General features: G+C 36.2%; 3 protein-coding genes and 1 long non-coding RNA gene across 8 annotated transcripts; 1 reads left to right on the forward strand and 3 right to left on the reverse strand.

The window, feature by feature from the left end:
• Nucleotides 1-8,784: 8,784 nt before the first annotated feature.
• LOC125654916 (uncharacterized) lies at nt 8,785-11,737 on the reverse strand. The gene is made up of 4 exons (XM_048885024.2): nt 11,427-11,737; nt 10,215-10,464; nt 9,721-9,765; nt 8,785-9,261 (listed from the first exon to the last, which is right to left on the reverse strand). Exons 2-4 carry the CDS (start codon nt 10,450-10,452, stop codon nt 8,945-8,947), a joined length of 600 nt encoding a protein of 199 aa, XP_048740981.1. The 5' UTR covers nt 10,453-10,464; nt 11,427-11,737; the 3' UTR covers nt 8,785-8,944.
• A 2,620-nt stretch (nt 11,738-14,357) lies between these two features.
• LOC130046243 (uncharacterized) lies at nt 14,358-17,115 on the reverse strand. Its single transcript, XM_048885023.2, has 4 exons — nt 16,946-17,115; nt 15,768-16,011; nt 15,284-15,328; nt 14,358-14,826 (listed from the first exon to the last, which is right to left on the reverse strand). The coding sequence occupies exons 2-4, from the start codon at nt 16,003-16,005 to the stop codon at nt 14,510-14,512; spliced, it is 600 nt and encodes a 199-aa protein (XP_048740980.1). The 5' UTR covers nt 16,006-16,011; nt 16,946-17,115; the 3' UTR covers nt 14,358-14,509.
• A 930-nt stretch (nt 17,116-18,045) lies between these two features.
• LOC130047956 (uncharacterized) lies at nt 18,046-20,479 on the forward strand. 4 transcript variants are annotated; one of them, XR_008796773.1, is made up of 4 exons: nt 18,046-18,196; nt 18,789-19,019; nt 19,114-19,224; nt 19,415-20,479. It is a non-coding gene; the product is annotated as an uncharacterized LOC130047956 (long non-coding RNA). The 4 variants fall into 4 exon arrangements; XR_008796775.1 differs by having other exon boundaries at nt 18,789-19,007; XR_008796776.1 differs by having other exon boundaries at nt 18,048-18,196; nt 18,789-18,954.
• Nucleotides 20,387-22,241, reverse strand: LOC125656202 (uncharacterized). 2 transcript variants are annotated; one of them, XM_048886797.2, is made up of 4 exons: nt 22,008-22,240; nt 21,550-21,683; nt 21,057-21,295; nt 20,387-20,713 (listed from the first exon to the last, which is right to left on the reverse strand). In XM_048886797.2, exons 1-4 carry the CDS (start codon nt 22,103-22,105, stop codon nt 20,633-20,635), a joined length of 552 nt encoding a protein of 183 aa, XP_048742754.2. In that variant the 5' UTR covers nt 22,106-22,240; the 3' UTR covers nt 20,387-20,632. The 2 variants fall into 2 exon arrangements, 1 of the variants encoding a protein (XP_048742754.2); XR_007363057.2 differs by lacking the exon at nt 21,550-21,683 and having other exon boundaries at nt 21,986-22,241.
• Nucleotides 22,242-72,089: the final 49,848 nt, after the last annotated feature.

Here is a 72,089-nt window from a genome sequence, read left to right on the forward strand (position 1 = left end):
TATTGCGTAGATAAGGTACTAGGTGGTATTTGTGCATGAAAAAAAAAAGTTTACGAAGAAAAGTTTATTTAAGTCTCTCGTTTACGAAATTCTTTGCAACTCAAAATGATTCCCAGGGTTTTTCCCCAATATATAGATAAAATACATTAAGGCTAAGTATACATTTCTTGTTAAATAAGTGCATAGGTTGTGATCCTCATGTGCAAAATTTATGGATTCATAAGGTTTAGAAAATACAAATACAAATATAACCACAACAGAGGGAATTTTAAAAAATAGGAAGGGTTTATTAAAGGTTTGGAAATAAGATATTTCTACTATTTTTTTTATCAAGAAAGGGGACACACATTTGATTCTGGGGTGGGCATTTTTTCAATTAAAAAAGAAATAACCTAATTGGGCAATTTATTTTCTAGGAAATAAAATTAGATGGGGAGGGGGATATCATAGTAATATCTACAAAGTGATTTTCACCTTCTTGATTTTTGCATTACTCTATATATGTATTTTTCAGCTAATATAAAGACAAAATTTTAAATTATCCTTTTTTAGTATTTTTCATGTAATTGTACATTTTTTTCAAGGTTAAAAGGTCAAGGACAGGTGTGCGCACTGTTTGCTAGTGAAGCAAGACTGGTCACAGTATTTGCTACGAGTAAATCAAAAGTCGAATTTCTTGGATATGGGGTAACCCATATCTATTCCTGTTTAGTTCGACATGTGCTACCAGAGCATTCGAGAACAACAACATATCAAATATCTTATGTGTAACATTCTTTATAGGAGTTATGAGAATAAATACTGTTCATTATTCCCGCCTTTTCATACGTATTTACCCGATAAATAACCCATATAGATAAGCTGCTACTTAAAAATTACTTAGACGTCGCGCACGGTACTGGTGTTACTGTCATACGTGCATAAGAAAATGCAATATATAAATAATGACAATATAGCTTAATTATATAAAATATAATTTACACGCATTTCATGAGCAATAACGGAGTGATATACACGCAGATGTCGTCATTTTTCGATGTCCCGCGTTACATAAAATACGCATACGCTTTATCCACAAATTAATAAAATGATTGATTTTGTTCTAAATAACGTAAAAAAAAGGTGCATGATTGTGACGCCCTTATCTAAAAACGATAAACCCATTACTTCAAACGTTCAGTTCATAAAATTGATATTAGACTATAAAGCGACCTTGAAATGGTAAAGACAGTGGTGTCCCCGTTTTGTAGATAAACTGAAAATACAAATCATCATGGCCAGTAGCATGCCTAATTCAAGGCGAAGTTGACTATCCCTGTTACAATTATAATTTACATATATCATGGAACACAGTGTATGCCAGTATTATATAATTCTGAGTATATCCATGAAGTAGATTGATTTTATCGGTGTCCCTATTCTACAAACATCGCGCTTTTTAAAGAATTCTACCATTTTATGTCTTATTTCTAAGCATTATTCCAACGTGAATATTTTAATGAATATAACTTACAGAAACTACATAAAATATACTATAAGAATATACAACATTTCATTTACCCCGCGTCCATTTAGGAAAACAAAAAGATATTTAACGTCCAAATAAACGTCCCATGTGATGTTGTTGCGCAATGACGCGACGTCAACGTGCACTGCCTACGTCTAGCTAACCGTAAAATGTTATTATTTTTAAAAAATGTTCTAAATGGTTTTTAAAAACTAATTATATGATTATATTAGATAATCTTAAGCATATTATTCATATGAGAAAATTTTGATTTATATTCGATAATCTTAATATCTATATGCGAACAATTTTATTTATATTTGACAAATCTTGATTTATATTAGATAATCTTGTTATGCGAAAATTGTGATTTATATTCGATAATCGTAACATTTGTATGCGAACATTTTATTTTTATTCGATAAATCTTGATTTATATTCGATAATCGTGTTATTTGATTATATTCGGATACCTTGTCATTGATATTCAATAAATCTCGATTTATATTCAATGAAATGTTTTGATTCGTATTTAATAATGTTGATGTACACGTGCTAGATGTAATGAACAGAGTTCAATTTTCATTGAAGTAAATCGTAGAGTTTGGCGATATTCTATTCGGCCTAAAGTCAATATGCATGAATTTAGTCCTATTGATTGTAGGTGAAATGCATAATTTAAAAATTATTTATGTGAAGTTTGAAAAATGATACACTATTTCTTCAATAAACCATTCACGTAATACTTATGGTATAATACCTGGAGAAGAGAGTGTACTCTCTACTCCTGAGTATGGGTATTATAAGTATTACGTGTATGGTTTAGTAAGGGAATAATTTATTATTTTTTATTCAAGTGCCTATGATACAAATATGTGTCGGCCAGGAAGCACATGCGCCATTGTTTCCTTTCTTTAAAGAGTCCTGTGAGCACAATCACCCCAGATATATAGCGTGTTAGATCTTCTGTACACTCCAACCCTATGAAAAATATACATACATATTAATATATATACATGTATATCACAATGAACTGGATTTCAAAACCTTGTTACTGTACCAGTGACGTGTTGAGCAATCTCACTGTTAGATATATATATTAGGTCCCAGGTGATCTCTGGCGGCTGTGAGTGATTGCCCCTGGAATATGTTGCCCGCATGCGTTGGTACTCCAGGAGAGTAAAAGCCCCCCCCCCCCCCCCCCCCCCCACTCTCTCTCTTCAGGGGGATAATGTAGTAGAATAAATTATGTAAGAATTTTTTTATTATTAAAAATAATGTTTCTGCATTTATGAAAAAAAAAATTCCGACTTCACTTAGATCGGCAATGATACACAACTTGTATCAAATGCTTAAATAAATTCCTGCTGTGAAACATTGAAAAAAGATAAATGGTAATGTAGCATGCAGTCCAAATAGCAAGTTTTGATAGAGTGTCGGAAAATCAGTCGAATTCATAGAGTTGATAACGATAATAAAATGGATGGCATGTATGCCTCCTGTCCCTCCTCTTCAGTGCGCGCAACAATGATCAAAGATAAAATGTAAGGTCTATCGAGAAGGTCAACATACTTTTAAAAATAAAGTAACATTAATTAAGTACATTAATATATTATTTGACAAGTTCTAAAGTACTTTGTTTCAGTGCAAATTTCAAGAGGCCCAAGTTACACTCCTTGTCTTTTGCCACAATCTGTTTCTTGTGAAAGCTTCACCTGGACGAACGAAATTAATTCATGCATTTTTTTTAAATTCCAAAGTCAAGATCCCCTGAACATTGATTTTCTTTTTCATTTTTAAATTATTTTGGCATTTAAACCGTCCTGTGACTTTTCTAACTAAGCGTACAAAAGATAAAACCACCCCTGTTTCGCTTCGGTCCCTAGATACATCTCTATATCGATGTGTTTACACATGAATAAACAGTTTTAATGAAATATTTCGGCTGAAAGATGACGAATCTGATTTACACATGCATTTTAAAAAAATGTTGAAATCAAAGATTTACATTTCAAAGGTGTTGATGATCGCTGGCAAACGACACAGCGTCATTATAACAATCGAAAACAATTAGAGAAGGATGGTGTTAAAAAGTTTTTAATTCTTTTATCGTAATATAAAAGAAATACCGCGAAGTCTACTCCGCGTAGGTGCCTTCACATTTCATTAGTTTCCTCAGATTTGATTCACGTAATAGTATTTAAAACACATTTGCTTTCAATATTGCATACAGGCCCAAAGGAAGAAATTTAGATATATGGGGGTGAGTTAAAACCAAATTGGGAGAGGAATATAATCTAGGATAAACTTTCTAGGAGGTTCTATTTAGTTATGGACGCGAGTGCGGGTTATCTCCTCATTCAGAAACAAAGTCGGTGAACAATACTCAAACACTGGGACCCTTTTCCAGCGAAGGCCTTGGATCTTTCGATACCATCACTCTCTTTCACCATGCAGTTCCTTTTCAAACGAAAACATGGAGAATTTGAAACGACACAAAGTATCTTTCTTTCTCTCCAAAATATATATCAGGAATCTAGATATTTACGAATTCATGAAATATTTACTTTCAACAATCTTGAATCCTCTTTGTTATAAAATACGTGTGTGTCGCTGCTCGCTCTCGCGCCATGCATCACTACCTCCACAAGTAAAGAAATTCTGGCATTTACATTTACCACAATCACAAAACCTCAGTCACAAAAATCATCAAAATTATAATCACAATGGCCCATATTACCTCTTTAAGGTCACCGATCCAGCTACCGAAATGATGTATGTAGGAACTAAACAAGAGGACCACGAGCCTTAACGGTCACGTGTGTGTCAGGTAACAACAATTACATTGACAGGCGTCAATTATCTTTTTAGAATGAAAATGAAATGTATTTGGCTTTTCAGATTTTTCTTCTTCAAAAAGCTTCCGTACCTATAGTCTATGCGTCTGGTATTCCATATTTTGGTAAAAATCACATTTTTCATATCCATATTTAAAGTAGTCTGTCCCAATATATAAATGTAAAGAGGATGGTTCTATTCGATAAAAAAAAAACAACCTAGTAAACTCAACCCAAGAATCTGAACCCCTTATTTTGGGGTAGGGAACTTCAAAAGTTTGGTGGAAAGTTCTATACTCTCCATAACCATGTATTCCTGTGGGGATCCGGGTTAGAATAGGTCCTTAGTACCCCCACCCCACCCACTTTCGTAATGTCCCGTGGGGATCCGGGTTATAATAGGTCCTCAGTACCCCCACCCCCGGAATGTCCCGTGGGGATCCCGGTTAGAATAGGTCCTCAGTACCCCTTGCTTGTCGTAATTGGCGACTAAATGGGACGGTCCTTCGGAGGAGACCGCAAAAACAGAGGTACCCTGTCACAGTAGGTATGGCACGATGAAAATCCCCCCCCCCCCCTACTCAAAGGTCGTAAAGGCCGATCATAGGCCTAAATTTTGTAGTCATTCACAGGCAATAGTGATGCCTCCATATTAGTGAAAAATTCTCAAGAGGAACGTCAAACAATATACAATCAATCAATCAAGCTGGATAGGGAGTTTAAAGAACAATTCATATTCACTGTATGAAGCGTAAAAACCTAACGTAGCACCAGGACCACTCTCTCAGAAGCTTCAGAATTTCCGGTATACAGGAATCTGTTTTGAATTTCCGGTAGAGGAATCTGTGCTCACAACGACTATACACAGTTTGTTTTGAAAAAAAAAAGAAAGATTATATTTTTAAAGATTGCATCATTTATCAAACATTAGATCTGATCGAGATATATAGGGCTCACGACAGGTGTGACCGGTCGACAGGGGATGCTTCCTAGGCACCTGATCCCACCTCTGGTATATCCAGGGGTTCGTGTTTGCCTAACTATCTATTTTGTATAATTGCTTATGGGATTGATCACTGTTCGCTCTTTTCACCTTTCATCCCTTGATCCAGGGATTTCATAACTTTAGAAAATTGTTTCTTCTTCATTACAAGTATGTATTCAGTTTAGCTGTTTGACGTCCAGGGGTGAAGAAGATAATTTTTGATTGATTAAGGTATTCAATGTATAATGGGGGGGGGGGGGGGGGGCATGAACTCGCGACCTCTCGGTTACGAAGCGAACGTTCTACCACTGCGTATCTGGGAGGTTGTGGGTTCGAGTACCATTCTATCCCCTGGATCCCTTTCGTGTATCACCTGGATTTTTCGTGTATATCTAGCACATTATGCAGTTTGTCTGTGGGATGCCCCTGGATCAGGAACATTTGAGAAATGGCCTAATATTTTCAAATTTTGACGTCACCTCAATTTCAAGGGATGCAGTATACACATTATTAGTATCCCTTAACTCAGAATTATTTCGAAAATTGATTTAAAAAATTATAATATACCCGCAGAGCACGTGGCCTGATTGATCCGGGTGACCGAATGATATAATGATACAGGTTTTGTAACTGAACGTTTTCTAAAGCAGCAGTGTATGTAAGGATGACCCAGTAACATTTTTAGCAGTGAATGTAAGGATGACCCAATAGTATTTGAAGCAGTGTATGTAAGGATGACCCAGTAACATTTTTAGCAGTGAATGTAAGGATGACCCAATAGTATTTGAAGCAGTGTATGTAAGGATGACCCAGTAACATTTTTAGCAGTGAATGTAAGGATGACCCAATAGTATTTGAAGCAGTGTATGTAAGGATGACCCAGTAACATTTTTAGCAGTGAATGTAAGGATGACCCAATAGTATTTGAAGCAGTGTATGTAAGGATGACCCAGTAACATTTTTAGCAGTGAATGTAAGGATGGTCCAATAATATGTGTAGCAGTGTATGTAAGGACGACCCAATAATATTTGTGATTGATTCCTAGATTCGTTTTTAATGAAAGCCTCATACATGTACTACTGTGATACCTATTGTATCGTAAAGAAAACATGATAATGGACATATATGATTATAAAACATAAACTAAGAAAAAACCATTCAAACTTACAATTAAATTTTGTTCCTTTTCGGGACATGACCTGTCCCTTCTCATGACAAAGAAGCTAATCTCATGTAAACATTGAAATGAACAAAAACAGCACAGAATTTCTTATCCAAACTACCTAAATCTAGAGTGTACGGTAAGCTACATTATTGATGTTTGGGTAGAAGATAGTATTTCGTAAAGCACGTCCGAACTGTTGAATATACTAACTGCAATGTGATCGTCAATTATCCTGGCCTAATCAGGGATCAAACTAATTAAAGAAGGTAAAAAAAAAATAACCACGACCCTGATCTTAATGAGCCAAACGGAAGAGTATTTATCGCCTAATCCTGTGTTTTTCCAGCATGAATAGAATGATAATGAAATAATATTAATGATATATAGTTTAATTGGAACTCAATCTGAAAATAAGTAGAATATCAAAAATGGGATCAATGTAGAATATAGCTTGATTGATTGAATCTTGCTTAACCTCTCGCTCGCTCGAGAATTTTTCACTCATATGGAGACGTCACCAAGACCGGTGAAGGGCTTCAAATTTAGGCCTATATACTCGGCGCTTCGCTTACGGCCATTGAGCAGTGAGGATTCTTTAGCGTGCCACATCTACTGTGACACGGGTCATCCGTTTTTAATGTGGCATTTACACCTGATGCCGACCGTTTGGTGTTGGAACTGTCACTACCTATTTTAACGACTTAGGTCTGTCGCGGCCAGGATTCGAACCCCGGCCTACCGCACGCGGGGCGAACACCCTAACCTCTCGGCCACAGCGGCGGTCCTTATAGAATACAGAAGGAGCTCATAAAAGAAGGTCTCGATTAGCGTATGTCTCATTCCCATCCTGTTACTTTGATAGCTGCACTTGGAGGAAAGACGCGATCGAAAAATCATTAATTAACCATTTCTGGATTTCGAAATCAAAGACCTCTTTCACCTTCCCTCAGATTCTTCATTCATAGTTTTTTTTAAATTTCTTTAGCATGCCGACCATATCATTACTTATGGAATTAAACGCACAAAAGATTATACACTCTGAACATGTAACACCTCGGTTCCGCTCCGGTCCCTTGAACAGTTCTACTTCCATCGATGTTCACACTTGAATAAACAATTTTAATGAAAATTTTTAGCTGAAAGAGGACGAAGCTGCTTTACATATCCATTAAATGTTGAATTGAAATATCAATATATCAAAGGTGTCGAAGATCGCAGGGTAATGACACTGTCTCTATGGGATTCGAAAACAAGTTTTGTGTTTTAAAAAATTAATCTTTGTTATAATGTGAAAGAAATACCGCGACGCTGACTCCACATAAGTGCCTTCAGACGACATTGGTTTCATTGAATTTGACTTGCGCAATAAAATTTTTACATATATATTTTTGTTTCAATAATGAATTCAGGCCCATGAGAATTACTTTAAATGTATGTGGTAATTACAAAGTGAGGGAGGAATATAATCTAGAATAAAATTTTATGGATATTCTACTTCCTTATGGAAGGGGAGCGTGAGCCCTCTCCTCATTAATTTTTAAGACTTTTTACAATGTCAAAATGAAGCTTTGTATTTAACCTCCAAATGTGTTGAATTTTGCGGTGGGACTTCAGCGATTCTGTTGATGTCTCCGCATATATTTATCTGTCTTAGACCAAATCTTACTAAGAATTAGAGCTGCAAGAAGAATGTAATAAGATGATGACGAGTGTCTTTCCTTTCCGTGTCTTTGTTTTCCATTTGTTGATCCATTGTCTGTATCATTCAGAGACTGATGTCTTGATTGATTATTGCTTAACGCCCCTCTTAAGATAATTTCACTCATATCGAGACGTCACCACTGCCGGTGAAGGGCTGCAAAATTTAGGCCTATGCTCGGCGCGTATGTCCATTGAGCAGGGAGGGATCTATATTGTGCACGGGACCTCGATTTTTGTGGTCTCACCCGAAGGACCGCTTCATTTGGTCGTCTTTTACGACAAGCAAGGGGGTACTGAGGACCTACTCTAATCCGGATCCCCAAGGGACTGATGTCTGGAGAACACATGCAGATGTATAGGAGAAATAATGTGTGAGCTTTGTGATTTGTTTGAATCTCTACACGACCTGATCTGGTTCCTGTACATATCCTCAGTTAGCTTTCAATCATCCCCTCTATAATTGTAATTTCAGGGACACGTTCTCTGTCCCCCTCTCCCTTCCCCTTTCGCTCTCCAGTTAACAATTCATTTTGTAATTCTAGTTTGGTTATCAGCCTGCTTTTAATTTAAATAAAAAACTAGACCATGTACATGACGGTACTATTTATTAATTGATAACGCATTTAAGCATAACAGTACAAAGATAAAGAAAATGTAAATATGGCAACTAAGTAAAAACGAATATCACATGTCTTAAAATTATATCGTTTTGTTATTTCACAAGTATTTGAACATTGCTAGTGATTGTTCAAGTAGGTTGTGACGTGACAACATGTTCTTTCTGAGTAGCCTCTTCGTAAGATGGTGGTTGTGTTGTGATTGCTGTTGGTTTCTCCACGTTGTCAATATTTGGTTCCTGGTCGGAAGAGGCTGGTAACACAGAATCAGTAGTTGGGACCTGATTAGTGGGTGCATCAATGATAGTAACAATGACGCTCGGTCCTTGAGTCTCCATCTGACGTCTCCGCTCCAATTCATACCTTCTCTGATTTCGTCGCCGTCGTCGGCCTTTGATATCACAGCAATCATCATCCGTTACACTAAAACAGAAGCTCCAGCCACAACCTTAAGGAAAAATACAAACAACTGCTTACTTTCCAGTCTTTTGATAACCAAGGCATTGCTTCGCTAGTGATATAGTGGACACTAGATAAAGTATTAGTATGAAAATTCAATTAATACCCAGACTTTATTTCCAGTGTACATTTAATAAGAAAACAAAATATAATTTCCCTGAAATCAGCTAAAGGCCTTTAGTCTGATATTGGGGCATCGGGTTTGTTACACATAGAAATGAGAATGTTTCGTTACTAGAGCATGTGTACATGTGATAACATATATTTACATTAACCCCGGTTTCCTCTGAGCATTCTTACTGACTTAAAATGGAGGTTCACTCTCATAAATTTTCAACATTTTAAATAGGCTAATAACTGCTTACAGATTTATCTGTACTTGACCTAAATAGTACAATTCGTATACTTTACACCCCCCCCCCCCAACAAAACAAACAAAATAACTCACCCTTTGAGTTTCTATGCCCGCAACGGACATCTACGCTATCGTCATCTGAAATCCATAAGGACTTATATAAATAGTGATTCTGGTAAAATATGAATAAAGAAGGGACGTGAACGAATAATTATAAATCATTCACCAATTTATGAACATGTGATAGAGAATAGAAAGAGGTCAATCGATTTCCATTTGATACATGTACATCTGAAGAGTTCATTTAAACATGGTCACTAGTGGCAGTTGCAAAAAAATGTTATTTGATGATGAGCTCCTGTTTACAATTATATACTATAGATGATGGGGAACAAACATTTTTCGATGGAAAAGAAAGTCAACCACTCTCTTCTAAGAAAGCATAGAACACCAAGAAACTTAAATTAGTGATGTTCTCTGAAGACACCAAACACTTCAAAACGTGGATAAGGGAATGTATACAGATTTTAACCAGAAAAGCTCACTTGAGCCAATGGTATTGAAAACATCTTATCATTTTATTTTACCATCAACGGGATCACTCCTGCAACATCTATCATCACCTCCACAGCAACCACATTTAAACCAATTTTCGCATTCACATTTACTGCAATCACAACAGTCGTCACAACAGTCACAATCACAGTCACAACAGTCACAATCACAGTCACAACAGTCAAAGTCACAATCACAGCTCCCACAATCACAATCGCCACAATCACAATCTCCATCACCGCAATCCCCGATATCCCCAAAGTCAGACATGGCTACATGTACCTGGAGAGTAAGAGTGTACGATAAAGCATTGATAATTTATTCAGATTCTCAAAGGGCAAGGTATGAAAAGGGCCCTATGTGATCCATAATTTCACTTAAATCTTAGAATACACATAAGACCGTAAAATCTGTTTATTACAAGACTATACCTTAGTAAAATAAGGCAACACATTTGATGGATTTCATTGGCTAAAGTCACGAAATTGTCTTAGATGTAAGCAATTGCAAGTTTAGGGTTTTAATAGAAAATGATATTTATATAATGTCGCTCACGAATGTACAATGTATGTATCAATTCTGGAAAAGTTTACTTCAGTATATTTATTCTAAATATCGTATTCTACTGTGTCAGTATCTCGTAAAATATAACAGGTTTTCGTTACATATGTACACTAACATACATTAAAGTGCACTATATTCAACGAAGAAAGAATCAATACCCCTACATATATTTACATACTCTCTCTCTCTCTCTCTCTCTCTCTCTCTCTCTCTCTCTCTCTATATATATATATATATATATATATATATATATAGTTTCGAGGAAATCGTCAAATTGAATAAATTACAAAATAACGAATATTATATAGCCAAACGTCGTACGCAGAAATTGCATAAATGAGTGAAATATTACAATCGCATCAAAGGAGTGTTTTAAAAATACAATAGAAAATCTCTAGAGTTATGTATTATTTCAGTCAAAGCCGAAGTAAGGGTACCCTGCGTGATTTGTATAAATTACCCACATTAATATATAATATTAGTAAATACCTCAGTATATGCTTGTTAATAGCAGCAATACTTAAACATCTGTCTTTTAACAATTCTTTTTAGCATATCGTTAAAGGCTAGGGAAAAATACGAGTACGATAGCAAAATTTCAACGCAAACGTAGAAACCCCCTCCCCCCAAACTAAAAACATTCCCGCGATGTACACGTAAGTAGATAAGTGAAGTCTTACTTTTATTATCCTCTCCAACAGATAGCAGCCACTGCACAGAGAGTAGAATATCAGGAATATATAGCTGAACAAATCACGGAACCGAGTCAATCACTACCTGTATATTTCCATTCACAGGGACGTTCCGAAGGTCAGGGACATATTATACCTATATACAGCAGCTTGTGGGAGTTAGCTTTTTTTTTTTATTTTGCCGGTTTGTTCAGATACAGTATTGAATATTGCGAAATTTCCTTTATCTCCTTTTGTTTATTCTGCCGGTTCACGTTCGGGTATTGAATATTGCGAAATTTCCTTTATCTACCTTGCCTACTCATCCAATAAAATAACAAAAATGCCCGTTTCAAATCTTTAAAAAAAACCCATTCCGATTTCTTTTCTGATAAATTAAATTTTGATAGAATTTTGAAATTATTTCATTGGGTTTAAACGGTCTTCGTTTACAGGATGGAGATTAATGTTTTACCATGTAATGATATGGTACTGTACAGTCTATTGTGAACCAGTTTCCCCTCTATTATCGAATGATAACATAAGTATGTTTTCCAAACTAATAGCCCTTATTATGATCAAAGAGGTGTAAACACTAGGACAAATCTTAAAGGAAGTTCAATTATGAAAAAAGAATACTGCAGTTGGCTATTTTGAACACTATTTTTAAATGATAAAAACAATCTATTACTGCTGCTGAAATTTGTCAATTAAAAAAAAAATGTAATAAATCATGTGATGAAAATAAAATATAAAACAGTTGTATCAAAATACTTTTTCATTTTATTTACCTGGATTTTTATATTGCAATGTTTCCTGACTTGTACTCTCGTGGGGATCCGGGTTAGAATAGGTCCTCAGTACCCCTTTGCTTGTCGTAAGAGGCGACTAGATGGGGCGGTCCTTCGGATGAGACCGCAAAAACCGAAGCCCCGCGTCACAGCAGGTGTGGCACGATAAAGATCTCTCCCTGCTCAAAGGCCACAATGGCCGAGTATAGGCCTAGATTTTACAGTCCTTTACCGGCAGTGGTGACGTCTCCATAGGGGTGAAAATTTCCCGAGAGGGACGTTAAACAATATCTAATCAATTAATCAATATAATGATATTGTGTTTCTTGACATGACCTTTTCTTCCATATACACAGAAGTACCATTGTATTTACCTAGGAAGTGCGATAATATTACCACATCTCGTTTGTATGTAATCGACAAATCACATACCGTTGGTGTTCTGAAAGTTACATGAGCAAGTTAATGAAACACCTTAAAAATGCTCTTCCTGGTATGATAACGAAACAAGCAAAGTTAAACACCCCCATTGATGATAGCAATTCTTTGATAATACACCCGTCTCTTAAGCAGGACGCTGTTAGTTAGTGCTTTTATTTGCTTATTTTATCATATGTTTACCTGAGTTTGACATCAGTCGTAATGCCTACAAACTGAATCACTTGTGTTGGAAGTAGATTTTTCTGCTGCCAAGGGTATCCCCATCTCAATAAATATCTCCAGAAATTTCCTAAAATTCTTCAAGGCTACTTTTGTTGACTCGTTGAAAGAAAATCATCAAGTATGCCGTCAGTTCTAGCTTATATAATTATGTAACCCATTCAGTGAGATAGCTAAACTCTTCAAACTTTTTACAGCTAGTTCTACACCCCGCAGGCAGACACTCAGCAAAGTAGTCTTTACCTTCTCAACAAAACTCCAGCAAATTATAATCTTCCGGTGACACAGGTAAGATCTTAAAAGCTGATCGAATATCAGTTCTGTAGCAAAATGTTGCGTTCATATGATATCTCTTTTATATGGATACGCAATTGTTTCATTTATGTCTGATACATCCGAAACCCCAGCATTTGCTGACCCCCCCCCCCTTTCGTATTTGGATAAGACATATGATCAGTCTACATTGATTTGGGAATATCTTTGAAACTAATCCCAACTTAAGAGAAGAAACGGGAAAGTGTTAATTCTACCCACTTGTTATTTCTTTACCAATATTTTTGTAGACTGATAGTCCTACTCCCATTCAGATTCTAAAGAAAAACCTTCCTTAATACCTTTTAACAAATACTGAGACTTTATAGAATTATATCCCTGCAAATAATTTCCTAGTCTATCTCCCTAAAAGGGAATAAGGAGTTTATAAACCTTATTGATTTTAGGTGAATGATTATTTGGAATCTAGGACAGAACTTGCTTTGATATTAGAGTTGAATGAGTTTTTCTTACGAACATATATGTCTACTTGTACAGCATTTTGTCCGTGGATGAGGCTTGGAGCAGACACGGGGATACTTACAGTCATTGGTTGCTTCCAGATAATTATCTGAGAGCTGCCAAATCTAAAACTTATACTTTTGTTTTCCATTTGTTGTTCCACTGTCTGTATCATTCAGAGACTGATGTCTTGATTGATTATTGCTTAACACCCCTCTCGAGAATATTTCACTCATATGGAGACGTCACCACTGCCGGTGAAGGGCTGCAAAATTTAGGCCTATGCTCGGTGCGCATTGAGCAGGGAGGGATCTATATTGTGCCACACCTGCTTTGTCACTGGTTCTCGGTTTTTGTGGTCTCACCCGAAGGACCGCCCCATTTAGTCGTCTTTTACGACAAGCAAGGGGGTACTGAGGACCTATTCTAACCCGGATCCCCAAGGGACTGATGTCTGGAGAGCACATGCAGATGTATAGGAGAAATAATGTGTGAGCTTTGTGATTTGTTTGAATCTCTACACGACCTGATCTGGTTCCTGTACATATCCTCAGTTAGCTTTCATTTATCCCCTCTATAATTGTAATTTCAGGGACACTTTCTCTGTCCCCTCTCCCTTCCTCTTTCGCTCTCCAGTTAACAATTCATTTTGTAATTCTAGTTTGATTATCAGCCTGCTTTTAATTTAAATAAAAAACTAGACCATGTAAATGACGGTACTATTTATTAATTGATAACTCATTTAAGCATAACAGTACAAAGACAAATAAAATGTAAATATGGCAACTAAGTAAAAACGAATATCACATGTCTTAAAATTATATCGTTTTGTTATTTTTTAAGTATTTGAACATTGCTAATGATTGTTCAAGTAGGTTGTGACGTGACAACATGTTCTTTCTGAGTAGCCTCTTCGTAAGATGGTGGTTGTGTTGTGATTGCTGTTGGTTTCTCCACGTTGTCAATATTTGGTTCCTGATCGGAAGAGGCTGGTAACACAGAATCAGTAGTTGGGACCTGATTAGTGGGTGCACCAATGACAGTAACAATGACGCTCGGTCCTTGAGTCTCCATCTGACGTCTCCGCTCCAATTCATACCTTCTCTGATTTCGTCGCCGTCGTCGGCCTTTGATATCACAGCAATCATCATCCGTTACACTAAAACAGAAGCTCCAGCCACAACCTTAAGGAAAAATACAAACAACTGCTTACTTTCCAGTCTTTTGATAACCAAGGCATTGCTTAGCTAGTGATATAGTGAATACTAAATAAAGTATTAGTATGAAAATTCAATTAATACCCACACTTTATTTCCAATGTACATTTAATAAGAAAACAAAATATAATTTCCCTGAAATCAGCTAAAGGCCTTTAGTCTGATATTGGGGCATCGGGTTTGTTACACATAGAAATGAGAATGTTTCGTTACTAGAGCATGTGTACATGTGATAACATATATTTACATTAACCCCGGTTTCCTCTGAGCATTCTTACTGACTTAAAATGGAGGTTCACTCTCATAAACTTTCAACATTTGAAATATACTAATAACTGCTTACAGATTTATCTGTACTTGACCTAAATAGTACAATTCGTATACTTTACCCCCCCCCCCAAAGAAAACAAACAAAATAACTCACCCTTTGAGTTTCTATGCCCGCAACGGACATCTACGCTATCGTCATCTGAAATCCATCAGGACTTATATAAATAGTGATTCTGGTAAAATATGAATACAGAACGAATAATTATAAGTCATTCACCAATTTGTGAACATGTGATAGAGAATAGAAAGAGGTCAATCGATTTCCATTTGATACATGTACAGCTGAAGAGTTCATTTAAACGTGGTCACTAGTGGCAGTTGCAAAAAAATGTTATTTGATGATGAGCTCCTGTTTACAATTATATACTATAGATGACGGGGAACAAGGATTTTTCGATGGAAAAGAAAGTCAACCACTCTCTTCTAAGAAAGCTTAGAACACCAAGAAACTTTAATTAGTGATGTTCTCTGAAGACACCAAACACTTCAAAACGTGGATAAGGGAATGTATACAGATTTTAACCAGAAAAGTTCACTTGAGCCAATGGTATTGAAAGCATCTTATCATTTTATTTTACCATCAACGGGATCACTCCTGCAACATCCATCATCACCTCCACAGCAACCACATTTAAACCAATTTTCGCATTCACATTTACTGCAATCACAGCAGTCGTCACAACAGTCACAATCACAGTCACAACAGTCACAATCACAGTCACAACAGTCAAAGTCACAATCACAGCTCCCACAATCACAATCGCCACAATCACAATCTCCATCACCGCAATCCCCGATATCACTAAAGTCAGACATGGCTACCTGGAGAGTAAGAGTGTACGATAAAGCATTGATAGTTTATTCAGATTCTCAAAGGGCAAGGTATGAAAAGGGCCCTATGTGGTCCATAATTTCATTTAAATCTTAGAATACACATAAGACCGTAAAATCTGTTTATTACAAGACTATACCTTAGTAAAACAACGCAACAAATTTGATGGATTTCAGTGGCTAAAGTCACGAAATTGTCTTAGATGTAAGCAATTGCAAGTTTAGGGTTTTAATAGAAAATGGTATTTATATAATGTCGCTCACGAATGTACAATGTATGTATCAATTCTGGAAAAGTTTACTTCAGTATATTTATTCTAAATATCGTATTCTACTGTGTCAGTATCTCGTAAAATATAACAGGTTTTCGTTACATATGTACACTAACATACATTAAAGTGCACTATATTCAACGAAGAAAGAATCAATACCCCTACATACATTTACATATTCTCTCTCTCTCTCTCTCTCTCTCTCTCTCTCTCTCTCTTTATATAATTTCGAGGAAATCGTTAAATTGAATAAATTACAAAATAACGAATATTATATAGCCAAACGTCGTACGCAGAAATTGCATAAATGAGTGAAATATTACAATCGCATCAAAGGAGTGTTTTAAAAATACAATAGAAAATCTCTAGAGTTATGTATTATTTCAGTCAAAGCCGAAGTAAGGGTACCCCGCGTGATTTGTATAAATTACCCACATTAATATATAATATTAGTAAATACCTCAGTATATGCTTGTTAATAGCAGCAATACTTAAACATCTGTCTTTTAACAATTCTTTTTAGCATATCGTTAAAGGCTAGGGAAAAATACGAGTACGATAGCAAAATTTCAACGCAAACGTACAAAAAAACAAACAAAACAAACTAAAAACATTCCTGCGATGTACACGTAAGTAGATAAGTGAAGTCTTACTTTTATTATCCTCTCCAACAGATAGCAGCCACTGCACAGAGAGTAGAATATCAGGAATATATAGCTGAACAAATCACGGAACCGAGTCAATCACTACCTGTATATTTCCATTCACAGGGACGTTCCGAAGGTCAGGGACATATTATACCTATATACAGCAGCTTGTGGGAGTTAGCTTTTTTTTTTTTATTTTGCCGGTTTGTTCAGATACAGTATTGAATATTGCGAAATTTCCTTTATCTCCTTTTGTTTATTCTGCCGGTTCACGTTCGGGTATTGAATATTGCGAAATTTCCTTTATCTACCTTGCCTACTCATCCAATAAAATAACGGAAATGCCCGTTTCAAATCTTTAAAAAAAAACCCATTCCGATTTCTTTTCTGATAAATTAAATTTTGATAGAATTTTGAAATTATTTCATTGGGTTTAAACGGTCTTCGTTTACAGGATGGAGATTAATGTTTTACCATGTAATGATATGGTACTGTACAGTCTATTGTGAACCAATTTCCCCTCTATCATCGAATGATAACATAAGTATGTTTTCCAAACTAATAGCCCTTATTATGATCAAAGAGGTGTAAACACTAGGACAAATCTTAAAGGAAGTTCAATTATGAAAAAAGAATACTACAGTTGGCTATTTTGAACACTATTTTTAAATGATAAAAACAATTCTATTACTGCTGCTGAAATTTGTCAATTAAAAAAAAATGTAATAAATCATGTGATGAAAATAAAATATAAAACAGTTGTATCAAAAATACTTTTTCATTTAATTTACCTGGATTTTTATATTGCAATGTTTCCTGACTTGTACTCTCGTGGGGATCCGGGTTAGAATAGGTCCTCAGTACCCCTTTGCTTGTCGTAAGAGGCGATTAGATGGGTCGGTCCTTCGAATGAGACCGGAAAAACGATGGTCCCGTGTCACAGCACGTGTGGTACGATAATAAAAGATCCCTCCCTGCTCATTGGTCATGGGCGTCAAGCATAGGACTCAATTTTGCAGCCCTTCACCGGCAATAGGGTCTGTAAGTCTCGTTTGGTTTCACTTTCGGTTTTACTACTTCCGGGTACAACAACATGTGGAATATATAAAGTCGTAACAGAGAATCGGCGCCAATATGTAAGTTGGTGTATTGTTAAGCGATCGGCTGCATACATGAGACTGGAAAAACCCTGCAATGTAGTTTATTTAGGTTCCTAGTCGATGCTACAGTAAGGAAGCGGTGGATATAAAGATGTAGGTACGTAATATTATCACAATTCAACGAATAACCATGTCAAATTAACACACGTGTGTATAAACTGACAGAATATACTGGATGTGTTGTTTAGATATTTCAGAGGGGGTAGGCCTACAAAAGATTTTGACAGACGAACTGATAAAAATAAAATAATAAGAGCAAAAAATTACATGTACTACAATTTCATAAATAGGGGGGGGGGGGTAAGTTTTTCTTCGTTATCGATTTCAACATTTATTAACATCTTTTACTACATAATTCCCTTCTGTCTGAAGAGGGCAAGGAACACTTATTTATTGTATCAATATAGAAAAATAACCTTGCTAGGAAAAGGGGAAAGGGTTGAAAGGACACTCTTGATACTACTTGCCTTTATATAGTCTCCTGCATGATTAAATTTTGTATTGTGTTTCAAGAGAACTGGCATATATCTTTATTGTATAATTATGTAAAAGTGACGCATGGCCTTGAAAAGAATGATTGTAACACTCATATTCTGTGCTTATTTCAGAAACTACAACTTTGTTGTGTATAAGTGAGCCACTTTAAGTCAATAAAAACAGCAACTTATGGTATATTACTTTTTTCATAGACACAAAGTTACGAAACCTGCTGAAGCAGAAGCATCTGCTTCAAACGTACATGTAGGAACCAAAGTTGATACTGCTACCAATATATCTGTACCAGACAACAATGAAGTGCATCTACATGATCACGAGTATACAGCACCAAACCCTCAACATTTAAAAAGTTACAGTGTACGATACAAGTATTCTAGTACATCAAACCAGGAAGTTACAACGGTTGTTAAGTTTAGTGTCAGGTGGTTTTTCTGTATTTTCTTCATTCTCATTTCAGTGTTATCTAAATTTATATGCACACCAAATACTATAATGGTATTGCTTTTGTTCTTACAGCTTCCCTTGAAGACTATGATGTTGTAAACTTGCAGTGAGAAATATACCTGCTTAATTAAAGGAAACCATCCTTGACAATTGGGAACATCATAATTGAAAGACCCTGGAAAGGTATGTTTTAGTGGTTCGTTAAGGAAAAATGAACAATGCACTTTCTATACACTGACTAGTTATCAATTTCACAGGTCAGCGCAGATTTCACAGTATTCAATTACCTAGTAATTTTAGGGGGGTATAAATGTTGCTGTATACACCATTTTCTGTGGATATTTTTCATATATTCTTGAAATTTTGTTTGAAGGGATCATGAACACTGTTGGGAGTGTCCATTCAACTGAAATATAAAAGTCAGAAGAATTGAAGATTGCAATGGATGCAACAGAAGTGACCTAATATGACCAAATTGATATGAATAGCCAGTTTTTCGCTTGCAGTAATGACAAGAGTCGCCACAAAGAAAAGACCTTAATGTGTATTACACCTAATGCAGCTTATTTCCAATCTGTATGCTGGATACAAATCTAATTTGGCAATTGTGAACCATTGTGGCATTTTAGAGAAGTTGCAAGTTGGTGATATATTCCTGGCGGACAAAGGATTTTGTATTTTTGACAAACTTCCAAATGACATGACACTTAATATCCCATTCTTTCTTACAAATAAATCCTACTTCTCAAAAGAGGATGCACAACTTTGCTATAAAATTTCCAGATGCAGAATCCATGTTGGATGGGAAAATGAGAGAATAATTTTTTTTTTAAAAATTCCTTAGCCATATTCTATCATAGTCAAGATATTGATCTGACAAAATGTTTCAGATTTGTGTGGATCATGTGAATTTGCAGGTTCCCCTTTTGAAGGAGATTGCAGATAAATCCTACAAACTTATTAGATTAATTGCATGTATATATATATACCTTAAATCTGCACATACCTGCCACATTGAATTTTTAAAGTTAAAAGTAATGAATACCATATGTGCAATATAACTTTTCTACATATTTATATAAATATAAAGCCTTTTATATTCATATGAATATAAAGCCCTTTGGAACGTCTCCATCAGAATGAAATATTCTCGAGAGGAATGTTAAACAATATACAATCAACCATAAAGCCTTTTGTTCTCATTCTGAAGGGTTTCAAATCTGCATTATTAAAAAAGAAGTAAAATCCATTGTTTTAGTAAATGCATGTAATTGAATGATTTTTGTAAAGCTGGACACTGTGTCTATACATACATGTATTTTGGTTCATCTAAAATAAGAAAAACTCTGTCTATAATGTTTATTCAATAAATATACATGTAATTACATAATTTTGATAGATGCACCACTGATATCATAATAAAGTATATGTACATGTGGTTATGTGTGTGTGTTTTAGACTGCAAAAATACTTCATTATTATAATTAAACTCTATCCCGCTTGAAAGGTTGACATAATACATCTTTGTCGATGTGAATTATTTGAGTGTCACTAGGAATCCACACTAGCAAATCACAGCATTGGGTGTCTTTCAGGTGTTGTTGTCCTTGAATTTGATGCCAATATTCATATTTTGTTTTGAGGTGCAGCGAACCATCCCTTGCATCACTTTCTAAAATGGCAAATGTCATTACATGTATTGATAAAATATACATGATTTACAAGTGCTCTGATTAGTGGTGAAAGTATTATACTGTAATATGCATACTTATTTTGACATAGATGTACTGCAGTATTCAAAATTTGATGCAAGTAAAGTTTATAAAGAACATTAGCAGTTCAATATCACAATGAAGCCTAAGTAGTATTTGTATTTCATTCATAAAATGTTACTTTAAAGTTATAATAAACTTGGATACATCCATAATGATATATATGAATACATATATGTACAGCTTATGTACATGTATTGGGTACACATACACATAATTGTTCAATCTATAATGCTGACTTACCAAGAGGGAAATCCCACCATTTGCACAGGCCTCTTTAATTGTCATTGTTCGAGCTGAAAATGGGCACTTAGCCTCAATTAAGAATTTCTGGGGTTGCTGAAAATGGCCTGTTGCCCTGCGGAATGAGGATGCAGTTAATTCCTTCATTGTTGTTGTGAACTTTGACTGTGTCGACTTTGGATGTTTTATCCAACTACTGGCGTATTTTACATTGAACAGTTTTATTTGCCTTCTTATATCTGAAAAATTCCAATATATCTACATGTAAAAATTTATCTTCACAGTTCGAACCCATTTATTACCTACTTTGGGTATAGATAAGATAAGTTTATTCCAATTTTGGGCCCAGAGGGCAAAACAGCAAGACAGTTTATAAAGAAAGAAATTTCTAAAAAGAAAGAAAGTTTACAACATATAAACTTATAATTATTATAATCATAATAGATATAGATCCAAACATGTATTGACATCATTTTATCTTTAAATTGTGTACCTGCCTTTGAAAATTTGCTGTCATATGAAGATCGACACTTATACTGCCCCATTATGGGCATACTGGCATCAGACATCCACATTAATGATGAATGCACAATGCACAACACCTTTATCCTCAGATTCAAGGCATATCTATAAAATATTTTAAAAATATTAAACAATCTTAACCCATCTGTGATGTAACTGATATAGATAGGCATATTTAATGCGCTTTATTTATTGAATATACAACTGTACACTGCAGGTGCGTAAATGTAGTTTCGTTGTTCACCCCCCCCCTCCCTCCCCCCCAGTACGTTCGTATAAATACAAAGCAAGTTTTATGCATAATCCGTTTTTATTTTCAAGTATTAATATACTTTCAATTGGAATGATTTGAGAATATAAAAACGTATCGTACATCTCTCTAGTTCATAGATTATGCTTTTACCAACCTGCTCTTTCTGCAAGACGTACCCGGCCTCGTCGATGCTTGTACACTGGCGGTTAATACGTAATTCGTCAAGCACGAAGCGAAGAATCCTCGACCACTCCACTAATGCTTCAATTCCCATGTTTATCTCATTAAAACCTCCACATAATCGATTGATAACGCTATATCTATGTATACCACTCTCTACACAGTGCAATCTGAGATGTTGATGTACCCGGAAGTTAATAATCTCGCTAAATCTCGGCAATCACATGACGAGACTTACAGACCCTATGGTGACGTCTCCATATGAGTGAAATATTTTCGAGTGGGACATTCAACAATTTCAATCAATCAATCCTAAGTAGTAGCTGTTGTGTAGTGTCATTCCTATTTACAAGAATAATGGCGATGCGGATTGGGGGAAGATGTCATGGATTCAAATTCTTATTGGATAGTTGTTTACTTAATCCGAGCATATTTAACATTTATATACAGTTTGTTCTCTATATACCCGCGTATCCCGTTGACTGAGCAGTATCTGTAATCACGTGGGGATCCGGTTTAGAATAGGTCCTCAGTACCCCTTTGCTTGTCGTAAGAGACGACTAGATGGGGCGGTCCTTCGGATGAGACCGCAAAAACCGAAGCCCCGCGTCACAGCAGGTGTGGCACGATAAAGATCTCTCCCTGCTCAAAGGCCACAATGGCCGAGTATAGGCCTAAATTTTACAGCCCTTTACCGGCAGTGGTGACGTCTCCATAGGGGTGAAGATTTCCCGAGAGGGACGTTAAACAATATCAAATCAATCAATCAATATAATGATATTGTGTTTCTTGACATGACCTTTTCTTCCATAAACACAGAAGTACCATTGTATTTACCAAGGAAGTGCGATAACATCACCACATCTCGTTTGCATGTAATCGACAAATCACATACCGTTGTTGTTCTGGAAGTAACATGTGCAAGTTAATGAAGCACCTTAAAAATGCTCTTCCTGGTATGATAACAAACAAGCAAAGTTAAACACCCCCATTGATGATAGCAATTCTTTGATAATACACCCGTCTCTTACGCAGGACGTTGTTAGTCGGTGCTTTTATTTGCTTATTTTATCATATGTTTACCTGAGTTTGACATCAGTCGTAATGCCTACAAACTGAATCACTTGTGTTAGAAGTAGATTTTTCTGCTACCAAGGGTATCCCTATCTCAATAAATATCTCCAGAAATTTCCTAAAATTCTAACTTTTGTTGACTCGTTGAAAGAAAATCATCAAGTATGCCGTCAGTTCTAGCTTATATAATTATGTAACCCATTCAGTGAGATAGCTAAACTCTTCAAACTTTTTACAGCTAGTTCTACACCCCGCAGGCAGACACTCAGCAAAGTAGCCTTTACCTTCTCAACAAAACTCCAGCAAATTATAATCTTCCGGTGACACAGGTAAGATCCTAAAAGCTGATCGAATATCAGTTCTGTAGCAAAATGTTGCGTTCACATGATATCTCCTTTATATGGATACGCAATTGTTTCATTTATGTCTGATACATCCGAAACCCCAGCATTTGCTGACCCCCCCCCCTCGTATTTGGATGACATGATCAGTCTACATTGATTTGGGGATTTCTTTGGAACTAATCCCAACTTAAGAGAAGAAACGGGAAAGTGTTAATTCTACCCACTTGTTATTTCTTTACCAATATTTTTGTAGACTGATAGTCCCACTCCCATTCAGATTCTAAAGAAAAACCCTCCTTAATACCTTTTAACAAATACTGAGACTTTATAGAATTATATCCCTGCAAATAATTTCCTAGTCTATCTCCCTAAAAGGGAATAAGGAGTTTATAAACCTTATTGATTTTAGGTGAATGATTATTTGGAATCTAGGACAGAACTTGCTTTGATATTAGAGTTGAATGAGTTGTTCTTATGAACATTTATGTCTACTTGTACAACATTTTGTCCGTGGATGAGGCTTGGAGCAGACACGGGGATATTTACAGTCATTGGTTGCTTCCAGATAATTATCTGACAGCTGCCAAATCTAAAATTTATACGGTACCAATTTTGATGCACCAAATATAAAGTTTGCGATTGCCATTATGGTTTTACACTGTTTTGGCAATATTTCAGCCATTTTAGCGCGGTAGATATTGAAGTTGAATTTATGACGTCACACTGTCGGTTCCGGTTTATTTCATCAGCACTACTGTAACCATGACAAGTCGCGAACAGTTAGTTTGGAGACTTATATATTTGAGTCCGTTTTTTCGCAAAAAGAAATTAAGAAAATCCATATATGCACCCATGGTTGCATGAGGTGAGTTGCATGGGATACATTGTAAAGTCAGGAATGATGTGGCATATTTATAATTGTGAAGAACTAATTTCAGTTTTACACTTTTCGAGTTACTGTCCAGAAACCATATTTGTCTGAAGTTTTCAATCTATTTTTTGTCACTGTGACCTTGACCTTTGACCTTTTCCCTCCAAAATCAAGAGGGGCCTTGCTTTGCTTGTATCCAACAATATATCCATATTTCATTTGATTCAAATAAAAAAAAGTTATCCTCCGGAAACCAAAATGTTTTGGAATTTAAAATCTATTTTCGGTCACTGTGACCCTGACCTTTGACCTATTTTCTCCAAAATCAATAGGGGGTCTTCCTTACCTGGTACCCAGCGATATCTTGAAGTATCATGTGATTCGGATTTAAACTTTCTGAGTTATCATTCGGAAACCAAATATTTCTGAAATTTTTATTCCATATTCGGTCATTGTGACCTTGACCTTTGACCCTTTCCCCCCAAAAATCAATAGGGATCTTTCTTCCCTGATACACAACAACATATCAAAGTTTCATTTGATTTGGATTTAAACTTTCTGAGTTATCATCCGGAAACCAAATATTTCTGAAATTTTCATTCTATTTTCGGTCACTGTGACCTTGACTTTTGACCATTTTCCTCCAAAATCAATAGGTGTCTTTTTTACCTGGTACCCAGCAATGTATCAAAGTTTCATTTGATTAGATTGTAAACTTTTCGAGTTATCATCCGGAAACCAATTGTTGACGCCCGCCCGCCCACATCACCAAACCAATAGCCGAGTTCAACTTTGTTGCAACTCGGCTAAAAAGAAGACGTTTAGTCGAGTTGCAGACCAGGCAAACGGTACACGTTTATTCATACAAATGTCTCGAACCTCAACTTGTCAAATGCTACGTAAATGATTGGTTTACAGTTTACATAGTCTTTTCTTTTCAGATGAGTTAGTTACCGTAGGTCAGGAATTTCGAGAGAAAAAACCTTTTTCACATCCCCATCGCATTAGAGTAATTAAGTGCTTAATGGGAAGGCATCAACCTATTTATTTGTAAACTTTACAGCATGCACATCTTTAAAGGTCTTAGAATCTCATCAAAACTGGAACAGACGGTGTGATGTCAAAATTGTTGATTTTTTTGGTCTTCAATACAAATTTAGTTCCACGTTATGGCAGCCTTTTTAGATAGTTCAAATTTCAAGTTTTAACGTTTTCAAATTATTACTGAAGCTTATGAAAAGTGAAGACAACGAACAGTAATCAATTTTAATAACTCCCACAAGCAATAAAAAATGGTAATTATAATTAATATTCACCTGAATTTTAGCAGTAGATATTGATTGATTGATTAGATATTGTTTACATGATACTTCATGATTTATTTTTGAATTTCAGAACGAAAGGTTTATTTACAAATTTTATTCAATTAGATCTTATAATTGATAATACGAAAATAAAAGTTACATATTTTTGGGATACTAGTGTAGCTATATTACACGTAGGCCCCTATAGGCCTAATAAACATGAGATTATACGAATATCGTTGCATGATTGATAGAGTTTGTAATGTAGATAAAATATGAAAATAGAATATAATTTTGAGTAAATTTATTCAAAGTTCACATTCATTGATAGAATATATTTTTGGGATTACAATGATTACATACTTCCAGTGTCTTCGCTTTAACTAAGCGGTTGACTTTAATTTATATTTTGATTTGTCTCAGTCTTTGGAAAATGAAAAAAATAATTATTGGCACAGCGTCTGATTTTAAATTGATCTATTTGTGTCCACATTGTTTGGCTACCGACGGATGTACTGAAGTACAGTGTTCATGGCACTGAATCCATCACGTCGGAGATTTAGTATACCCATATCGTTTTCTTCTGAATCTGGTATCCCTTGGGAAAAGGCACATATGAACCATCTTCTACGACCTAACACATGTACTACAATTAAATGCAGCACACTTTGGCATTTTTCAAAGCTATGCAGTTTTGAAATACTTCGTTATACCATGTCTATAGTTGTTTACATCACAGTGGGTCTTTTTGACATCATCAGCAAGGGTGATTAGCCTCGATCATCAAAGATAATTTTCATGATCGAGTATATTTGATCAGCTGTTATGATGTTATAATGCATTAAAAAAAATAATAATTTTTTTTCTTGTTTAATAAACCTTGATTAATGAATTTCCATACATAACTCAATTTCTTCAGGATATCGTTTCTTATGATCAAGAATGTTTCACTAATGTGGATGCAAGGTGAAAATAACAACAGTAATCAATCTCATAACTTCTATAAGCAATACAAAATAGAGAGTTGGACAAACACGGACCCCTGGACACACCAGAGGTGGGATCAGGTGCCTAGGAGGAGTGTTACCATTGCCAGTGAAGGGCTGCAAATATTAGGTCTATGCTTGGCGCTTACGGTCTTTGAACAGGGATGGATCTTTATCGTGCCACAGCTGCTGTGACACAGAACCTTGGGATATTTCTAAATACATATTTAGTTTATTTAGTTCAAGGACATTTGAACTTAATTTTCTCAAAATGTGTTATTGCTAATGAAATTCATCAAATATAAATTATACTTTAATTGTTTAAGAAATTATTCGTTATTTGTATGAGTATAATAATTCAGTTCAGTTATAATCATTGAGGGTGTCTGCGAGATTTCAGTTCCTCTTAGGACCTCGACTAACGCCACGGGGAAATAGTCCTGGCTTCAGGGAACTGGAATCTTCAAACTCTCTCAATGATATACTTGTAACTGCGAAGGAACAATCACTTAAGATAATTCCACCCTTCTAGAATTATAGGTTCAATCTTATATTGGGCAATCACACATATACCTGTTCTAAATGTCAGAAATATTGCAATTTTCCTTAAACATGATCAAATTTTCACAAAATCTGGTTAAAACGATACAATAGTATTCATAACAATTTCATGAAAATGTTTCTTAAAAAACAATGTTTGTGATAAATAAAGGAAATATATCACATAATGGATTCGATAAAGGATTCTATGAAAACAGAGTTATTGCCCTTGGATTCAATGTTTTGAAACATATTCTGTTATTGATTATACTTGTGTATAACTTAGACATTTGAAGCACTTTATGGTTAACAAGATATTTTACAATAACTATTGAAAAAAAAACTCCAACAACGATCTAGATTGCCAATGCAACCTGTCATTGGGTCCAATGATTGTTGATTTGTTTCATACTGTTTGTTAGGCCGTTCTTTACAAACTGATTTTGACTACATATCATTTCATTTATTGGTCACAGTAGCTCAATGGTAGGGCATTCGCTTAATAACCGGTAGGTCGTGAGCTCAAGCCCCGCTCGTGCCATGGCCGCGTAAAACTTTAAAAGACTTTAACATAAGCAGTGATTACTCCTTCGCTAACCGCTCCGCAGTTAAATGTGAAAATCGCAGATTTTTCAGATATGACCTTAAAATGGAGGTCCTGTGTCGTGGCAGGCTTGGTACGTCAACATACCCTAACTGCTACGGTCGTAAGATTTAAACACGGGTTTAGATTTGTAGTTTGTTTGTATATTGTTTAACGTTCCTCTCGATAATTTTTCACTCAAATGGAAACGTCACCAAGATTTAGGTCAATGGTCGGCGCTTATGGCCATTGAGCATTGGGGGTTCTTTAGGGCGACTTACGTACTGTGACACGGGCCATTAATTGTTGAGGTCATCTCCGAGGACCCTTGACATTCACACCTGATGCCGAGCGTTTGGCGATGGAACAGTCACTACCTCTTTTAACGACTTAGGTCTGCCGCGGCCGGGATTCGAACCCTGACCTTCGGCATACTGGGGTAACGCAACGGGTGAAGTCTAAATATGTGTGAAAAAGTATCAACGGGACGTAAAAGAAACAACCGTTTATACCGGATCAAGGGTTAGGGCTCTGTACATATATTGCACATCGAACAATGAAGTGCACCATCCACCCACGTGGAGTTCTAGGGACTAAAGACGAAATTTTCAGCACTTGAATGATTCTGAGAAACTTGCAATCGACAGGTATGGGATGATCAAGACGTTTAAAAGAGACCACTAATTTGATGTTGTAACGTGTACGTAATTGTGATAAACAAAATATATTTTATATACATATATTCACATGTAAATGAAAGGTTTATACAACGAACTATGATCAAAATCATAACTCCTATAAGCAATACAAAATAGAGAGATGGGCAAATACGGATCCTAGATATACAAGAGATGGGGTCAGGTGCCTAGGGGGAGTAAACATCTCCTCTCAACCGGGCACACACGCCGTGATTTTTCACATCATATCTATACCCAATTAAAATATATTTCATATACCGTAGATTCTAGAAAGACCCACTTTACATGCAAATTAATCACCTTTAAAAAAAAATGACAAACGGAATTTCTTAAATCTTTGAGGTTGCATCAGTGAAAAGAGACTGCCAAAATATGATAGGCCATGGATAAGGAGTTCCATGAATCACTGATACGTAGGCCAACGGCATGCATGGTGCTTTGAACGAGAAAAAAACTTTGGCTAATAGAAGGTAAATATTTTTTCTTCTGAGTCCTTTAAAAAAGACTTGTATAACAATATATTCACAATTATTAGATAGGACTTATTCATTTTGAATTGTTTTCTAACGTCTGTTATTTTAGAATTATTTATACTTGTACCTAGTAGGTAGTTAAACGAACATTAACCTCAGTACCCCCTTGTTTGTCGTAAGAGGCGGCTAAATAGAGCGGTTATTTGAATGAGACCGCAAAGTCCGATGTCCCGTGTTACAGCAGGTTTGGCACGATAAAAATCTCTCCCTGCTAAATGGCCATAAGCGCCGAGCATAGACCTAACTTTTTCAGTCCTTCACCGGCAGTGGTGGCGTCTCCAGATGAATGAAATATTCTCGAAAGGGACGTTAAACAATATTTAATCAATCAATTTACAAGATCCAGAGCTACCGAACTATTCAAGTACGATATTGAAGACGAATTCCCTCTTCATAATGTAGCACAACTTTCCCCACTACGTCGAACTTGTAGACTGGATGATTTTTATAGTGTTGGCAATGCATTTGTTACTAAAACATTGTGGGATTCGGGTTAGAATATGTCCACAATACCGTTTGCTTGTCTTAAGAGGCAACTAAATGGGGCGTTCCTTCGGACGAGACTGCAAAAACCCTTGTCACAGCAGGCGTGGGACGACAAAAATCCCTCCTCGCTTAAAGACTCAGGAGTATCAGCGCCGAGCATAGGCCTACATTTTGTAGCCCTTCACCGGCAATGGTGAAGTCTCCATATGAGTGAAAAAATTATGAAGTGGAACGTTAAACAATTTAAACCGACTAAAACACACATTCCCTCTTTCCTGCAACCGGTTGCGGTAGCGCAGTGCTACGTAGAGAATTCGCGTCGTGACTCAGAGGTCATAAGTTCGAGCCCAGCTCGTGCCTTGGCAGCGGCAAACGGAAGACGTAACCATAGGTAATGAGTGCTCGTTTGCTAAACGCACGGTAATTAAAAAGTGAGAATCATGGGTTTTTCTTATGCAAGGTGAAGATCACGAACAGTGATCAATCTCATAACTCCTACAAGCAATACAAAATAGATAGTTGGGCAAACACGGACCCCTGGACACACCAGAGGTGGGATCAGGTGCCTATGAGGAGTAAGCATCCCCTGTTGACCGGTCACACCCGCCGTGAGCCCCATATCCTGATCAGGTAAACGGAGTTATCCGCAGTCAAAATCAGTCTGCCAAGAACGGCTTAACAATCGGTATGAAACACGTCAGACAGCATTTGACCCAATGCGAGGTTGTATTGACGAACTAGATCGTTATAACGACCATATATTTTGCGAAATGCTGACTTCAATCGAGACTGTTGAAATCCCTGTACCATCAACTTGTTTGTCAGTAGCTTACCTCGATTTAAAAACTGACTATACCCAGAACAAGCTCTTGCATATCGAATTAGTTGAGATATATAAACACCATATGCAGGTGATAATGGAATATTGCTACATAAATGTGGGAAGTTGACGATGGAGAAGCTGAAATCATCCCGTTTGTCATACAGTTGAGTTGTTAGTTTGCCGTTAATATCTACTTTCAATAAAATATCTAAGTATGAAGCTTAGATATCCTTAAAAACGGAGGCCCGTGTCGCGGCAGGTTTTGGCACTTTAAAGAATCCCCACTGCTACAGCCCTGGGCGCGAAACATACATAACCAGAAATATGTTCGAAATTATTATTCATGAGCTATGATGTCATGATGAATATTGCGTAGATGACGACACCATGAATACATGGAGGCGGATTATTAATTATAAAAGCTTTGTAAACATAGTTTACGGTTAACATCAAAGTAAAGAAAGAAGTGAGGATCGTTCTACAGTGCAGGGTTCCTTTTACCAGTATGTCAAAGGTAAGTTCGTATGAGAATTAATTTTCTGAACATTATATGTTTAATGCAAGGTCATACAAGTCATTCTCCTGTATTCATATAATGATACAAAAGCATGTTCCCCACAGAAACTTACCGAATCAATCTATTTAATGATTATATGGTAGTGTATAACATGTTTTCACAGGAATCCTTTCGTGGTTTAGGAAATGTCAGCTAACTTTTGGCAACAGTATGCAGTAGAACACACGTCAGAACTTTATGCTCAGTATTTAAACTTTAAAATCCTATTTTGTTGGGGAGATTTTTCACTACATTTATCAGTACCAACTTAGGCTCAGTTCATCATCTCAAACACATAATTACCACTTATTACCAATTTACTGAATGTTGTCGGGGGGGGGGGGGGGTATATTCTATTTGAATGTTTGAATTCCTCACTATTCAAATTAGCAAATAAAGTAATAAAACATTTGTGTGATTTAGAATTATAATGAGAGAGAGAGAGAGAGAGAGAGAGAGAGAGAGAGAGAGAGAGAGAGAGAGAGAGAGAGAGAGAGTCAACCGTTATTTCATATTGGGTTACTTTTTCCTCAGGGAAAAGAATACCTTATTAAATGGAAAGAGCGGTCAAGTTTTGACACAACTTGGGTGTCGGCTAATGATATTCCCGACTTGATTGCACTGCTGGGTCTGACAATGTGGCTATACCAAAGGAGTCTCCTTACCCTTAAGATGAGGTCGAGGTCATCCATACCAAGTTGTCCCAGCAATTCTATTGATCCTACAGTGGCTATATCTTCTGGCTTGATGTTGCAGGTCTGTCTTATCATGACCCTGTCATTGCGCTGTAGGCGATGAAGATTTGGCTTGGTAAGTGCCCAGGTCTCACTGGCATGGAACACAGTGCTCCATACACAAGTGCTATACACTCGATCACGGGTCTTGTATGTCAGGCGGCGTGATTATTGACCGGTAGCCGCTCCTTTAACGTCTTCAAAGCAGTCTTCACATTCGTAGTGGTTCCGAGGTAGCAGAAGGAACATACAACTTCCAACTTGTCCAGACCATGTTGGACATCACTTTGCGGGCTGCTGTCAAGAGGGCGAGCCATCCCCCTGCATCTTGAGCATCTAAAGTCAGGTTCCACAAACACGCTCAAGAGTCCACTGCATTTCTTGTGCATCCAGTACTTGCAGCCATTGCAAAAAATACTATTGGTGCCTACACTTGTACGACAGACTGTAAATGGGAAGCCGTCTGAGTCCTGAAGTAGGTAAAGACCCGTACTGCAGATCATGATCTTGGTTTTGGCCGCATCCACTCTCAGTCCTTTCCTTTCCATAGCTTCTTTCCAAATCAGGAGCCTCTTGACACATTCATCCAATGAGTGAGCAATGATAACCAGGTCATTTGCATACATATCCTCCCAGGGAACACCGGTGCGAAATCTGTGTGAAAGAGTCTCGAGCAGGATGAGTACAGACCCCAGATGGACTGGCATTGGAATACATCCCTGGCACCAGACGCACAGTCCACTCTTCCACACGAAGTTTTCACAGTGCCCACCAGATCAACTTCCGAGAAACACGGTCAAATGCCTTTTCAAGGTCTATGGACGCCAAATAGAGCTGTTTGTTTACTGCAAGATATTTTTCTTGCAGCTGCTGAACAACAAATATTGCGTCAGTTGTACCTCTGCAAGAGACGAAGCCAAACTGTCATCGATTATTACCCAACTTTGTAATGAGGCTGTCCACAATCCTCTCCAAGACTTTCATGACTTGTTATGTCGGTTTTGATCCACAGTAGTTGTCTCCTATCCAGAGTATCATCCTTGCCCTTATAAAGGCAGACAATAAAGCTCTGCTCCCAGTCAGTGGGTTCCTTGCCATCACGGACAATTGAGGATGCAAGTTCACGGATCATGGATACACCTGTGTTACCTGCGGCTCTGATCATCTTCACTACTATTCCCGATGGTCCAGCTATTTTACCCAACTTTATGTTAGACATGAAATTTCTTACCATATCAATTGTGATTGGGACAGGTGACCCTTCCAGTGGTGGTCCATCGGTTACATGTAGGTGTTCAGGGTCCCAGTCAAATTCCACATTAAGGAACCTTTCATAATGCTCTAGCCAAACTTTCTCCTTTGCTTCTTGGTTCATTGACATCTCACCTGCGTCATTCTTTACTGGTCTGTGACCCACATCCATATTCTCCCATCACATCTGGTTTGCAAAGCGGTACACCTCTGAAGACATAATATCTACGTTTTCGTATATCTGCTTTTCTGAGAAGGGTACTGTATCAGAGGACAATATCATATTCTACAACAAATCCGACTTCAACCGACTACTACGATAATGTTGGTACCAGTTGATTTATCTTAGGTTTGGAGACGGTCAGGAAATAGTCTTTGGTGATCGGGTTGTCCAACAGTCTGTTGGGATTCCAATGGGCACGAATTGTGCTCCCTTGTTAGCTGATCTGTTTCTATATTTATGAAAAGTGAAGATAACGAACAGTTATCTTGACTTTTCATAATATAATTATGTTACATATAATTATATTATATATCTAATAAGACGGGATTTTTTTTTCAAGAGTTAAGATATACAATGGAAAGTAGTAGATGTAAAAATAAATCGTCATGAAATATTCATTACACTCCCGTAAATCCACCCACCATACGACCGAGATCGAATTGAATTGGGCTCGCTAATCATTTGTTCCAAGTTGTCAGAGAGGAAGTTTTGAATAGATTTATAAATACATATAAACAACAATGTAAATGTTTAATTTAAGGTGGAATACCTTACACAGGGATTTGGGAATAACACTTTACATTCATCATCCATGTACAGGTATACACTCGTGGAAAATATACATACAGTATAGATAAGGCATTTACCAGTTTTGAAAGGGAAGTAACCTTTACATATTTATCGTAATAATCGTCTAAAAGCATTCTATCTTGAAAAAAATCGATCACGCCGCAAAGTTCGTCGGTTAAAATTCCGTATATACAAACAGTCTTTGTTTACGTAGGTACTTACGTAAGGGTTCGACCTGCCGTGGCGTGTTTACTAGTTAGTAGAAAGCATGCATAAATTATAAAGTTACGTAATTTTTATGAAAGGCACTTATGTAGAATATTTAGTTACACCAAACTGAACTTACACAACTAGTTACGATGTTTGATGAAACGGCGTCCAGGTGGCACGAGGAGTAGACATCCCCTGTCGACCGATCACACCCGCCGTGAGCCTGATATACTTATCAAGTAATCGGAGTTATCCTTAGTCAAAATCAGTGTGCCAAGAACGGTCTAACAATCGGTATGAAACCCGTCAGACAGCATTTGACCCAGTGATAGGTTGTATTGGCAAACTAGATCGTTATAATGACCATATAATTTGCAAAATGTTGACTTTAATCGAGACAGTTGAAACTCCTGAACCATCAACTTGTTTGTCAGTAGCTTGTCTCAATTTAAAAACTGACTATAAGCAGAACGATCTCTTGCATATCGAATCAGTTGAGATATATAAACACCATATGCAGGTGATAATGGAATATTGCTACACAAATATGGAAATTTGACGATGGAAAGCTGAAATCATCCCGTTTGTCATGTAGTTGGTTTGTCAGTTTGCCGTTAATTTCTACTTTCAAAAAATATATTTCATACAGAATGTTAGGCCGTTCTTGGCACACTTATTTTGACTACGGATAATTGTTTACCTTATCAGGATATAAGACTCATGGAGGGTGTGACCGGTCGACAGGGGATGCTTATTCCTCTTAGACACCCGAGCACACCTTTGGTGTGTCCAGGGGTCCGTGTTTGAACAAATATATATTTTGCATTACTTATAGAAGTTATGAGATTGATCACTATTCGTTATCTTTACCTTTCATGCTAAGAAATACAACTATATATGTAGCACTGGATAATGATTTTTTTTTTTTACTATATATCAAAACTAGTGTTTGATATGGCTGAACGTTGAAAACAGCCTAACAATTGATATGAAACACGTCAGACAGCATTTGACCCATTCATAAGTTGTATTGGCAAACGATATCAGACAATTCACTTATCGAATCAGTTTAGAGACATACAAATCTTTACGGGAATGGAAGAACGATGGCAGGTCATGTACTATGAATGTCACTTTGAATAACTTGTAGACACGGACCCCCTGGACATACGAGAGGTAGGATCAGGTGCCTGGAAGGAGCAAACACTCCCAGTCGACCGGTCACACCCGCTGTGATCCCCATATCAAGTAAACTGAGTAATTTGTAATACCAATCAGGATGGCAAGGGCAACGTAATAATCGTTATGAAACACGGCAGATAGCATTTGACCCAATGACAGGTTGTATTGGCAAGCTAAAGCATATTAACGATCATAAAATTTGGGAAATGCTGGCTTTAAACATCTGTTGAAACCCCTTTAACATCAATTAGTTTGCCAGTAGTCTGTCTCGATTTAAAAAGTGATAATACGCAAATCAAGCTCTTGCGTATCGAATCCATTCAGATAATATACACAACATATGCAGGGGATAATATAATTTTGCTATATAAATATGGGAAATTAACGATGGAGAAGCTGAATTCATCCCGTTGGTCATAAAGCTGAGTTGTTAGTTTGCCGTGAATATATATTATCAATAGAATATTTAGTCATTTCAATGGTTAGACAGAAAATAATTCGTATTTGAGAGTTTTAAGTTGTCAGGATTTGAGAAGTGTAAATGCAAATTTTTGTTTCGATGTAAAGGGAAATTTATCATTTATATTAACCTTTAAAATCGAATCCTCTTGTTTTCTAAGGAAAAGTGAAGATAGTGAACAATGATCAATCTCATAACTCCTATTCCGGATTTTCGTAATTCTTGCTTGTACGAGTTGTCGTTCGTGCGAGACGTTATGTATCCAAAGTGTGGTTGGTTTATATATATTCATGTGTTAAATACTATGGATAACAACGATTCGCTGGCTAACCGATTACTTGATTGAAAAAAAAACTAACTGAATAGAAAATTTGTAACTGATTGGCTGAGTTATTTGTAGTAGAGAAATACTGTCACGCCTGTATTACAAGTGGTTAAAAAGATGGGGGAGGGTCGTAATATTCAAAAGTCTAGGTGATGTTAAAATATTAACTTTTTAAATGACTGATCAGATTTAATAATCTTCAAAGAAATATTTCATACCAATATTTATATTCCATATGTATGTAAAACTTTTTAAAAAGTTCCCAGTCAGGCTCTATAATACTTGCATAAAATAACTGCATGGCCTACCTGGCAAGCAGTACTAGTATCACACTGATAAATTCAACGATGCCAGCATGATTTCCAGATGTCCAGATGGATTTTATAATCAGTTCAATGAATCGTACCATTATAATGCATGACAATGAGGACAAGTAACATCCATGTATATTTCTGGTCAGAGAAAGATATATTGTACAAAGTTAGAGGATGGAAATTAAAATGGAAGGGGGGGGGAGGCTAAAATCATGGAGGTCAGACTAAATCATATTTCAAATAAAATTTCTGAGTTAATTCTCAATGTTTCAAGCATAGTAATACTTAAACGAGAAAGAGATGAAATATCAGCTGTGTAGAACGGACTCGCACGTCCTGAGTAACTTTAGTGGCATCCAAACGGATTTTTGCCACCTTAACAATTCTTGTAAACAAAATTTGAAGACAATAGAAGTATTTCTTTAACATAAACTTGAAGTCAAATATTGGAATAAAAATAATTATATGATGCATCGTTCTGGCGTGGCTTTGCAAAAAGTGAACATTTTGAATTTCTATAAATATTCCTGCTTTCATGTAGTTTTTGTTCACGTCTTTACCTATCAAAGCACTCGACACACTGTTATTTAGAGAATTAAAAAAAAAACTGAAGCCAAAATAAAATAAAACATACAGTAATTGAGAATTATAAGTTTTAACGATTAACTGGTTAAATACATGTAATCGGTCAAATTTTTTTTTAAATATTACTAATCGGTTACCAAATTTTCACCCCAGGGCATTGTCATCCCTACTAACTAAACATTACTGCTGTGTTCACAAACAAGATCTTCAGTGTTTGCACCTCTGGTGTGTTTGCTAAACACTTATTTTTGTATTCTTTATAGAATCGATGACTATTAATTCGTTATATTAAGGATTATCTCCCTCATGCATAGCTCTTATCCTTGGACGAATTTGGCTCCACTTGTTTGGCACGCTGTTTTTGGCTATATTTAGATCTAAAACTTCATAGTTATTTCGGATTTCAAACATTTCGGTTGAGCATCACTGAAGAGACATTATTTGTCGAAATGCGCATCTGGTGCATCAAAATTGGTACCGTATAAGTTTTACATTATTACTTTTTCATACCGCGTACAATGTTTAGGGGGGGGGGGGGTAGTGGAGAAGTCTGCCTTAATAAGATTACTAGTGGGAAAATATGTTATGATTTTTTTAAAATTATAATTTTACAGTTTATTTTATTTCAGTTTTTTTTTATATATTACATTACTGTACAATTTGATTTGAAACCTCAACTGTACGCAAAATAATCATGCGCCGCAAATCGAAGGTTATCATAAGGGATGGATCTGATTCAGGAAATGCATTCGATTTTCTGGGCCAACCTCAATTCAAATTCTTTATATCTTTAATGCATGATGTGTTTATCTGTTAGAATGGAACCAACCTCCGAGTCCCGCACATGTTTTGCAACTTTGACTTTGTTGCTATTTTAAATGACTTACTCGAGGAAATATTTGGATTTGCAATGTTAGGAAATCTGTGATGTACATGTATTCAACGGCCGTGTTAGGAGATAATGGCTAGGCTGTAATGTATTAATAAGCGAATCCATACCATAAAATGTAAATGTTTGTATATGGGTACTTTGTATATTCTTTACCGGAAGTTCCTATATACCGTCCCACACGTACGATAACTCCTACATGCAAACATTACGAAAAATACAGAGTTGGGCAAACACAGAGTGATTAGAGCACCACACGGCCTCTCAACCTCTGGTTGGCGCGGGTACGAATCCCGCTCGCGCCAGTAAGTTAGAAAGTTTTCCAGTTTACTTGCTGAAGGTCGGTGCATGGTCTCTTCCCAGGTACATTGTATCTGGGTTCTCTCTTCCACCAATAAATCTGGGCACCACCAAATAACTGAAAATGTGTTGAGTGTGGTGGAAAACAGCAATCAATCAATCAAACATGGCCCTTAGATATACCGGAGGTGGTATCAGGTACCTAGGAGGCGTAAGCATCTCCTGTCGACCGGTTACACCCGCCTAGAGCCCTTTATCTTCGGCCCAGTTGCACAAAGATGAGTTAAGTGTAACTGATAATTAACGTCAGCTTTTTAACACTATATAGATATAAGAGATATTAAGAAGTTAACTATCTATTAAAGTTAACTAATCGTCATGCAACTGGGTCCTGATCAGGTAAACTGAGTTATTCGTAGTCAAAATCAGTGTGCTATAAACGGACTACCAATCATTGTTTAAAAAACCCAAAAGTGTCGCATGCAACAATTAAACCATCGTTGAATAGTTCTATCTCAGTTTCCGCTGTAGTTGTTGCTGAACAAAAATAGAAACAAAAGAGGAAGAAGGAAGATTCCTCTATAACAAAAATAGACTTTTAACTTTGCTTTAATTCAGTGTGCGCATTTGAATAGTCTGTCCCCGGGTTTATTGATAGCTTGAAACCTTAATTGAAATGGAAAACTCCACGGATTGCGAATACTTGCTACAAAACTCATTTTTTGAACTTACATTTGGTTTTACAATGCTTATAATCATAGTGGGTATCATTGGTGTGATCAGAAACCTTTCAATTATAATATTTTACTTTATTCGAGTAAAATACAGAGGAGAACGATATTTCATTCCGTTACTTGCCATCGTGGACTTATTGGCGTGTGTTACAAGTTCCGATTACATTTTTAGGGACAGTAATTATTACTATAACTATCCAAACGAATTTGCCTGCAAAATAAATTGTATACTAGGATTGTTTTTTTTTACCAGGAATCTCAGCACGTGTATTCCATCTTATATCCGTTTAAAGATAGTTTTTGATCTGCAAACCATTTAGACTTAAATGACGTTATTTTGGCAAAGATTATCCTTTGCGTCAGCCTGTGGAATTGTGATGGTGTGTACTGCACCAATTCTGTGGAAATCTGGTATTCGAACCTCTGAAGAAAGACACATGGATACTAATGTTACCGTGCATATGTGTAAGTTTTCTGTAGAATACTCTTCGGGAACAATGGTTTATTTTGGACTACTGTCATTCGCAATTATTTGTTGTATCATAGCAACAATAAAATTATACATACCTGTTATAAAACAAGTAAACATTTCTATCCGGTCTTTTCGAACTACGATACCAAACATTGATAGCGAAAGTGAAAATACGGGGATCATAGAATTGAATTGTATGGCCATATATAACTCCGAGCAAATCGAAAAGAAGATTATGGCAGCCACTGAGGCTTCAAATGCTTCAGCAATTCAACTCCCAGACCCGATGGCACAACAAGGCCAACCTGTGCAAACCAATGCAGCATCAAGAGATGAGCTTTCTTCACATTGTACATTTTCAAGAGAACAAGACGGGTGTAAAGGATGAAAGTAAAACTGCCAAAAGGAGAAGAAAAAAAGGGAAGGGGAGCAAAACGAGTATCAGTACAAAGGAGACTGACGATGATGTTTTTCTTACTAGTCCTAATTTTTATAATATCATATATTCCCCCAGTTGTGATTTTGACATTGACTTACAGCATTGAATACTAATGTTATTACGCTGTCGGAAACACAAACCCTGATATTGATTTTTGTTCTCCATTCGGTGTTATTGAACCACGTGATCAACCCATTTATCTATGGATATTATTATATACAATTTAGAAAGCAATTGATATCGTGTTTTAAAGAACAGATTCCCTCCTTCTGATATTTCTGATAGTAATATTGATATCTCCACATTTTTCAAAAGTAAATCAAATTCATGTTACAGTAACAATATTTGTCAAGATTGTCAAACCAGTGCGTAAGTCCACTCGGCCACAACGACTTCCCTAGTGGACTTACGCACTGGTTTGACAATCGTGCTAGGCGGTGGGTGCCGTACGTCGCTGGTTCGACCCCGGGCTGGGGCGAAAATTTTCAGTACCTAGTTGTGATTATTTAGCGCTTTATATATTAATTGATTTTCACATGTATCGTTTAGATCCTAGGGGTGAACGTAAGGTTGGGTGTTATAATTGTTTGTTTGTGCTTTATATATATATATATATATATATATATATATATATATATTCTGTGTGTGTGTTACTGTGTATCCACTGGGGAATATTACCTTCAAGTAAGTGATACGACCATGGGAACTAAAATTGCATCCTCTTATACAAAATATTGATGGGTAGTTTAGAAAAACGATCTTTGCAACAATTATCCATCAAACTCCTTCGCTGGTTTAAATTTATCGGTGACGTAGAATTCAAATGGGTGGAAGGAAGGGAAAGTCTGGGGTTTTTGTGTCTTTTGTTTATTCATTTCACCATACTATTAAATTCACAGTGGATATTTCAGATACCACAAATACATTTACTGATACAACATCCACTCTTAGAAATGGTGAAATCGAATTCAATCTCCATACCAAAGCGACCGACGACCTTTTATTTGATTGTCACCCATGTCACATTTTCAAGGGTGTACCGAAGGCCTAGCAATTTATGCCAGACGAAGTTGTTCCAGTAATGAATCTATTGCACAACAAAGTCAAACATTAAGTCTCATTTATGGTAACGAGGTTACAATCCGCTATATGTTTATGGGGTTGTAACAATTGACAGGTCTTCACTTCTGCAGTATAAAGAGAAAACCAGAGGCTGTAGAGTACCTTCGTTCACCACTTACCACCCTACCTTGAACGACCTAAACAAAATTCTAAAGGATAACCTTCCTAACTTCTGAAATTAAGAATAAAAGCGGGGTCATAGTGCATGTTATTAAGTTACAGCATGTGTAGCTAGAATGTTTTCATTTAAAATTTATTTACGATTCCTATTCAGTGATATTCTTATTAGCAAATACCTTTTCCTACTTAAATTAGGGGAAAACAATCATTTAGAATTTGAAAATTTCAAATTACGTAGAATGATTTTTAGTTTTTAGAATTACACCCATGAGGCAGAATTTCTCCAAAAACTTCTATATGGGAAGAAAAACGGAATGATTTAAACTTTTGCATCGTCAACTTCCCATATTTATGCATCTATATTCCATTATCACCTGTATATGGTGTTGATGTCTGAATGGATTCGATGCATGAAGGCATGTTATGTGTATGGTCAATGTTTGAATCGTGGCAAGCAACTGCAAAGTAAGTCAATGTTGCATGGGTTTCCGCATTGTCGTTTGAAGTCAGCACTTCAATGTTTTTTCCCGTGGGGATTCGGGTTAGAATAGGTCCTCAATACTCCACTTGCTTGTCGTAAGAGGCGACAAAATGGGGCATACTTGCAGATATAATACCACCTCAGGTTGAAAACTGCCTGACGTGCTTCATACCAATTGTTTGGTCGTTCTTATTATGCTGATCCATGTTTGTCCTATTCATAATTTTGCCTTCTTCATGGAAATGTTGAGAATGATCACTGTTAGTTCGTTTTAATTTTTCACACAATACTTACCTTAATATTCAATATAGTACTAAATAAAACTTGGTGTTATAGATCTATCTTTTATTATTAGACAAACTGCTAGTTTTTCATACAGAATTTCCGATAAATTAATATTGACGTTTATATGAGTATCTGTTTGGTGAGATGTATCACCAAAATTATTGAATTTACAAAATTTGAATTCATTCCAATTATCTGCTGCTTGTACCATCAATCGCAAATTTGAAATGCGCCTTTGTGGGTATGTATATTAACGATAGGTAGGGAAAATCCTGAAAGCAGTAACATTGGACCGATATTTAGAGCTGTTTTGATTAAACAATCTTTCAGCTACAACAGCTATTCTTTTCAAAACCCTTTTAAAATTTGAATCGATATAAAAACGTTCAACTGGATGAATTAAGTAAAAAAGATTCATCATCCGTTCTGGCAAATGAAGTAAGTATTGAACCAATACAGGTTAATCTTGATAACTCGGAAATTTCAAGGACGTTTATACATGACCGAAGGTCAAGTCAAATCCGTTAGATGTACAACATGCAGGTCCGTCCAATATGGTTAGATTTTATAGCAACTGGAGTACATATTAAAAGAATAATATTTTGTTATTGTTTTCACAAGTTGTCCTTCATATTGTTAAGTAATTTACTTCATTCCAACAACATATATATATATATATATATATATATATATATATATATATATATGTGTGTGTGTGTGTGTGTGTGTGTGTGTGTGTGTGTGTGTGTGTGTGTGTGTGAGTGTACATTTATTTGTTCTCTTCTTCTTTAGATAGGCGTACATGTACATTTAGAAGAATTTCTCATATAATATATTTAACGACGTTTTATAGTCACTGACTGCACAGATCACAATAGTCACGATTTTCAGTCACTTCACGCAAAACACATAATTTGATAAATAACGATGTTTACTTCCATGTTTAAATTATATTCTCCCAAGTACTGTGTCATTCTCAAGTCCAAACAATTGGTAACTTTAGTTGTAGTCCAATTAGTTGTGTCTTGTCTAATCAAAGCTAACCACCTCGTCATATTACTAGCATGTTTTATTCAAAGTTTTTCTCTTGTTTTACCTGTATCATTTACTTTATAGTACGTCAATACAACCTATCATTGGGTCAAATGCTGTCTGACGTGTTTCATACCGATTGTTAGGCCGTTTTTGGCACACTGATTTTGACTACGGATAACTCCGCTTACCTGATCAGGATATAGGGCTAATGACCGGTGGACAGGCACCTGACCCCACCTCTGGTGTGTCCTGGTGTCCGTGTTTGCCCAACTATATATATATTGTATTGCTTATAGGAGATATGAGATTGATCACTGTTCATTATCGTCACCTTTCATTGGTATAGTATCATTGATTAATGGCACAAACATTGTACAGCGCATAGAAACTATATGGGATTTTGCGCTTTATAGATGATTATTACATACCGAAAACAAAAGACAAGGAGTGTATGTGTGGGTATGACCAATTAAACAATTAATTTTCTACAACACAGATGATCTTTTACTTAATTAACACAGCCTAGCTAGTATATCTGCTTATTAGTAGGGCTTTTTGATATTTGTCAAAAATGGCAAGTGATAATAAGCTGACATCATGGGAAATTACCATGTAGAAAATATATAAAGACCATTCAATAAGGAAGGAGGAAGATTGACCAATATCAATACGTGTGTCTTTTCTTCCGTTTTTTATCATTTTATTCATACGACGTGTAAATAGATACATATTGACAGTTTTAAGTATTACAAATACTTTAATATAACAAAATTCATATTTTTGCCTTGCATTTGGTTGTACAGTCCATATAGTTATATCGGCGTTCATTGGTGAAATGGGAAACTCTCTTTAACTATTTTCTTTTACACCTTACGAATAAAGGAGAGGGGTATTTTAATCCTTTACCTGCCATCGTGAGTTTGTTAGCTTGTGTTACAAGTTCTGCGTACAATATAATGGATAGTACTTACTGCTTTACATTGTAACTATTCGAGTGAAGTTGCATTCCGACTACTTTGAATGTTACAAGTTTGTGTACCAGGAATTTCAGCACATGGACTGCTCTTGATACCTTTCAAAATATCTATCGGTCTGCAAACCATTGGAGCTAAGTTAACTTTATTTTTGGGAACGGTTGTCATTTGCGTTAGTCTGTGGAATTACCTTGGTGTATTCTGCACCAATCCTAGGAACATGTTTTTCTAACTTCATGGTGGTCACTGATGCTTCTAGAATTCAACTTCCCTATACGAACTCCTCTCAAGCTGAGATTGTGAAAAACAAAGTATCATCTTCCGAGAGTTTAGATTCCAAACATCCTCCACATTCTACAATACTAAGAGGTCAACATAATTTAAGAGATAAAAATAATACTAAATAGGAACAAGACCAAATCGAGTATTAGTACAGAGGAGGCTGACCATGCTGTTTCTCATCCTTTACATACTATCGTACATTCTTCCTCTTGTATTTTTCCTATATAAACGTACAGCATTGGAAACTTTAATTCTGTTATGCTGTCGAAAAGAAAAACCCTAGTGAGGTGTTTTTGAACTACATGATCAACCCATCTATCTATCGATATTATATGATACAAAAAGCGAGCAGCTGATTTCTTGTTTTAGAGGACGCATTAATACCTTCTGAGATATTCAACACGTAGTAGTAAAAGTGATAATGATATATGTCTTGCATAAAGTAAATGAAATGTATGTAATGTCAAAAATGAAATCCAGGACTCATACTTTAATCTATCACGCTATCGCCCTTGCTGTAGGCTCTTCAGTAGAATTTTAAGTATTGTTGAAAAGTCTACTGACGATCCCTCAGAGCAAACGTGCTATAGATAAAGGATGAAGGAACTTTTTCATACTAGGTGGATGAGTTCTGAAGGTGTTGTTGTAAAAAGCTACACTTCCATTCTCTCTGAGATTTTGTTTAGAGGAGAATGTTAATTGGGATAATAATTACAAGTACAAAAGGCAATAGTTGACTGTACTAATTAAAACACTATGGCCCTAGAGCAGTGAAGATTCTTTTACATGTCACACGTGTTATGGCAAAGGACCCCAATTTTTTGCAGTCTCAACCGAGGGACCCCCCATTTAGTAACTTAGATTTCATGGCAGACATGGGGTGCTAAAGATATATGCTAACCAGCAAAAGCTTATGAGATCTTCATGTACAAATTGAACTTTTAATCAATTTTGAGTAAGTACATTTTTGTCATGGGGTTATTACAGTTCATTTCCAGAAATATTAACAAATATTCCAATGAACATTAGCTACATATAGAATCATCCTTAACCCGCATCAGCACACATGAAAATGTGTCCTTGATACCTTTTGTGTTTTGTTTGTTTACAAACCTATTAATATTTATATAACAATATGATTTAGATATATTTATTGTGCTTGTTAATAATTTGCAGACATGGTGAAAGAGACTGAACACGAGGTTAAAAACTTAGTCAAAAATGCAAAAGCAACTTCCAATACAGCCATATATCTTGTTGACTGCACTGCTGGTGCTTTATTAGACCAAGCTTATCCGTCTCAAAGATTTGTCCAAGCAGATGGTTTCAAAAGACTTGTTCATGACACTAAAGCGCTTGATGAGACAGTAATAGAACTGTAAGCTTACAGATTAACAATGCTGCTGCTGTGGACACTTGGTACAAATTGTTTAAAAAATAACAATATAGACACTGATTTTGATGATATTATCTTAAGTTTATTTTATTTTCTTGAAAAATTATAAAAAACATAATGTTAACATATAAAGATACATGATTGAATTGTTTCAGTCGAGAAAGGGAAGTTTCATTTGGAGAGAGACATTGAGAGGGAAGATGAAAAAGCCTCCAAGGCCTTGGAAGCAACAACATCCGTAATGATAGATAAAAAGGGTAAACATTTTCTTTAAATTTCATTAACTACAAATCAATTTAAAGTATAAAAAATCAATGAAAAAAAATGGAGAAAAAAAAAAGCTGAAAGCTCAAGTGAGCTTTTCTGATCAAAATTTGCCTGTTGTCGTCTTCAGTGTTGGGAAAATTTTTTAAAAATGAAAGCTGAAGATTACAAACAGTGATCAATCTCATAACTCTTATAAACAATACAAAATAGATAGTTGGACAAACACGGATCCCTGGACACAACAGAGGAGGGATCAGGTGCCTAGGAGGAGTAAGCATCCCCTGTCGACATGTCACACCCGCCGTGAGGGTAAACGGAGTTATCCGCAGTCAAAGTCAGTGTGCCAAGAACGGCTTAACAATCAGAATGAAACTCGCCAGAGAGCATATGACCCTATGATAGGTTGTATTGACGAATTAGATCGTTATAACGACCATAGAATTTGTGAAATGCTGACTTCAATCGAGACTGTTGAAACCCCTATATCATCAACTTGTTTGTCAGTAGCTTACCTCGATTTAAAAACTGACTATACGAAGAACGACCTCTTGCATATGCAAGGTGAAGATAACGAACAGTGATCAATCTCATAACTCCTACAAGCAATACGAAATAGATAGTTGGGCAAACATGGACCCCTGGACACACCAGAGGTGGGATTAGGTACCTAGGAGGAGTAAGCATTCCCTGTTGACCGGTCACAACCGCCGTGAGCCCCATATGGAATCCGTTCAGATATATAAACACCATATGCAGGTGATAATGGACTATTGCTACATAAATATGGGAAGTTGACAATAGAGAAGCTGAAACCATCCCGTTTGTCATTCAGTTGAGTTGTCAGTTTGCCGTTAATGTCTACTTTCAATACAATATCTAAGTATGAAGCAGAAGTCGACGACTCTGGTGTCCTTTATTTCAAGCTCACAGGGATATATCAAATCGACATATGAATGAAAGTTATTATTGTTAATAGCAAAACGTCATCGATATATCGAAATGTCGAATTGAAGGCCGCAGCGAGAGATTCTGTCTTCTCACGTAGAAGTTTTTGAATAAATGAATATGAATATAGAAACAGGTCAGCTAACGAAGGAGCACAATTCGTGCCCATGGGAATTCCAACAGGCTGTTGGAAGACCTGATCACCAAAGACCACGAAGATATTTTCATAGAGGAACTCTAGCATATTTTTTATTTCAACTTCAGAGTACCTGTGCGTGGAATCAGAGTGGTGTTTAACAAAGTAAGTTTTTGAATGACTGATCATTTGATATGAATATTTCCCTTTTCCATTTTTCTTGAAGTTGCTTGTACGTTAGGTATTGATAGCTCATATCTTTCCAATGGATAACTCCACGGATTACGAGTACTTCTTACAAAATTCACACTTTAACCTTTCATTTGGTTGTACTGTGCTTATAATCATAGTGGGAATCGTTGGTGTGATGGGTAACCTTTCACTTATTATATTTTGCTTCTTTCGAATAAAAGACAAAGGGGAACGATATTTCATTCCGATACTAGCCATCGTGGATTTATTGGCGTGTGCTACAAGTTCCGCTTACATTTTCACGGACAATACCTATTTCTATAATCATCCGAGTGAATTTGCCTGCAAAATAAATTGTTTTCTAAGATTGTTTTTGCCAGGAATTTCAGCATTTCTTTTCCTTCTCAAATCCGTTCAAAGATATTTTTTGATCTGCAAACCATTTAGACCTAAACTGACATTACTTTGGAAAAGGATATTATTTGCTTTAGGCTGTGGAATTGTGATGGCGGGTACAGCACCAATTCTGTGGAAATCTGGTATTCGAACCTCTGAAGAAACATACATGCATACTAACGTTACCGTCCGCATGTGTAAGTTCTCCGTGGAATACACGTTAGGAACAACGATTCATTTTGGAATAATATTTTTCGCAATTCTCATTTGTATCATAGGAACAATATTTTTGTACATACCTGTTCTAAAACAAGTAAATATTTCTGTCCGGCTCTTTCGCTCTACAATCCCCAAAATTGATAGCGAAAGTGAAAATACAGCGGTCACAGACATGAAATGCGTGGCTGTATCAAACTCTGAGGAGATAGAAATGAAGAGTATGGCGGCCACTGATGCTTCAAATGCTTCAGAAATTCAACTTACCGATCCGATGTCACCACAAGTCCAACCTATACAAACCAACGATGCATACACTGAGAAATTATGTGATGAACATCCTTCAAATCATACGTTTAGAAGACAACGAGGTGTTGTAAAAGGTAAAAGTAAAAGTGACATAAGGAAAACAAGACAGAAACGAGAAACAATACAAAGGAGACTGACAATGATGTTTTTCTTACTAGTCCTGATTTACATAATATCCTACATCCTCTCCTTGTGATTTTGGTATTATCTTATAGTATTGAAGGCTTTAATGTTATTACGCTATCGGAAACACAAACCCTGATATGGATATATGTCCCCCACACGGTGTTATTGAACCACGTGATCAACCCATTTATCTATGGATATTATGACACACAGTTTAGAAAGCAGTTGATGTCGTGTTTTAAACGACGGAGTCATGCCGTCTGATATTTTTATATAAGTAGTAGTAATATCTCCTATTTTTCATCAAGTAAATTAAATTCCTGTTAGCAGCTTTTGATCATTGGACACACACACACACACACACACACACACACACACACACACACACACACACACACACACACACACACACATGTATATGTATATGTAAAAGCACTAAAGTTCCAACAACACCCGATACCTCAAAGTGTCGGATCCACAACATGGATGCAAGGTCAAATACAAAAAATTATACAAAGCACTAAAATGACCAACGACACGAACAACGAGATTTTCAAATTTTCGGGACGACCCATCCCTTCTTCAGGACAAACGAAAACAGTTACATAATGTGGTCAATATCAACAGAGCATAATAACAAAAACTACATATAAATACATCTAGCACTACAACTACACTAATCTACAAACGTATTTACAACACAGACTATATGTTTTTGGTCTTTAGGCTTGCCAATCAATGTTAAAAGTGGAGCGAATTAGGACATGCCTTATTCGTCCAAAGAGCTGATCCAAAATGTCCGAAAAGAAAAACAATAAACTTAATTAATCTCAAGTGGAACGAGTTAACCCAATTACGTTGACAAACAGTAAAGCTAACTCGTACCCAGAGAGATTCTATTTAAACCATGCATAATTTATAATAATAAGTAACAAATACAAAAAAATAAATCAATAATAAAAAATAAATAAATGAAAATAAGCTATGTAAACGAAGTAAGAGATGAACAAAGTTTGAGAGAAAGATAATGTAAACAACAAGTTTGAATAAGTTAACAAAATGGACCAACTCCAAACAAAAACAAAGAATAGGCAGCCCAGGAAATTGAATCAACATCATACATTCCCGTACTGATCATGTCTAGGGTAGATGTGTAAGAAAAACATAGAATCACGGAAACTGATAAATGGGTTTTACATGTAAGCAATCGGTTATGAAGTTAAAAAAAAATTAAAAGAGATGGACTGATTGTAAACAGAATTGAAAAAAAAAATGTGTTCAAAAATGGTCATAGTACCACTGTTAGGGACATGATCAGACGAGTAGGTCTAGATGAAGCTTAAAATCTAGTAAGGGTTTAGCCCGTATTCATCCTGGTGAAGTCAGTAGGTTTGTTGATACCATGCGGTTCAAATGACTTCAACCTGTGCATCCAGAATTTTTCCTTCTGCTTTCTTTCGGTATCTGACCAACTAGGGTCATGATCAATAACCACTACTGTCATGTCCTTCCATCGGTGGTTATTGCCATTGAAATGTGTTTCTACTGGCAAATCTTTTTTGGTTCTGATGGAGAACCGGTGGTTGTTGACCCGTCTGCGAAGGTTTGTTGTTTCTCCCATGTACTGCTTCTGGCAGACATCGCAACTGATGAGATAGATGCAGTTATTGGTTTTGCAGGAAAAGTTTCCCAATATTTTATAACTGCGACCCGTGACAGGACTGCTAAAACCCTCAGTGTCTGAGCTATATTTGCATAATTGACATCTGAGGTCTGAGCATATTTTGAAACCTCCATTGGGTAAAGGGTTATCCAGTTTGGTCCTTACTATCATGTCCTTCAGGTTTCTGGGACGCCTGAAGGATGCCATCGGTGGTTCCTTAAAAACACCAGCCATTCGTTTGTTAGCATGCAGAATGGGCAGGTGTTTCTACAGAATATCGTTGATGTCCCAAGATGCTATTGACATTTTAGAGAAACATCCTCTCTACAGACCCAAAAGCACTTGGGAACCACCTCCAGGCAAATGTGGAGCTTTGGAGTCTTACATCGAGGCGGTCGAGGAAGCAATAAACAAAATCCTTTTAAAGCCGGATTCAACCCGAGATAATCTCGGCAAAGACGAAAGGTCGGCATTGCTAACATTAAAAAATCGGGATAATATTGTCATTAAAAAGGCAGACAAATGTTCTACTGTTGTTGTGATGGACAAAGACAAGTACCTAAACGAGGCTCATAGACAGCTCTCAGACGAACGCTTTTATAAAAAGTTACAGTCTGACCCCACCGAAGAGTTCTCTACCAAGATCACCGAAACCCTCCAGCAAATATACAACAAGGGCGAGATCGGTGACAATGTTTTGGGAGCGCTTTGTCCTAACAACTGTAGACCAGGACTATTCTATCTACTGCCTAAAATTCACAAAAAAGACATGCCAGGCCGTCCTATAGTCAGCACCATCGGACATCCCACGGAGAAAATCTCTGAATTCATTGATTTACATCTCCGTCAGCACGTAGAAGATTTACCATCATACTTGAAGGACACCACTGATTACTTTCATAAAACACCCTCATTTGGTAATATTATATAAATGAATTGTGGACCCTCAATTGACCCCAGAACCCAAATGTTGTAGAGATTTTAACACTTTCAAATATTTCGGTATATGGCGGCCATTTTGAAAATGGCGGCTCAAAAGAAAATTTTGATGGTGGAAATGGACTCGGGGTCACCAAGTTACCCTAAAAATAGAATTTGGTTGAAATCCGACAATCTTGATTTTTTTTACGTTTTTGGCCGCCATCTTGAAACGACGGCCATTTTGAAAATTTGAAAAGTTGATTGCACCCCTCCTAATGACCCCCTATCAGTTCAGATTGTTTGAAGTGGATCTGTCAAAGCACTTTCATACAATAGAGCTGACAAATTTCTCACTAAAGAAGAGGAATAATAATAAGAAAATAATAATAACGAGCTATAACTGTGTTGGGATGCCAACACAATGTCTCCGAACACCTCCCCATGTCAGAAATGCTTTTTGATGCCAGATATGCACTCAGGATCCTCCATAAACCCTAGAAACTAAATTTGGTTGAAATCCGACGGGTTTGTTTTTTGGCCGTCGTTTTCTTCAATGGCGGCCATTTTGAAAGATTTGAAAATTGATTGGAAGGAAATACTGATGCTAGAAATGAACTGTGGACCCTCCATTTACCCCAGAACCCAAATGTTGTAGAGATTTTAACACTTTCAAATATTTCGGTATCTGGCGGCCATTTTGAAAATGGGGGCTCAAAAAAAAATTTGATGGTTGAAATGGACTTAGGGTCACAAAATTACCCTAAAAATAGAATTTGGTTGAAATCCGACAACCTTGAGTTTTTGACGTTTTTGGCCGCCATTTTGAAACGGCGGCCATTACGAAAATTTGAAAAGTTGATTGCACCCCTCCTAATAACCCCCTATCAGCTCATAAAGTTTGAAGTGGATCGGTCGAAGCACTTTATTAAAATCGCGCGGACAAATTTCTCAATAAAGAAGAGGAATAATAAGAATAAGAAGAAAATAATAGGGGCTGTAAGCTCGCAAACGAGATGACGCGAGATTTGAGTATTTCCGGTGACAAACAAACCTTTACGGTTTGCATGAAATCATACAAGTTGGAAATATCCTGCAGTTTTTATCGTTGTTTTGGACGATGGAAAGAATTGGACGTTATGGGGAAAGTTTTGCAGGTCAGTATAAATGCATTCTAATACCGGTAGTAAACTTGATTTCCATTAGATAAATATAAATATCTTGGTTTTGTTTGTTACCACATCTAGGGCCTTCATGCCGATCATCAGCCTTTAGTTACATATACGCTCAAGTAAATATAAATAGATTTACATGTATTTATTTACAATCCACAAATCAAAATGTATACAGTTATACGTCACATGCAGTCACGCTTGAAATTGTATAAATGAAATGTTTATATGGGGAGGGAGCATAATTTTACGATCTATAGAGAATTTTTACAAAAAACATTCCTAGACACAGCAGCTGTAGCACTACTAAATAGTACTCTTTCCATGACATATACAACAAAACTTCATCACTGATTTCTTATCGGCGTCGTGCGTGCATGACCTTGATTAGCTGCAATAATATATCCCTCGCCTTTAAAAAAAGGGGGGGGGGTTCAGATTAATAAACTCGGAGAGGGCTACATTATTGCAGCTAAACCTTGATAAATGCAATATTTACACAATTTTCAAAAAGAAGTGATAGTATTTAATATTATAAAACAATAAATTATTGTTTTTAGAAAGTGGATTCATTGAGATTCGGTTGGTACTTGTGGGAAAAAAAAGGGGGGGTGTGTTATAATTTGATAACATTCATGTAATATGTTATGTTTTAAGGTTCGTACAACTGTATTCACTGTTTACTGGGAATATTATTATTAAACAAACTTTCTCCATCTGCATTGAATTGTTCTATCCACTCTCCCTAAACCAGTTTCAAATTGTATAAACACAGTTTTATGTATAGAAAAATATTAGTTTAAACTAAATTCAAGAATGTGGCTTTGATTTAAGGCTTACAATAACTTCCTTGAGATAAAGAGAAACGTATTGCATGAAAATGATTTCTATTTCATTTTTTTATTTAGGTTAGATGCCATTGAAACCAGTCTCTTGAAATATTCCCGGACACCTTGATACCCACGGCATGACATACAGTTCCTGTAAGTGCTGACTTACCGTTAAAGCAGTGACTTGTGTAACACCTAATGGTGCAATCACTTATTTTTCAACTTTGAATACAAGATCAACATGTGCTCCACAGCAGAATTCCCGCAAAACCCACGACTGGAATCAAACAGTTTTTTTTTTTAAATTTGATATAATTTTCTTCATTTATTATTTTTTGCAAATCCTTTATGAATAAAACAAAACGTGTGTGTCAAATAGTTTAGTATAAATAAAAATGCACTACTGATTGTTATTGTTTTATTAAGTATATTTTATCATACATATTGATTTTAAATCCATCCAGGAATAAAAATATTGAAAGTATAATTCTGTTAATGGTATGTGTCCATTCAGAGTCCTTTATGATCCCAGATAATTCTGCAGTCAGCTGTTCTCCAAATAATCAAGTTGCAGCAATAAAATTCTATCACTTTGCAATGTTCTTTGTCCACTAAGAGTCCTTCATGATCCGGAGAATTTGCATGTAGTCGGCTGTAGTCCAAAAAGCTAGTCCTGTATCAGGTTATAGTAAGGATGGCTGGACTTGAGGGAGAAAATACTCTTCCTGAATTCTAAATGTAAGAAAAAGTTTATATATAATGTACAATGAAGACTATAAAAAGAGAATCCACAATAAAGAGGCGTCAATATATTCTCGTACAGAAGATACACATTCTACAAATTCTCTACCACTGAAATTACTCTCTCCGGCATTTGCCTCCTTATATCTTTAGACAGTGAAGTAAAGGGCAATAATATAACCATAACCCCCCCCCCTCAATTTTAGCCACATCATAAAATTATCTACTTGAGTTACATTGTACATTTGTATGTCTAATTATTAACGATAATAGGCCTAGTTGTTTGAATTAAAAGAGAAGAAGGAAGTTGAATTAAAAGTACAAATGAATTGCATAATTATCGAATAATCATTCATGAAGGTGGAAATGAACGTATACTTGCAGTTACCTGGTTGTTCTCCATCGACACTTGAACCACTGCGTTGACAATATACGTCAACTTGTTTTACAGGAACATAACAAATGGTTGTGGTACACAACGTTCTCTGATTTCCGCATAAGCATTGGTTTTTCGGACGTGTAGTTGGCCCAATTCTATACTCGTATATACTGAATCAGATTTGTTTGTCACCGGAAACGCTTCACCGGAAGTGACGAGAAACGAGACTTACAGCCCCTATAAGAATAACGAGCTATAACTGTGTTGGGATGCCAACACAAATGTCTCCGAACACCTCCCCATGTCAGAAATGGTTTTTGATGACAGATATGCACTCAGGATCCTCAAAAAACCCTAGAAACTAAATTTGGTTGAAATTCGACGGATCTGATTTTTGGCCGCCATTTTCTTCAATGGCGGCCATTTTGAAAGATTTGAAAATTGATTGGAAGGAAATACTGAGGCTAGAAATGAAATGTGGACCCTCCATTTACCCCAGAACCCAAATATTGTAGAGATTTTAACTCTTTCAAAAATTTCGGTATCTGGCGGCCATTTTGAAAATGAGGGCTCAAAAAAACATTTGATGGTTGAAATGGACTCAGGGTCACCAAATTACCCTAAAAATAGAATGTGGTTGAAATCCGACAACCTTGAGTTTTTGACGTTTTTTGGCCGCCATTTTGAAACGGCGACCATTTTGAAAATTTGAAAAGTTGATTGCACCCCTCCTAATAACCCCCTATCAGCTCAGAAAGTTTGAAGTGGATCGGTCGAAGTACTTTCATATAATTGAGCGGACACTAAAGAAGAGGAAAAATAAGAAGAAAATAATAATAAGAATAACGAGATATAACTGTGTTGGGATGCCAACACAAATGTCTCCGAACACCTCCCCATGTCAGAAATGCTTTTTGATGCCATATATGCATTCCGGATCCTCAAAAAACCCTAGAAACTAAATTTGGTTGAAATCCGACGGACTTGTTTTTTGGCCGCCATTTTCTTCAATGGCGGCCATTTTGAAACATCTTAAAATTGATTGGAAGGAAATACTGATGCTAGAAAAGAACCGTGGACCCTCAATTTACCCCAGAACCAAAATAGTGTAGAGATGTTAACATTTTCAAATATTTCGGTATATGGCGGCCATTTTGAAAATGGCGGCTCGAAAAAAGTTTTTAATGGTGGAAATGGACTCGGGGTCACCAAGTTACCCAGAAAGTATAATTTGGTTGAAATCCGACAATCTTGATTTTTTGACGTTTTTTGGCCGCCAACTTGAAACGGCGGCCATTTTGAAAATTTGAAAAGTTGATTACACCCCTCCTAATGACCCCCTATCAGCTCATAAAGTTTGAAGTGGATCTGTCGAAGCACTTTCATGTAATCGCGCGGACAAATTTCTCACTAAAGAAGAGGAATAATAAGAAGAAAAGAACGAGCTATAACTGTGTTAGGATGCCAACACAAATGTCTCCGAACACCTCCCCATGTCAGAAATGGTTCTTGATGCCAGATATGCACTCAGGATCCTCAAAGAACTCTAGAAACTGAATTTGGTTGAAATCCGACGGATTTGATTTTTGGACGCCATTTTCTTCAATGACGGCCATTTTGAAACATTTGAAAATTGATTGGAAAGAAAAACAAATACTAGAAATGAATTGTGGACCCTCCATTTACCCCAGAACCAAAATGTTGTAGATATTTTAAAACTTTCAAATATTTCGGTATATGGCGGCCATTTTGAAAATGGCGGCTCAAAAAAAAATTTTCATGGTGGAAATGGACTCGGGGTCATAAAATTACCCTTGAAATAGAATTTGGTTTAAATCCGACAACCTTGAGATTTTGACAGTTTTTGGCCGCCATCTTGAAACGGTGGCCATTTTGAAAATTTGAAAAGTTGATTGCACCCCTCCTAATGACCCTCTATCAGCTCACAAAGTTTGAAGTGGATCAGTCGAAGCATGTTCATAAAATCGAGCGGACAGATTTCTCACTAAAGAAGAGGAAAAATAAGAAAATAATAAGAAGAATAATAATAATAACTAGACACGATCTCGTTGCGAGCAACGAGTAGGTCTTCCGTCCGATTTGTTAATGCACTCGGAGTTAAAAAAAAGAAGAAGACAAATAAGTCCCAATTTAGTTTCCGACTTTAAGACACTTTAGATATAATCAATTTTTCATATCATAAGCTTCTGAAGCAAAGTTGCGGTGAAATTCGACTCTCCAGGCGAGCCATAAGGCCCGCGGGCCTATTTCTTGATGTCATTTGTTAGCCCTCTATAGACTCAACAACTTTAGTTCTATATGTCTTTACAAAATATTTACCTGTAAAAAGTTATTGAGATCGACCGATATCGACAAAAAATCGACTCTACAGGCGAGCCATTAGGACCATAGGCCTATTTCTTGATATCAATCGATAGATCTCGATAAACTGAACAACTTTTGTTCAATATGTCCTTACAAAATATTTACCACTTACAAGTTTTTGAAATCGACTGATATCGACAAAAATCGACTCTACAGGCGAGCCATGAGGCCCACAGACCCATTTGTTGATATTGATCGATAGGTTATGACACATTGAACAACTTTTGTTCAATAATGCTTTTCAAAAAATATGTCGTTTTAAAGATATGAGGCGTCAAATATTTACGATTTTGGCCCTTAAAATCTCTAATTACGTAACATATGACCTACTTTTTGATTTGATAAGATCAAGCTCGTTGAGATGAACATTTCCGCTTCTACAACTTATTATAAAATATTAATAGTTTCTGAGATATTCTCAAAAACATTTGGACCCTTCTGAACCCCTAATTTAAAGGGCCAGCCCGTTTTGCTTGATATCGTAAGAAAGGCCTTGTCATTTTAAACATTTTTTGCTCAAAAAGTATTTAGAAATTCTTTACCGTTCTCGAGTTATCTCTACAAGAAATATTTAGGGGCCAAACTGTAGCTCCCTAACGGGGCCACATAGGGAAAAAACGAAATGTACATATTGTTTAGATTATCATTCTGAACAACTTTTGTTCAATAATGCTTTTCAAAATATTTGTCGTTTTCAAGATATGAGGCGTCAATTATTTATGATTTTGGCCCTTAAAATCCCTTATTACGTAACATATGACCTACTTTTTGATTTGATAAGAACAAGCTCGTTGAGATGAACATTTCCGCTTCAATGACTTATTACAAAATACTAATAGTTTCTGAGATATTCTCATAAACCTTTGGACCCTTCTGGGCCCCTAATTTAAAGGGTCAGCCCCTTTTGCTTGATATCGTAAGAAAGGTCATGACATTTCAAACATTTTTTGTTCAACAAGTATTTAGAAATTCTTTACCGTTCTCGAGTTATTTCTAGAAGTAATTTTTAGGGGCCAAACTGTAGCTCCCTAACGGGGCCATATAGGGTAAAAACGAAATATACATATTGTTCAGATCATTATTCTGAACAACTTTTGTTCTTTATTGCTTTTCAAAATATTTGTCGTTTTCGAGATACAAGGGGTAAGAAATTTATGGTTTTGGCCCTTAAAATCCCTTATTACGTAACATATGACCTAAATTTTTATATGAATAGATTTGGATTGTTGAGATGAACATTTTTTGTTCTTCAACTTATACCAAAATATTAACGATTTTTGAGATATTTGATCTAGACTTTGAGCCCTTCTAGATCCCTAATTGAAGGGGCTAGCCCCTAAATCTTGATATTTTCGAAAAGATCTCGTAAATGTGCACAACTTTTGTTCTACATCTCTTAACAAAATATTTGCAAGAAAAGAGATATTGGAGATCAAAGATCAAAAATCGCCGAAATCGGCGAAAAATTTTGGCATCCATTTTTTCAGGTCCTGGCGAGCGTTTAGGCAAATCGCCTCCGATAAAATCTAATCCCCCACAAATCTTCTAAAATGTTTACTCTATCTTGTGTAGAAATTTCAAGACTCTAGCTTCAAAACTAACGGAGGAGATGTGGGGACAACAAGGCCCTTCAAAAAGTCACTAAAAGAGAGATAACTCCTGACCGGAAGTGACGTCAAGCACGAAATTTTGCAAGCAAAGTCTCGTCACCAAAAGACATATTTCCTGAAAATTTCGTGAAAATCGATCGAGAAATGGCTGAGAAAAACGCGTGTACTACCAAGGAAAATAATAATAATAATAATAATAACTAGTAATGAGTAGGTCTTCCGTTAGATCACTTCCGGTAAAGAGCTTTCTGTTCCTACGAAAACCATTTAAATATATCAGAAAATGTGCCATAACAATGAATGAGAAATGTATTATCGAATTTTTTACTCATTTCTCGTAACTTCCGGTGATGACCGGACGTACTTTTATGATGCGTTTTCCTATAAATGACAGCGACTCTTTACTGTCTATATTCCCTGAAAATTTCACGTCTCTATCTCAAAGAGTTCTCAACAAAAAGAAGTAGACTAAAGAAAGAAAAAGTAGTAGGTTACTACCGACCGGAAGTCAATTTTGAAAAACAAAATGATCCAAACTCTAGAAGTTGATACTTTTATTATGACATGTGAAAATCATATGAAAGACTTCAAATATACGCGAGATTTATGGTGACAAAGAGATGAAAAGTAAAAATGTATTTTATCAAGAAACCGGAAGTAGTTGTTTTGACTACCAACGGAGTCAATATTCTTTTGACACTTTCAAAGAGACTTAACAAACTAGTATAGGTTTCAATTTACAAGAAAAAGTTTGAAATTTGCGATTCTTTCAATCACTTCCGGTGACGACAGGAAGTGACGGTCGACATGTTCAACCCTCTACTGCACGACTGCAAACGGAGATTTATAATTCCTGAATAATTGATGAACCTATATTTTACCTTTTCCAAGAAAAATGCTGGACAAAATTCCTTTTGAGAAACAGAAAATCGGCCATATTTTCCGACCGGAAGTGAATTTTGTAAAAACAAAAATAGTTATAGGAAGGTCCTTTCATAAGACATTATTCCTGAAAATTTCAAGAAAATCTATCCATCATCTCTGAGAAATCACTCGAAGAAATCGGAAAATCGACATTTTTCAAATACTTCCGGTATAGACCGGAAGTGACGGACGAAAAAATTGAATCTATGTGTACAATGGACTAATGTTAGTTGATCAACTCTACAAGTTTCAAGCGTCTATCTATATTCATTATTGAGAAACTGAAAAAACAAGGTTTGAATATGTCCACCCCATATCTCACGACCGGAAGTGAATTTTACAAAAATATTTAAATTTACACTAGACATTTATAATGTCTATAACATATGTAAAATTCAAATCATTAACTTGTTTTATGACCGAGATTTATGGCACTGAAAAATGAAAGAATGAATAGTTTTTCTTTGATATAACCGGAAGTCGGAGATTGAACTTCCGGTGGGGTCAATAGTTTTAGAGAATTAGAACGAGATATAGTAAACCAAAGTAGGTTTCAATTTGAAAGAAAAAAGTTTGAAATTGATGATTTATTTGATCACTTCCGGTGACGACCGGAAGTGACGGCGACAAAAAATATTACGTGCATGCACCATAGAGAAAATAGATCTATCATCCCTGAAAGTTTCATTCGATTATCTTTAGTGGTTTTCAAGTTTACCCCCGGACAAAGTTTCTTTCAAAAACCGGAAAATCGGACGTATCTGACGAACGGAAGTGAATTTTGAAAAAATGAAAAAAATGCCTCGAGGTACCATCGTTCCCTATAACCTGTGAAAGTTTCAGGAAAATCCATCCAACGGTCTCGGAGACGAAAGGGAAAAAAAAAAAAATAATAATAATAACTAGACACGATCTCGTTGCGAGCAACGAGTAGGTCTTCCGTCCGATTTGTTGATGCACTCGGAGTAAAAAAAAAAAAAAAGACAAATGAGTCCCAATTTAGTTTCCGACTTTAAGACACTTTAGATATAATCAATTTTTCATATCATAAGCTTCTGAAGCAAAGTTGCGGTGAAATTCGTTTGAAATTCGACTCTCAAGGCGAGCCATAAGGCCCACGGGCCTATTTCTTGATGTCATTTGTTAGCCCTCTATAGACTCAACAACTTTAGTTCTATATGTCTTTACAAAATATTTACGTGTAAAAAGTTATTGAGATCGACCGATATCGATAAAAAATCGACTCTACAGGCGAGCCATTAGGACCATAGGCCTATTTCTTGATATCAATCGATAGATCTCGATAAACTGAACAACTTTTGTTCAATATGTCCTTACAAAATATTTACCAGTTACAAGTTTTTGAAATCGACTGATTTCGACAAAAATCGACTCTACAGGCGAGCCATGAGGCCCACAGACCCATTTTTTGATATTGATCGATAGGTTATGACACATTCAACAACTTTTGTTCAATAATGCTTTTCAAAAAATATGTCGTTTTAAAGATATGAGGCGTCAAATATTTACGATTTTGGCCCTTAAAATCTCTAATTACGTAACATATGACCTACTTTTTGATTTGATAAGATCAAGCTCGTTGAGATGAACATTTCCGCTTCTACAACTTATCATAAAATATTAATAGTTTCTGAGATATTCTCAAAAACATTTGGACCCTTCTGAACTCCTAATTTAAAGGGCCAGCCCGTTTTGCTTGATATCGTAAGAAAGGTCTTGTCATTTTAAACATTTTTTGCTCAACAAGTATTTAGAAATTCTTTACCGTTCTCGAGTTATCTCTACAAGAAATATTTAGGGGCCAAACTGTAGCTCCCTAACGGGGCCACATATTGAGATCGTCCGATATCGACAAAAAATCGACTCTACAGGCGAGCCATTAGGACCATAGGCCTATTTCTTGATATCAATCGATAGATCTCGATAAACTGAACAACTTTTGTTCAATATGTCCTTACAAAATATTTACCAGTTACAAGTTTTTGAAATCGACTGATATCGACAAAAATCGACTCTACAGGCGAGCCATGAGGCCCACAGACCCATTTTTTGATATTGATCGATAGGTTATGACACATTCAACAACTTTTGTTCAATAATGCTTTTCAAAAAATATGTCGTTTTAAAGATATGAGGCGTCAAATATTTACGATTTTGGCCCTTAAAATCTCTAATTACGTAACATATGACCTACTTTTTGATTTGATAAGATCAAGCTCGTTGAGATGAACATTTCCGCTTCAATGACTTATTACAAAATATTAATAGTTTCTGAGATATTCTCATAAACCTTTGGACCCTTCTGGGCCCCTAATTTAAAGGGTCAGCCCCTTTTGCTTGATATCGTAAGAAAGGTCATGACATTTCAAACATTTTTTGTTCAACAAGTATTTAGAAATTCTTTACCGTTCTCGAGTTATTTCTAGAAGTAATTTTTAGGGGCCAAAATGTAGCTCCCTAACGGGGCCACATAGGGTAAAAACGAAATATGCATATTGTTCAGATCATCATTCTGAACAACTTTTGTTCTTTATTGCTTTTCAAAATATTTGTCGTTTTCGAGATACAAGGGGTAAAAAATTTATGGTTTTGGCCCTTAAAATCCCTTATTACGTAACATATGACCTCAATTTTTATCTGAATAGATTTGGATTGTTGAGATGAACATTTTTTGTTCTTTGACTTATACCAAAATATTAACGATTTTTGAGATATTTGATCTAGACTTTGAGCCCTTCTAGATCCCTAATTTAAGGGGCTAGCCCCTAAATCTTGATATTTTCGAAAAGATCTCGTAAATGTGCACAACTTTTGTTCTACATGTCTTAACAAAATATTTGCAAGAAAAAAGATATTGGAGATCAAAGGTCAAAAATTTTGGCATCCATTTTTTCAGGTCCAGGCGAGCGTTTAGGCAAATCGCCTCCGGTAAAATTGAATCCCCCACAAATCTTCTAAAATGTTTACTCTATCTTGTGTAGAAATTTCAAGACTCTAGCTTCAAAACTAACGGAGGAGATGTGTGGACAACAAGGCCCTTCAAAAAGTCACTAAAAGAGAGATAACTCCTGACCGGAAGTGACGTCAAGCACGAAATTTTGCAAGTAAAGTCTCGTCACCAAAAGACATCTTTCCTGAAAATTTCGTGAAAATCGATCGAGAAATGGCTGAGAAAAACGCGTGTACTACCAAGGAAAATAATAATAATAATAATAATAATGAAGAAGAAGAACGCAAACAATAATAGTAAGGTCTTCCGCAGGAGACGGAAGACCTTAATAATGAAGAAGAACGCGAACAATAATAGTAAGGTCTTCCGCAGGAGACGGAAGACCTTAGTAACGAGGTATAACTGTGTTGGAATGCCAACACAAATGTCTCCGAACACCTCCCCATGTCAGAAATGCTTTTTGATGTCAGATATGGACTCAGGATTCTCAATAAACCCTAAAAACTGAATTTGGTTGAAATCCGATGGACTTGATTTTTGGCCGCCATTTTGTTCAATGGCGGCCATTTTGAAACATTTGAAAATTGATTGAAAGGAAATACTGATGCTAGAAATGAATTGTGGACCCTCCATTTACCCCAGAACCCAAATATTGTAGAGATTTTAACACTTTGAAATATTTCGGTATATATCGGCCATTTTCAAAATGGCGGCTCAATAAAAAAATTTTGATGGTAGAAATGGACTCGGGGTGACCATATTACCCTAGAAAGCGAATTTGGTTGAAATCCGACAACCTTGAGTTTTTGACGTTTTTTGCCCGCCATCTTGAAACGGCGGCCATTTTGAAAATTTGAAAATTTGAATGCACCCCTCCTAGTGACCCCCTATCAGCACACAAAGTTTGAAGTGGATCTGTCGAACCACTTTCATACAATGGAGCGGACAAATTTCTCGGAAAGAAGAGGAATAATAATAAGAAGAAGAAGAAGAAAATAAGAATAATAAGAAACGGAGCAAAAACAATATGTCTCCGACACTTTGTGTTTGGAGACATAATAAGAATAACAAGAAACGGAGTAAAAACAATATGTCTCCGACACTTTGTGTTCGGAGACATAATAAGAACGAGCTATAACTGTGCTGGGATGCCAACACAAATGTCTCCGAACACCTCCACATGTCAGAAAAGGTTCTTGATGCCAGATATGCACTCAGGATCCACAAAGAACTCTAGAAACTAAATTTGGTTGAAATCCGACGGACTTGAATTTTTGGCCGCCATTTTGAAACATTTGAAAATTGATTGGAAGAAAATACTGGTGGTAGAAATGAATTGTGGACCCTCCATTTACCCCAGAACCCAAATGTCGTACAGATTTTAACACTTTCAAATATTTCAGTATATGGCAGTCATTTTGAAAATGGCCGTTCAAAAAAATTTTGATGGTGGAAATGAACTCGGGGTCACCAAAATACCTTATAAATAGAATTTATTTGAAATCCGACAACCTCAATTTTTTGACGTTTTTTGGCCGCCATTTTGAAACGGCAGCCATTTTAAAAATTTGAAAAGTTGATTGCACCCCTCCTAATGACCCTGTATCAGCTCAAAAAGTTTGAAGTGGATCAGTCGAAGCATGTTCATAAAATTGTGCGGACAAATTTCTCACTAAAGAAGAGGAAAAATAAGAAGAAAATAATAACGAGCTATAACTGTGTTGGGATGCCAACACAAATGTCGCCGAACATTTCCGCATGTCAGAAATGGTTTTTGATGCCAAATATGCGCTCAGGATCCTCCATAATCCCTAGAAACTAAATTTGGTTGAAATCCGACGGATTTGTTTTTTGGCCGCCATTTTCTTCAATGGCAGTCATTTTGAAAGATTTGAAAATTGATTGGAAGGAAATACTGAGGCTAGAAATGAATGGTGGACCCTCAATTGACCCCAGGACCCAAATGTTGTAGAGATTTCAACACTTTTAAATATTTCGGTATATGACGGCCATTTTGAAAATGGCGGCTTAAAAAAAATTTTAGATGGTGGAAATAAATTTGGGGTCACTAATTTATCCTAGACATAGAAATTAGTTGAAATCCGACAACCTTGATTTTTTGACGTTTTTTGGCCGCCATCTTGAAACGGCGGCCATTTTGAAAATTTGAAAAGTTGAATGCACCCCTCCTAGTGACCCTCTATCAGCTCACAAAGTTTGAAGTGGATCTGTCGAAGCACTTTCACCAAATCGCGCGGACAAATTTCTCACTAAAGAAGAGGAATAATAAGAATAAGAAGAAGAAAATAATAACGAGCTATAAATGTGTTGGGATGCCAACACAAATGTCTCCGAATACCTCACCATGTCAGAAATGGTTTTTGATGCCAGATCAGGATTCTCAAAAAACCCTAGAAACTAAATTTGGTTGAAATCCGACGGACTTGATTTTTTGGCCACCATTTTCTTCAATGGCGGCCATTTTGAAAAATCTGAAAATAAATTGGAAGGAAATACTGATGCTAGAAATGAACTGTGGACCCTCCATTTATCCCAGAACCCAAATGTTGTACAGATTTTAACACTTTCAAATATTTCAGTATATGGCGGCCACTTTGAAAATGGCGGCTCAAAAAAAATTTTTGATGGTGGAAATGGACTTGGGGTCACCAAAATATCCTATAAATAGAATTTGGTTGAAATCCGACAACCTTGAGTTATTGACGTTTTTTGGCCGCCATTTTGAAACGGCAGCGATTTTGAAAATTTGAAAAGTTGATTGCACCCCTCTTAGTGACCCCCTATCAGCTCATAAAGTTTGAAGTGGATCAATCGAAGCGTGTTCATATAATCGTGCGGACAAATTTCTCATTAAAGAAGGGGAAAAATAATAAGAAGAAAATAATAATAATAATAAAAACGAGCTATAACTGTGTTGGGATGCCAACACAAATGTCTCCGAACACCTCCCCATGTCAGAAATGGTTTTTGATGCAAGAAATGGACTTAGAATCCTCCATCAAACCTAGAGAGTAAATTAGGTTGAAATCGGACGGACTTGAATTTTGGCCGCCATTTTCTTCAATGGCGGCCCTTTTGAAACATTTGAAAATTGATCGGAAAGAAATACTGATGCTAGAAATGAACTGTGGACGCTCAATTGACCCCCAGAACCCTAATGTTGTAGAGATTTTAACACTTTCGAAAATTTCGGTATATGGCGGCCATTTTGAAAATGGTGGCTCAAAAAACATATTTGATGGTGGAAATGGACTCGGGGTCACAATATTACTTTAGAAATAAAATTTGGTTGAAATCCGACAACTTTGAATTTTTGACGTTTTTCGGCCGCCATCTTGAAACGGCGGCCATTTTGAAAATTTGAAAAGTTGATTGCACCCCTCCTCATGACCCCCTATCAGTTCACAAAGTCTGAAGTGGATCTGTCAAAGCACTTTCATACAATTGAGCGGACAAATTTCTCAGGAAAGAAGAGGAATAATAAGAAGAATAAGAAGAAAATAAGAATAATAAGAAACGGAGGAAAAACAATATGTCTCCGACACTTTGTGTTCGAAGACATAATAATAAGAAACGGAGCAAAAACAATATGTCTCCGACACTTTGTGTTTGGAGACATAATAACTAGTTCTAATTGTAACTGGGACCGCTACATATGTTCCCCAAACATCCCCCAATTAAAAAGTGATGTCCTTTTGAATCTATAGCCAAAAATCATTTTATTTTAGCCTTTAATTACATGTAGTACATTCAATATGGTCATTTCAGTACCAAGAAATGAAAGAAAGAGTTGCACGTGCATACACGCGCAGGCGTGTACGATTCCGAATTTTTGTTGATGTCGTTCAACAGGCATTTGTATCATATACCCACAGTATGAATTTCATAACGTTTCCACAAAATATAAGAAAGTTATAGTAATTTTAAAATCGTCGAATCAGAATTCACCACACGTGCATGCACGTGCTCAGCAATAATTCTAACCACAGCAATTTGTAAGGAGTACCACGACACATTTAAACCCTTAAAATCAATAGAATTTGATGAAAAACTAAAACGTTATCGTCCTTTAAAAACTGAACATTTGAAAAACGTTGCACGCGCATGCGCATGTGCGTTGGCATTTTTTGTTATACCAATATATAGATACACATATTGTCTACGTATGCTGTGCATATCATCTTATTCGCTTCATAAATAAGATAGTTACAAACGTTTTAATATTATCCAATGAAAATGAAGCGCACGTGCATGCGCGTGCAAATTGGTAATTTTGACCATGTAAATCAGTTAAGGGTCTCAATATCTACCTATGATATGAATATCAAGCAATTTCAATGAACAACAAAAACGTTAGACTGATTCCAAAGTTAGTGTACAAATTTTGTAATGCACGTGCACGCGCATGCGTGTGCGTGCAGACAAAATAACTGTCATTTTTCATATCTACAAATGATATACTACCATCCTATTTAGGTTTCATTTCGATCCCTTGTATATTCCGATTTTCCATTTTTTGGTACCAAAATTGCCATGCACGTGCGCGCACGTACAAGCACGTGCAGACAAAATGACTATCGTTCTGCAAATTTACAAACGCTATAATATCATCCTGGAAAGTTTCATATCGATCCCTTTTGTAGTTTCTGAGAACACTACCGGACAAAAAAGTACCGGAGAAAAAGAATAATAACTAGACACTCATTACTAGTAATGAGTAGGTCTTCCGTTAGACCACGTCCGGTAAAGAGCTTTCTATTCCTACGAAAACCATTTAAATGTATCAGAAAATGTGCCTTAACAATGAATGAGAAATGTAGTATCGAATTTTTTACTCCTTTCTCGTAACTTCCAGTGACGACCGGAAGTACTATTCAGATGCGTTTTCCTATAAATGACAGCGACTCTTTACTGTCTATATTCTCTGAAAATTTCACGTCTCTATCTGAAAGAGTTCTCAACAAAAAGAAGTAGACTAAAGAAAGAATTAGTAGTAGGTGACTACCGACCGGAAGTCAATTTTGAAAAACAAAATTATCAAAACTTTAGAAGTTGATACTTTTATTAAGACATGTGAAAATCATATGAAAGACTTCAAATGTAAGCGAGATTTATGGGGACAAAGAGACGAAAAGTAAAAAGGTATTTTATCAAGAAACCGGAAGTAGTCGTTTTGACTACCGACAGAGTCAATATTCTTTTGACACTTTGAAAGAGAGTTAATAAACTAGTATAGGTTTCAATTTAAAGGAAAATTTTTGAAATTTGCGATTCTTTCCATCACTTCCGGTGACGACAGGAAGTGACGGTCGACATGTTCAACCCCCTATTGCACGCTTACAAACGGAGATTGATCATCCCTGAATATTTGATGAACCTATATTATTTTACCTTTTCCAAGAAATATGCTGGACAAAATTCCTTTTGAGAAACAGAAAATAGCCATATTTTCCGACCGGAATTGAATTTTGTAAAAACAAAAATAACTAGTTCTAATTGTAACGGGGACCGTTACAGATGTTCCCCAAACCTCCCCCAATTAATAAGTGATGTCCTTGTGAATCTGTAGGAAAAAATCATTTTATTTTAGCCTTTAATTACATGTAGTACGTTCAATATGGTCATTTCAGTACCAAGAAATGAAAGAAAGCGTTGCACGTGCATACACGCGCACGAGTGTATGATTCCGAATTTTTGTTGATGTCGTTCAACAGGCATTTGTATCATATACCCACAGTATGAATTTCATAACGTTTCCACCAAATATAAGGAAGTTATAGCGATTTTAAAATCGTCCAATCAGAAATCAGCACACGTGCATGCACGTGCTGAGCAGTAATTCTAACCACAGCAATTTGTAAGGAGTACCAAGATACATCTAAACCCCTAATATGAATAGAATTTGATGAAAAACAAAAACGTTATCGTCCTTTAAAAATTGAACACTTAAAAAACGTTGCACGCTCATGCGCGTTTGTGTTGGCATTTTTTGTTATACCAACATATAGATACACATATTGTCTACATATGCTATGAATATCATCTCATTCGCTTCATAAATAAGATAGTTACAAACGTTTTAGCATTATCCAATCAAAATGAAGCGCACGTGCATGCGCGTGCAAATTGGTAATTTTGACCATGTAAATCAGTTAAGGGTCTCAATATCTACCTATGATATGAATTTCAAGCCATTTCAATGAACAACAAAAAAGTTAGACTGATTCCAAAGTTAGGGTACAAATTTTGTAATGCGCGTGCACGCGCATGCGTGCGCGTGCTGGCAAAATAACTATTATTTTTCATATGTACAAATGATATACTATCATCCTATTTAGGTTTTATATCGCTTCCTTCAATATTCTGATTTTCCATTTTTTGTACCAAAATTGCAATGCACGTGCGCGCGCGTCCATGCACGTGCAAACAAAATGACTATCACTATGCACATCTACAAACGCTATACTATCATCCTGGAAGTTCCATATCGATCCCTTTTGTAGTTTCTGAGAACACTACCGGACAAAAAAGTACCGGAGAAAAAGTGGAATAATAATAATAATAATAAGAAACAGAGTAAAAACAATATGTTCCCAAACTTTGTTTGGGGAACATAATTATAGCAAGGTCATTTCATAAGACATTATTCCTGAAAATTTCAAGAAAATATATCCAGCCATCTCTGAGAAATCACTCGAAGAAATCTGAAAATCGACATTTTTTCAAATACTTCCGCTATAGACCGGAAGTGACGGACAAAAAAATTGAATGTATGTGTACAATGGACTAATGTTAGTTGATCAACTCTACAAGTGTCAAGCGTCTATCCATATTCATTATTGAGAAACTGAAAAAACAAGGTTTGAATATGTCCACCCCATATCTCACGATCGGAAGTGAATTTTACAAAAATATTTAAATTTACTCTAGACATTTATAGTGTCTATAACATATGTAAAATTCAAATCATTAACTTGTTTTATGACCGAGATTTATGGCACTGAAAAATGAGAGAATGAATAGTCTTTCTTTGATATAACCGGAAGATGGAGATTCAACTTCCGGTGGGGTCAACATTTTTTGAGAATTAGAACGAGACCTAGTAAACCGATATAGGTTTCAATTTGAAATAAAAAAGTTTGAAATATATGATTCATTTAATCACTTCCGGTGACGACCGACATTCTTTACCCCCTACTGCACGCCTACAGAGGGAGATCTATTAACTCTGAAAATTTCATGACTCTATCTTTTACCGTTTCTGAGAAAAACGCTGGACAACGAAAACAGCTAATAATCCGTATTTGCCGACCGGAAGTGAATTTTAGAAAAATATTTGACGTTACTCTAGACATTTATAGTGACTATAATATATGTAAAACTCAACTCATTAACTAGTTTCATGACCGAGATTTATGGCACTGAAAAATGAGAGAATGAATAGTCTTTCTTTGATATAACCGAAAGTTGGAGATTCAACTTCTGGTGGGATCAACATTTTTTGAGAATTAGAACGAGACCTAGTTAACCGATATAGGTTTCAATTTGAAAGAAAAAAGTTTGAAATTGTGATTTATTTAATCACTTCCGGTCGTCACCGGAAGTGATTAAATAAATCATCAATTTCAAACTCTTTTGAGGCGACAAAAAATAATACGTGCCTGCACCATAGAGAAAATAGATATATCATCCTTGAACGTTTCATTTGATTATCTTTAGTGGTTTTCAAGTTTATCCCCGGACAAAGTTTCTTTCAAAAGCCGGAAAATCGGACGTATCTCACAAACGGAAGTGAATTTTGAAAAAATTAAAAATACCTCGAGGTACCATCGTTCTCTATAACCTGTGAAAGCTTCAGGAAAATCCATCCAACGGTCTCGGAGAAAAAAGGGGAAAAATAATAATAATAATAACTAGAAACTCATTACTAGTAATGAGTAGGTCTTCCGTTTGAACACTTCCGGTACACAGCTTTCTGTTCTTACGAGAATCATTCAAATATATCAGAGAATGTGCCTTTTCAAGACATGAGAGGAGTGTTAATGAAGTTTTCACTCATTTCTAGTAACTTCCGGTGACGGCCGGAAGTAATATTCAGATGTGTTTTCCCATCAACCACAGCGACTCTCTATTGTCTATATTCCCTGAAAGTTTCACGTCTCTATTTGAAAGAGTTCTGAAGAAAAAGAAGCAGACTAAAGAAAGACAAAGTAGTGGCTTACTACCGACCGGAAGTGAATTTTGAAAAATGAAATTGTCTTAACTCAAGGTGTTGATAATGTTCTTAAGATATTTGAAAACCATATCAAACACTTGAAATATAAACGAGATTTATGGGGGGCACAAAGACGAAAGGTATAAGAGTATTTTATCGAGAAACCGGAAGTAGCCGTTTTGACTACCGACGGGGTCAACATTCTTTGAATACTTTGAAAGAGACTGAATAAACTAGTGTAGGTTTCCATTTAAAAGAAACGGTTACGACCGGAAGTGATAACAAAAAACAAATTATTGTGCATGCACTATACAATCGAGAGATCTATAATACCTGAAAGTTTCATTTGTTCCTCTTTAGTCGTTTTTGAGATTACCCCCGGACAGGATGATATTTTGAAAAATGGAAATCGGACATATCTTACGAACGGAAGTAGATTTTCTAAAAATGAAAGATCGTGTCTAAGGGTACTACAATTCTCTATCATCTTAATAATTGGCAAGAAAATCCTTTCAGTCATCTCCGAGAAATCGTGTTGAAAAAGTTTGAATGTAGTAAATTTTTCAACCACTTCCAGTTGAAACCGGAAGTGACGTACACGCATATACAAAATATTTTTAAGATGGAACATCGCCAATCTATAACCCCTGCAAGTTTGAAGTGTATATCTATACTCGTTCCGGAGATATCAGGAAAACAATGTCTGAATTTGTCCACACCATATCTAACGACCGGAAGTGAATTTTACAAAAATATTTAACGTTACTCTAGACATTTATAGTGACTATAACATATATAAAACTCAACTCCTTAACTTGTTTCCTGACCGAGATTTATGGCACTGAAAAATGAGAGAATGATTGGTGTTTCTTTGATATAACTAGAAGTTGAAGATTCAACTTCCGGTTGAGGCAACATTTTTTGAGAATTAGAACGAGACCTAGTAAACCAATATAGGTTTCAATTTGAAAGAAAAAAGTTTGAAATTGATGATTCATTTAATCATTTCCGGTGACGACCGGAAGTGACGGCGACAAACAATAATACGTGCATGCACCATAGAGAAAATAGATCTATCATCCCTGAAAATTTCATTCGATTATCTTTAGTGGTTTTCAAGTTTACCCCCGGACAAAGTATCTTTCAAAAACCGGAAAATCGGACGTATCTCGCGAACGGAAGTGAATTTTGAAAAAATTTAAAAAATGCCTCGAGGTACCATCGTTGTCTATAATCTGTGAAAGTTTCAGGAAAATCCATCCAACGGTCTCGGAGACGAAAGGAAAAAAAAAAAAATAATAAACAGTAGAATCACTATAAGGTCTTCCGTCTGGAACGGAAGACCTTAATAAACAGTAGAATCACTATAAGGTCTTCCGTTGGTAACGGAAGACCTTAATAATAATAATAAGAAACAGAGTAAAAACAATATGTTCCCAAACTTTGTTTGGAGAACATAATAACGAGCTATAACTGTGTTGGGATGCCAACACAAATGTCTCCGAACACCTCCCCATGTCAGAAATGGTTTTTGATGCCAGATCAGGATTCTCAAAAAAACCTAGAAACTAAATTTGGTTGAAATCCGACGGACTTGATTTTTTGGCCGCCATTTTCTTCAATGGCGGTCATTTTGAAAAATCTGAAAATAGATTGGAAGGAAATACTGATGCTAGAAATGAATTTTGGACCCTCCATTTACCCCAGAACCCAAATGTTGTACAGATTTTAACACTTTGAAATATTCCAGTATATGGCGGCGATTTTGAAAATGGCGGCTCAAAAAAAAATTTTGATGGTGGAAATGGACTCAGGGTCATCAAGATACCCTAGAAATAGAATTTGGTTGAAATCCGACAACCTTGATTTTTTTGACGTTTTCTGGCCGCCATCTTCAAACGGCGGCCATTTTGAAACTTTGAAAAGTTGATTGCACCCTTCCTAGGGACCCCCTATCACCTGACAAAGTTTGAAGTGGATCTGTCAAAGGACTTTCACAAAATCGGGCGGACAAATTTCTCACTAAAGAAGAGGAATAATAAGAATAAGAAGAAAATAATAACGAGCTATAACTGTGTTGGGATGCCAACACAAATGTCTCCGAACACCTCACCATGTCAGAAATGGATTTTGATGCCAGATATGCACTCAGGATCCTCAAAAAAACCGCTAGAAACTAAATTTGGTAGAAATCCGACGGACTTGATTTTCGGCCGCCATTTTCTTCAATGGCGGCCATTTTGAAAGATTTGAAAATTCATTGGAAGGAAATACTGATGCTAGAAATGAATTGTGGACCCTCAATTTACCCCAAAACCAAAATGTTTTAGAGATTTTAACACTTTGAAATATTTCAGTATATGGCGGCCATTGTGAAAATGGCGGCTCAAATAAAAATTCTGATGGTGGAAATGGATTCGGGGTCACTAAATTACCCTAGAAATAGAATTTGGTTGAAATCCGACAACCTTGAGTTTTTGA

The sequence above is a fragment of the Ostrea edulis genome, chromosome 7, assembly GCF_947568905.1.
Source record: "Ostrea edulis chromosome 7, xbOstEdul1.1, whole genome shotgun sequence".
NCBI classification, from domain to species: Eukaryota; Metazoa; Mollusca; class Bivalvia; order Ostreida; family Ostreidae; genus Ostrea; species Ostrea edulis.

Bases quoted from the DNA above. Each gene is read 5' to 3' on its own strand.
- LOC130046243 (XM_048885023.2), bottom strand. From the start codon at position 16,005: ATGTCTGACTTTAGTGATATCGGGGATTGCGGTGATGGAGATTGTGAT. The intron at 15,329-15,767 runs GTAAAATAAAAT...GATGGATTTCAG, and splicing joins CAGGAGTGATCCCGTTGATG to ATGACGATAGCGTAGATGTC. The intron at 14,827-15,283 runs GTGAGTTATTTT...TTTTTCCTTAAG, and splicing joins CGGGCATAGAAACTCAAAGG to GTTGTGGCTGGAGCTTCTGT.
- LOC125656202 (XM_048886797.2), bottom strand. From the start codon at position 22,105: ATGGGAATTGAAGCATTAGTGGAGTGGTCGAGGATTCTTCGCTTCGTG. The intron at 21,684-22,007 runs GTACGTCTTGCA...AATATTTTATAG, and splicing joins ACAAGCATCGACGAGGCCGG to ATATGCCTTGAATCTGAGGA. The intron at 21,296-21,549 runs GTACACAATTTA...GGAATTTTTCAG, and splicing joins CAGCAAATTTTCAAAGGCAG to ATATAAGAAGGCAAATAAAA.
- LOC125654916 (XM_048885024.2), bottom strand. From the start codon at position 10,452: ATGTCTGACTTTGGGGATATCGGGGATTGCGGTGATGGAGATTGTGAT. The intron at 9,766-10,214 runs GTAAAATAAAAT...TATGGATTTCAG, and splicing joins CAGGAGTGATCCCGTTGATG to ATGACGATAGCGTAGATGTC. The intron at 9,262-9,720 runs GTGAGTTATTTT...TTTTTCCTTAAG, and splicing joins CGGGCATAGAAACTCAAAGG to GTTGTGGCTGGAGCTTCTGT.